The sequence below is a fragment of the Engystomops pustulosus genome, chromosome 2, assembly GCF_040894005.1.
Source record: "Engystomops pustulosus chromosome 2, aEngPut4.maternal, whole genome shotgun sequence".
Lineage (NCBI taxonomy): Eukaryota > Metazoa > Chordata > Amphibia > Anura > Leptodactylidae > Engystomops > Engystomops pustulosus.
This window is the reverse complement of record NC_092412.1, coordinates 247,146,585-247,199,780: the sequence shown is the minus strand read 5'-3', so window position 1 is coordinate 247,199,780 and position 53,196 is coordinate 247,146,585. Positions and strand designations below refer to the sequence as shown.

General features: G+C 49.1%; 3 protein-coding genes across 3 annotated transcripts in view; all 3 read right to left on the bottom strand.

The window, feature by feature from the left end:
* Positions 1-3,135, bottom strand: part of LOC140119561 (carbonyl reductase [NADPH] 1-like) — a 9,418-nt gene extending 6,283 nt beyond the window's left edge. The window contains exons 1-2 of the mRNA XM_072138731.1: positions 2,790-3,135; positions 1,408-1,515 (exon numbers count right to left, since the gene is read on the bottom strand). Coding sequence (XP_071994832.1) covers positions 1,408-1,515; positions 2,790-3,075 — 394 coding nt within the window. The 5' untranslated portion in view covers positions 3,076-3,135. The remainder of the gene's footprint in view (positions 1-1,407; positions 1,516-2,789) is intronic.
* A 15,635-nt stretch (positions 3,136-18,770) lies between these two features.
* LOC140119558 (carbonyl reductase [NADPH] 1-like) lies at positions 18,771-31,318 on the bottom strand. Its single transcript, XM_072138726.1, has 3 exons — positions 30,964-31,318; positions 19,756-19,863; positions 18,771-19,645 (listed from the first exon to the last, which is right to left on the bottom strand). Exons 1-3 carry the CDS (start codon positions 31,247-31,249, stop codon positions 19,209-19,211), a joined length of 831 nt encoding a protein of 276 aa, XP_071994827.1. The 5' UTR covers positions 31,250-31,318; the 3' UTR covers positions 18,771-19,208.
* A 7,032-nt stretch (positions 31,319-38,350) lies between these two features.
* Positions 38,351-45,748, bottom strand: LOC140119560 (carbonyl reductase [NADPH] 1-like). The gene is made up of 3 exons (XM_072138730.1): positions 45,338-45,748; positions 39,103-39,210; positions 38,351-38,945 (listed from the first exon to the last, which is right to left on the bottom strand). Exons 1-3 carry the CDS (start codon positions 45,621-45,623, stop codon positions 38,509-38,511), a joined length of 831 nt encoding a protein of 276 aa, XP_071994831.1. The 5' UTR covers positions 45,624-45,748; the 3' UTR covers positions 38,351-38,508.
* Positions 45,749-53,196: the final 7,448 nt, after the last annotated feature.

The window sequence follows — 53,196 nt, the reverse complement described above, 5'->3', positions numbered from 1 at the left end:
CACATATCCCCCTTTTGTACTTCGCCTACCCACAGAATCTTTATCCACTTGAAAAAGGGGACCACAGTTCCCCGAAACGCGTTGTGTATCCTCTGTGTACTTATGACGATTTAATAAAAAAGAAAACCTATTTGGAACCATCACCCAGTCTTGTCGTGCGCCCTCTGCTCTTGGCTCTCCTGTACCGACTCTTTTGGAAGGAGAGCACCTGTGGCCACTGAATTGAAGGCCGCCATCCAATGGGGTTCAAGTTGTTGTGTCAGTGCTTTATAGTAAGGTAACGAGAAGCCGTCCGGGCCAGGAGCTTAACACCCTCATTCTTTGTGTTTTCATATATCATGGAATTGTCAAAAAGAAATTATGTGAACTAATATTACTCATGGAGAACAACCTCCTTCCATATATTCTATTAGGGCCTATGAATGTCATAGACCAGGAAGCCATCACTATGACCAAACATGGGGAGAGAAAAAGAACTGGACCGCACATCCACACATCACACAATGATCTCCTGCCGCTAGGCTACATTATATAACCAACTCGAGGTTCTTAGTTACATTTTGATCAAATTGTATAAGCCCACCAACCACTTCAAGGTGACCTCTTTATGGTGGGTCCCTACGCTATTATGTGCGGCATCACATGGCGTCCACCACCGCTGCAGCACAGCAACGGTGGGGACCAAGATGCGGTTTCCCCCCAGCCCCCGTACTGGCAGGCATAGCCCCGTGGCTCTAGGCCCTGGGTCCCCACCTGCACCGCACCACAGAAGCGGCGGACGCCATGCAATACCGCACCATGTGAACAGGTAAAAAGGCTCACCATGTGTGAACAGGTGTTGAATACTCACTGTTCCATGTGGTCTCAGACACTGGCTGAGAGGAAGTAGGCGGCCCCTATATGTAGTCTCCTGCTAATTTAAAAACACCTGGGTGGTGCTGGTACCAGGAAAAAGAAAATAAATGAAGGGATAGAATGTACTAGCCACCACTATGAACCAGAAGTGAGATCTGCTTCCTGCAAAACCAATCAGTTAATGGTCTCAACAAGTTGTGTTTGATTGCAAATCATCTTATTGTCTCAACAGCTCCCAAATAAAACTCCTCTAATGGTTGGCAAGGCCATTGTCAAGGCTGTATAGATGATAAAGTGTTACCGGTGTTATGGTATTTATGGTGGACCTAAATATAAAGCTCTAGTACACATCAGTCTTCTACAGGCAAGAGCAGCTCTGCAGAGAGGGGGAGGAAGAAAAGAGCCTGAAAACTGGAGAAAGAGGAATTTTTCTTTGAAGATGTATATTACAAAGTTTATCAAGTTTTTTGTATTTTGTTTGCTTGGTGATGCTACACCGATTATCGAAATAGAGGATGCAACAATTAGCCTTCTTACACTTCTCAAACTTACCATTCGGCTTAATGATTGGCAATAATTCATTACAAATATCTCTCGTAGCAGAAAAGTTGGTTTTCAGAGTTACTTCAGCTTGTGTTCCAAAGGGAGTTTTGTCATCGCCTGATGAAACAGAATTTTTTTTTTTAATTTAAGATGAGAATGGAAAAGACAAGAGGGCACAGAATAAACATTCAAGAAGCTGAAGGTCACAGATTATGTTTATGGCCAAAACAGGCCCAGTAAAGACCTAAAAAAGGATCTTTCAGTGGACCCATAAATTGTGTCTTCAAAATTCATGCATTAGATAACCAAACTTGGAGGCTACTAGGGTTGATTTCCTAGGGAGAAATCAATGATGGGTTCTAGGGAACTCAGTTTGGAACTACAGATACAGTGTATACACGAATATAAGCCGAGTCTTCCAGCACAAAATCCGGCAGTGACACCTCTCTTCACGCTGCCCACCACACACACTATGACGTCAGCCACTTGCTGTCAGCATACAGCTGACATCATATTGTGTGCGTGGCTGGTGAGAATAGAGCTCACAGTGCTGCAGCACAGGAAGAAAGAAGAGGGGGTGGCGGTGGAAAGGTGAGTACATACTGGGGCAGGGGCTGGCTATATACTGAGTGGGAGGCTGGCTAGCTATATACTGAGGGCTGGCATGCTATATACTGGGAGGGGGGCAGGAGGCTGGCTAGCTATGTACTGGGTGTCAGGGGGGTGGCTAGCTATATACTTGGGGGCAGGGGGCTGGGTATATACTGGGGGACAGGGGGCTGGGTATATACTGGGTGGCATGAGCTGGCTGGCTATATATGATATATATTAAGGGCAGGGGGCTGGATAGCTAAATACTGTGGGTAGGGGACTGGCTAGCAATGTACAGGCATGAGCTGGCTGGCTATATACCAGTGGGAGGGGCTGGATAACTACGTACAGGGTGTCAGGGGGCTGACTAGCTATAAACTTGGCGGCTGGCTAGCTACATACTAGGGGGGCCGGGGGCTGGCTATAAGGGGGTGGCATGAGCTGGCTCGCTATATACCAGGGGCAGGGGCTAGCTAACTATGTACAGGGTGTCAGGGGGCTGGCTAGCTATACACTGGGGGGGCTTAAGCTGGCTGGCTATATACTGGGGGCCATTAGCTGTCTGGCTATATACTGGGGGCCGTTAGCTGGCTGGTTATATACTAGCGGGGCACAGGGCTGGCTATATACTGGGGGGCATGAGCTGGCTATATACTAGGGGCAGGAGCTGGCTAGCTATATACAGGGTGGAGTCTGAGACCTCTAGGAAAGCAAGTAACAGCACAGGCTAGACATATTCTCTCTCACTAAATGAAGCATGAAACTTGCATTTCAAGAATCTGCAGCCCCATAGGACGTACCTTTAAACGCAATCCCGGCATTATTAACGAGCACATCCAGTCCTCCGTACTTCTCCTTTAAGAAATCCCGAAGACACCGGATACTGGTTAAATCATTGATGTCCAGCTGATGGAAGAGCGGGGACAACCCCTCATTATTCAGGGTCTTCACAGCTTCTTCTCCCAGTTTTGGGTTCCTGGCTGTCAGATACACGTCCCCCTGGAACTGCTTGCACAGGGCCCTGACTATAGCCAGCCCAATCCCTTTATTACTCCCTGTGACCACCGCCACCCGCACTCCGGACATGCTGACTACACTGACTATGTACGTACAAGACTTGGTTATGTTAGAATTTGGAAAGGTTTGTAGCTTCTGGTATTTATAAGACGAGCTCCACCCATACGAGATCAACCCTGGTTATTTACCGAAGGATATTATTCATGTTCATGCTTGTACCTTTAATGAAAGACCTGGCTATGGCATTCTTCTATTAGGATTAGCATTAGAGAAGACGCCAAGTTTATTTTGGCCTCAGTTTTCATGGCATTGCAGATCACAGATCAAACTACATTATTCAGGAGTAGATGTAGCAAGATAACAAAATCATCTCTACTAGATCTCTAACCCTGCACTGATCACATCTGGTGATAGTCAAATGATCAAAGAGTTAAAATGTCCCTGCCCTTAGGACCTACAGTTTTATGTCATCATAAGGGCATTATCTGACACCGTTCGGTTTCACCCTTTAACCCCTGTACAGTTATCTGGACTATTCTAGGTCATTCGGTATCTACATCTGGGAGTGGTCCTGGTATTGGTGGCAGCTGTCCCAGAGAGTGGTCAGGAGCAAGCCAAGGTCAGGGCAGGCAGAATACAATCATAGTGGATGGAGAAGGCCTAACGCCCTTATGTCATAATAAGGGCATTGTCTGACACCATTGGGTTTCACCCTTTAACCCCTGTACAGTTATCTGGACTATGCTAGGTCATTAGGTATCTACATCTGGGAGTGGTCCTAGTATAGGTGACAGCTGACCCAGAGTGGTCAGGAGTAAGCAGAGGTCAGGGCAGGCAGTATACAATCACAGTGGATGGAGAAGGTCAAATATAAGGGCAGGCAGCAGGAATCTGTAGTCAGGACTAGCCAGGTTATCACAGACTATTAATAGGACAGGAAGAAGATTCATAGATGGATTTGAGGAATCACTAGCCCCAAATGAAATAGAGAAGGGGCGGGGGACTGTAGGGGGATTTTATTTAATTTTTAAAGGATGCAGAAGGAGGCGATTGGCCCCTCTTTTTTGGGCAGTAACTAAAGGATGTGGGGGGTCGGCTTGCAGAGCCCGCCCTGTGGTTTTAAAAGCATTGGGGGTACGTGCGGGGGTCCTCTTTACTTCTGCCTGGACCAAGCGGCCAGAATCAGGTTTTTCTCAGCATGCTGGTTTCTGGCCGTTTTCTCTGTCTCTGAGTTTCACATGCCCGTAGGCAAAAGGAAGGTCCCCACAGGACGTCTGCCGTCCAGCAGCCGACATTTCGGGCGAAGGTTTTTTCTTGTTTTCAACTGTTTTGCACTTTAAAGGAAACCTACCACTTAGTATGGCAGGGGTAAGCTGTAAGTACCGAGCACCAGCTCAGGGTGAGCTGGTGCCAGTACTTACTTTCGTTAGTGTTAAAACCGCGGTATCGCGGTTTTAACACTTTTTAAACTTTAGGGCAGAAGGGGCTTCGGCGCTGCGTGCGCAACATCTCCGCTATTTCCTATGGAGGCGCGCGCACGATCGTGCGCACGCAGCGCCGAAGTGTCTTCTGCCCTAAAGTTTAAAAAGTGTTAAAACCGCGATACCGCGGTTTTAACACTAACGAAAGTAAGTACCGGCACCAGCTCACCCTGAGCTGGTGCTCGGTACTTACAGCTTACCCCTGCCATACTAAGTGGTAGGTTTCCTTTAAATGTTTTGTTATTTAATTAACTAAGGTTTTTCCAAAAAAAATAAATGCTGTGGCCTACCCACAACAATGTAATGGTCCTTGTTGTTCAATATCGGTTTATTTTGGGGGCATGGCAAATCCCCGGGTCAACAGCCTCGGTTTTTATGGTGCTGGTCTACAGGTCCCTACAGTCCAAGTCGATGTTGGGGACCAGGTAGACATCTTGCTTCTGTCATTGATGCGGCCATGTTTTCTTCTAGCAGGCGCATCTATGATGACGCGGCCGCTGCTGACGTCATAATATGCGCGGCCACGAAGAAAACATGGCCGCATCAATGACAGAAGCAAGAAGAAAGAAGAGGAGCTGCAGAGAAGAAAGAAGACAGGGTGCGCTGACATTGGGGACATCGGGGAGCCGCGCCGACATCGGAGGGTGAGTATACAAGTTTTGTTTTTTTTAAGTGGGAATTTTTTTTTAATAGACTCGTGTATAAGCCGAGGGGACGTTTTTCATCACATTTTTTTGTGCTGAAAAACTCGGGTTATACACAAGTATATATTCTGTTTATTATTACTGTAGCTGCATAGAGTAGTAGAAAGAATTAATGAACATTGAGAGACATTTTTGACTTCTGATTTCTGTATCTCCATCTGTCAGGGTGGTAGGTGGTTCAATAGGACGTGTGGATAGCCCTTTTAAGGGCTAATATTGTTATGCAGCTACTGGGGCGTGGACGCCCCAGTAGCCACTTTACCCCTCCTACCCACAATCTCCCTGCAGCTGCGCGCCCTCTTCCGACGAACCTGCCGTCTGCGCATGTGCAGAATAGCAAGCCCGCGCCTGTGCGGTCACTGCTCCGAAACAGGCGCGGGCCTGCTGTTCTGCGCATGCGCGCCAGAGATTGTGGGTAGGAGGGGTAAAGTGGCTACTGGGGCGTGGAGTAGCTGCGCCGTGTAGCCACAGCTGCGGCTACTCCACGCCCCAGTAGCCGCATAACAAAATTAGCATAAAGTGATAATATAAGTTCACAAAACAGCGCGGGGACGTGAGGATTAGCCCTTAAAAGGGCTATCCTCACGTCCTATTGATCCACCTACCACCCGATCTACCTTTGTAGGTAGATTCGTGGTGGTAGGTTCCCTTTAAGAATGACAGGTCCTGTCTGGAAAATTGTTTACCCTTTACAACCCTAGAATGTTATGGGGACTCACTGTAAGTCTATGGGAAAATGCTCCTTCATTGTGTTTGTGCAAAATGTAACCACTCCGTCCTTGGTAGAAAGTATATAAGAAGAATAGCCCCAGTCCTTAGTATCTTGCAGGCAACAGAGCTTGGAGGAGAAGACTAAGACTGCCAGTCTACCTGAAGAATAAGCTGAGACAGGGATACTCTGCCATAGACCAGGGGCTCCTAGTCTGTGACCAGGGTACCAGCCTTCGGAGAAAGAAAGGGACAGCTAGCCCAGGCTTTTTCTCTGCATTAACCCATTTTCTGCCAGGGAGGAGATTGGAGAAGTCAGCCCTTCGCTTTGCTTGTATTGCTTTTGTGCCTGAATTTCTTCAATAAAGAAGAAAACTGTTCACTGCAAAACCTGTTTCTCTGGACTCATTTCCCATTGGGGTTCCCCACACTTTACCATCCCTTTGGGGGAGTAGCAACATATGGGGGCATATTTACTTACCCGGTCCATTCGCGATCCAGCGGCGCGTTCTCTGCGGTGGATTCGGGTCCAGCCGGGATTCACTAAGGCAGTTCCTCCGACGTCCACCAGGTGGCGCTGCTGCGCTGAAGTCCATTGAAATGCACTCAAGTACACCGGCCTATTCCTGGTGAAGGTAAGTGCAAGCTCCGCGACACTTTTTGTTTTTTAAATGCAGCGGTTTTTCCGAATCCGTCGGGATTTTGTTCGGCCACGCCCCCCGATTTCCGTCGCGTGCATGCCAGCGCCGATGCGCCACAATCCGATCGCGTGCGCCAAAATCCCGGGGCAATGCAGGGAAAATCAGCGCAAATCGGAAATATTCGGGTAACACGTCGGGAAAACACGAATCGGGCCCTTAGTAAATGACCCCCATGGTGACACCTTGATGGTGCCTGGTGGACCCAGTGTTGGAGCCACCTCTAACCTGGGCACTGCCGGTGCACGGTGCATTGCTGCATCCAGCTTAGGATGAGCTCCCCTGCACCAACATATCAGGTGCACTGCCCATGCGCTAGAACAGCAAGTAGTGAGGTGGAGCTGGGAGCTGTGACAAGGGGTAAGTGGATTTTACAAGCCACAGTGGCTGTGAGGAGGCAGGGGAGCCTCACTGCAGTTTTCTTGTCCCTAATTAATAATAATAATTCCTTTATTTATATAGCGCACACAGATTACGCAGCGCTGCACAGAACTTGCCAAATCGGTCCCTGTCCCCAATGGGGCTCACAATCTAATCAAGCTACCGGTATGTTTTGGAGTGTGGAAGGAAACCGGAGGACCCAGAGGAAACCCACACAAACGCAGAGAGAACATACAAACTCTTTGCAGATGTTGATCCTGAGACTTGAACCCAGGTCCCCAGCGCTGCAAGGCTGTGGTGCTGATCACTGAGCCACCGTGCTCGATTTTACATAATGATGGGGAATAAAAGAGTTCTTTGTGCCAAAGAGGAGCCACACCGACACCATTACACCACAATTACAGTCCCCTTTAAGGTACTGCTCATGGTTTATTGTATGGTTTTGTGATGAGAGGTTCCCTTTAACAAGGAAAAATAGTAGGGATGGATGCTGGATGTTTAAGAATTGTGAGATGGGTTGTTAAAGAGACAAGCAGCTCACTGTGCAAGGAATAACCTCAAGGTTGTGGCCATCGGGAGGAGGGAGACATTGGCTGGAATGGACCAACAACCTCGTAAGACTGGAAATACTGCATTATTATATGAAGATAGTATCTACCACCATGACCTCTTAGGGTATAAAGAGCCCTCAGGTGACACACCTGACTACTGATTCCTGCAAAGTTATTTAGAAGATGAGGTCCAGGTTATTAAGAAAGGTTCTGTATTGTGTAGCTCATGTATCTGGCACGCAACAGCTTCAGGACACACAGTGTAATTGTTCTTGAAATGCTTAGTCATGATTGTTCTGCACATTGGGGCAGATTTACTTACCCGGTCCATTCACGATCCAGCGGCGCGTTCTCTGCGGTGGATTCGGGTCTTCCGGCGATTCACTAAGGCAGTTCCTCCGACGTCCACCAGGTGGCGCTGCTGCGCTAAATGCAGTGGATTTCACCAAGTCGGGCCGAGTGAAGGTAAGCGCGTGTCCCGCGACATTTTTTTTAAAAAAATCTGTCGGATTTTCTTTCGGCCACGCCCCCCCCCCCATTTCCGTCGCGTGCATGGCGGCGGCGATGCGCCACGATCCGATCGCGTGCGCCAAAAACCCGGGGCAATTCAGGAAAAATCGCCACAAATCGGAAATATTGGGGTAACAGGTTGTGAAAACGCGAATCGGGCCCTTAGTAAATGACCCCCATTTTCTCCATATTAGTTTTTCTTCAGTAAAACTGGAAAAATATATGAAAAACTATATAAATTAGGTATCACCGTAATCGTAGTGAACTATAGAATAAAGTTAACTAATTATTTTTAGGTCACGGTGAACAGTCCCCTCAAAAATTGTAAAAAATATGAAACCGGAATTGACAATTTTCTTTTCCTCCATACATTCAAGATTTAATAAAATCAATAAGCTAAAGGCCGAGGAAAATAAAGTATATACTCGAGTATAAGCCGACCCGAGTATAAGCCGAGGTACTTAATTTTAACACAAAAAACTGGAAAAAACTATTGACTTGAATATCAGCCGAGGGTGGGAAATGCATTGGTCCCAGCCTGCCCCTAGTATACAGCCAGCCCCCCCCCCCCCTCCAGTAGATAGCCTGCAGCCCCTGCCCCCCAGTATACAACCTTCAGCCCCTGCCCCCAGTAGATAGCCTGCAGCCCCTGCCCCCCAGTATACAGCCCCTGCCCCCAGTATACAGCCTACAGCCCCTGCCCCCCAGTATACAGTCCCTGCCCCCAGTATACAGCCTGCCAGCCCCTGCCCCAGTATACAGTACAGCCTGCAGCCCCTGCCCCCCAATATACAGCCCCTGCCCCCCAGTATACAGCCAACAGCCCCTGCCCCCCAGTATACAGCCCCTGCCCCCCAGTATACAGCCTGCCAGCCCCTTCCCCCAGTATACAGCCCCTGCCCCCCAGTATACAACCTTCAGCCCCTGCCCCCAGTAGATAGCCTGCAGCCCCTGCCCCCCAGTATACAGCCCCTGCCCCCAGTATACAGCCTACAGCCCCTGCCCCCCAGTATACAGCCCCTGCCCCCAGTATACAGCCTGCCAGCCCCTGCCCCAGTATACAGTACAGCCTGCAGCCCCTGCCCCCCAATATACAGCCCCTGCCCCCCAGTATACAGCCAACAGCCCCTGCCCCCCAGTATACAGCCCCTGCCCCCCAGTATACAGCCTGCCAGCCCCTTCCCCCAGTATACAGCCCCTGCCCCCCAGTATACAGCCTGCAGTCCCTGCCCCCAGTATACAGTACAGCCTGCAGGCCCTGCCCCCAGTATACAGCCTGCCAGCCCCTGCCCCCCAGTATACAGCACAGCCTGCAGCCCCTGCCCCCCAGTATACAGCCAACAGCCCCTGCCCCCCAGTATACAGCCCCTGCCCCCCAGTATACAGACCCTGCCCCCCAGTATAAAGCCTTCAACCCCTGCCCCCCAGTAGATAACCTGCAGCCCCTGCCTCCCCAGTAGATAGCCTGCCAGCCCCTGCCCCCCAGTATACAGCCCATGCCCCTAGTATACAGCCTGCAGCCCCTGCCCCCCCAGTAGATAGCCTGCAGCCCCTGCCCCACCAGTATACAGCCCATGCCCCTAGTATACAGCCTGCCAGCCACTGTACTCCAGTATACAGCCTGCAGCTCCTGCCCCCCAATATACAGCCTACAGCCCCCAGTATACAGCCTGCAGCCACTGCCCCCAGGATACAGCCTGTCAGCCCCTGCCCCCCAGTATACAGCCTGCCAACCCCTGTACCCCAGTATACAGCCTGCCAGCCCCTGCCCCCCAGTATACAGCCTACAGCCCCCAGTATACAGCCTGCAGCCCCTGCCCCCAGTATACAGCCTGCAGCCACTGCCCCCAGGATACAGCCTGTCAGCCCCTGCCCCCAGTATACAGCCTGCAGCCCCTGCCCCTAGTATACAGCCTGCAGCCCCTGCCCCCAGTATACAGCCTGCAGCCACTGCCCCCAGGATACAGCCTGTCAGCCCCTGCCCCCCAGTATACAGCCTGCCAGCCCCTGTACCCCAGTATACAGCCTGCCAGCCCCTGCCCCCCAGTATACAGCCTACAGCCCCCAGTATACAGCCTGCAGCCCCTGCCCCCAGGATACAGCCTGCCAGCCCCTGTCCCCCAGTATACAGCCTTCAGCCCCTGTCCCCCAGTAGCTAGCCTGTAGCCCCTGCCCCCCCATTAGATAGCCTGCAGCCCCTGCCCCCCAGTATACAGCCTGCCTGCCCCTGCCCCCCAGTATGCAGCCTACAGCCTCTGCCCCCAGTATACAGCCTACAGCCTCTGCCCCCAGTATGCAGCCTGCAGCCCCTGCCCCCAGTATACAGCCTACAGCCTCTGCCCCCAGTATACAGCCAGCCCCTGCCCCCCAGTATACAGTCTACAGCCTCTGCCCCCAGTATACAGCCAGCCCCTGCCCCCCAGTATATAGCCTGCCAGCCTCTGCCCCCAGTATACAGCCTACAGCCTCTGCCCCCAGTATGCAGCCTGCAGCCCCTGCCCCCAGTATACAGCCTACAGCCTCTGCCCCCAGTATACAGCCAGCCCCTGCCCCCCAGTATACAGCCTACAGCCTCTGCCCCCAGTATACAGCCAGCCCCTGCCCCCCAGTATATAGCCTGCCAGCCGCTGCCCCCAGTATACAGCCTACAGCCTCTGCCCCCAGTATACAGCCAGCCCCTGCCCCCCAGTATATAGCCTACAGCCTCTGCCCCCAGTATACAGCCTACAGCCTCTGCCCCCAGTATGCAGCCTGCAGCCCCTGCCCACAGTATACAGCCTGCAGCCCCTGCCCCCAGTATACAGCCTACAGCCTCTGCCCCCAGTATACAGCCAGCCCCTGCCCCCCAGTATACAGCCTGCAGCCCCTGCCCCAGTATACAGCCAGCCCCTGCCCCCCAGTATGCAGCCTACAGCCTCTGCCCCCAGTATGCAGCCTACAGCCTCTGCCCCCAGTATACAGCCTACAGCCTCTGCCCCCAGTATACAGCCTACAGCCTCTGCCCCCAGTATGCAGCCTGCAGCCCCTGCCCCCAGTATACAGCCTACAGCCTCTGCCCCCAGTATACAGCCTACAGCCTCTGCCCCCAGTATACAGCCTACAGCCTCTGCCCCCACTATACAGCCTACAGCCTCTGCCCCCAGTATACAGCCTGCAGCCCCTGCCCCCAGTATACAGCCTACAGCCTCTGCCCCCAGTATGCAGCCTGCAGCCCCTGCCCCCAGTATGCAGCCTGCAGCCCCTGCCCCCAGTATACAGCCAGCCCCTGCCCCCAGTATAGAACCTGCAGCCCCTGCCCCCAGTATACAGCCTGTAGCCCTTGCCCCCAGTATGCAACCTACAGCCTCTGCCCCCAGTATACAGCCTACAGCCTCTGCCCCCAGTATGCAGCCTGCAGCCCCTGCCCCCAGTATACAGCCTACAGCCTCTGCCCCCAGTATACAGCCAGCCCCTGCCCCCCAGTATACAGCCTACAGCCTCTGCCCCCAGTATACAGCCAGCCCCTGCCCCCCAGTATATAGCCTGCCAGCCGCTGCCCCCAGTATACAGCCTACAGCCTCTGCCCCCAGTATACAGCCAGCCCCTGCCCCCCAGTATATAGCCTGCCAGCCTCTGCCCCCAGTATACAGCCTACAGCCTCTGCCCCCAGTATGCAGCCTGCAGCCCCTGCCCCCAGTATACAGCCTACAGCCTCTGCCCCCAGTATACAGCCAGCCCCTTCCCCCCAGTATACAGCCTACAGCCTCTGCCCCCAGTATACAGCCAGCCCCTGCCCCCCAGTATATAGCCTGCCAGCCGCTGCCCCCAGTATACAGCCTACAGCCTCTGCCCCCAGTATACAGCCAGCCCCTGCCCCCCAGTATATAGCCTGCCAGCCTCTGCCCCCAGTATACAGCCTACAGCCTCTGCCCCCAGTATGCAGCCTGCAGCCCCTGCCCACAGTATACAGCCTGCAGCCCCTGCCCCCAGTATACAGCCTACAGCCTCTGCCCCCAGTATACAGCCAGCCCCTGCCCCCCAGTATACAGCCTGCAGCCCCTGCCCCAGTATACAGCCAGCCCCTGCCCCCAATATGCAGCCTACAGCCTCTGCCCCCAGTATGCAGCCTACAGCCTCTGCCCCCAGTATACAGCCTACAGCCTCTGCCCCCAGTATACAGCCTACAGCCTCTGCCCCCAGTATGCAGCCTGCAGCCCCTGCCCCCAGTATACAGCCTACAGCCTCTGCCCCCAGTATACAGCCTACAGCCTCTGCCCCCAGTATACAGCCTACAGCCTCTGCCCCCACTATACAGCCTACAGCCTCTGCCCCCAGTATACAGCCTGCAGCCCCTGCCCCCAGTATACAGCCTACAGCCTCTGCCCCCAGTATGCAGCCTGCAGCCCCTGCCCCCAGTATGCAGCCTGCAGCCCCTGCCCCCAGTATACAGCCAGCCCCTGCCCCCAGTATAGAACCTGCAGCCCCTGCCCCCAGTATACAGCCTGTAGCCCTTGCCCCCAGTATGCAGCCTACAGCCTCTGCCCCCAGTATACAGCCTACAGCCTCTGCCCCCAGTATGCAGCCTGCAGCCCCTGCCCCCAGTATACAGCCTACAGCCTCTGCCCCCAGTATACAGCCAGCCCCTGCCCCCCAGTATACAGCCTGCAGCCCCTGCCCCAGTATACAGCCAGCCCCTGCCCCCAGTATGCAGCCTACAGCCTCTGCCCCCAGTATGCAGCCTACAGCCTCTGCCCCCAGTATACAGCCTACAGCCTCTGCCCCCAGTATACAGCCTACAGCCTCTGCCCCCAGTATACAGCCAGCCCCTGCCCCCCAGTATACAGCCTACAGCCTCTGCCCCCAGTATGCAGCCTGCAGCCCCTGCCCCCAGTATACAGCCTACAGCCTCTGCCCCCAGTATACAGCCTACAGCCTCTGCCCCCAGTATACAGCCTACAGCCTCTGCCCCCACTATACAGCCTATAGCCTCTGCCCCCAGTATACAGCCTGCAGCCCCTGCCCCCAGTATACAGCCTACAGCCTCTGCCCCCAGTATACAGCCTACAGCCTCTGCCCCCAGTATACAGCCTACAGCCTCTGCCCCCAGTATACAGCCAGCCCCTGCCCCCCAGTATACAGCCTGCAGCCCCTGCCCCCAGTATACAGCCTACAGCCTCTGCCCCCAGTATACAGCCTGCAGCCCCTGCCCCCAGTATACAGCCTGCAGTCCCTGCCCCCCAGTATGCAGCCTGCAGCCCCTGCCCCCAGTATACAGCCTGCAGCCCCTGCCCCCAGTATACAACCTGCAGCCCCTGCCCCCAGTATACAGCCTGCAGCCCCTGCCCCCCAGTATGCAGCCTGCAGCCCCTGCCCCCAGTATACAGCCAGTCCCTGCCCCCAGTATACAACCTGCAGCCCCTGCCCCCAGTATACAGCCTGCAGCCCCTGCCCCCAGTATACAGCTTGTAGCCCTTGCCCCCAGTATGCAGCCTGTAGCCCCTGCCCTCAGTATACAGCCTGTAGCCCCTGCCCCCAGTATACAGCCTGCAGCCCCTGCCCCAGTATACAGCCTGCAGCCCTTGCCCCCAGTATACAGCCTGTAGCCCCTGCCCCCAGTATACAGCCTGCAGCCCTTGCCCCCAGTATACAGCCTGCAGCCCTTGCCACCAAGAATACAGCCCCTGCCCCCAGTATACAGCCTAGAGCCCCTTTCCCTAGTATACAGCCTGCAGCCCCTAGTGTACAGCCAGCAGCCCCCTGTATACAGCCCCTCATGAGGAATGCCCACCCTATAAGAAAAAAAAAGTGCACTCACCCCTCGTCGTCCCACCGGCAGGTCCTCTTCTGTCCATCGATGTTCCGTCTCTCTCTCTCTCTCTGTGGTGCCGTTGCTCGAGCTGTGACGTCAGCGGCTCGCGGGGACTTCGGAAGGTGAGTACACACTCAAGTATAAGCCAAGTTTTTCAGTTTTTGTGCTGTATATACAGAATGTGTAAAGTGCATCTAATCTCGCAGAAAATACACGCTTATATGTCCAGATTTACCAAAAAAAATAAAGACTGTATAGCCTTAACTAAGCGACAATGCAAATCTGCTCTGAATGGCTCAGCTTCCCCTCAATGCCCTGGCATGCGCCCACACAGCAGGTTACCACCACATATGGGGTGTTTTCACTCGGGAGAAATTGGGTATCAAATTTTGTGGAGGGTTTTGGTATTTTTTCCACTGAGAATGTGTAAATTTTTTTAAAAATACCTACATTTAAAATGTAAAAAATTTTAATCTGAAAGTTGCAATCATTTTTTTTTAAAGTTTAAACCACATTTAATTGCAGATCATACTGTTAGGGTCAGGGGTAGTGGACCCACTGGACCACCGCAAGCAATGACGTAAGACGACACCTGGGAGCGGAATCTAAGTGGCACCTGGTATTCACCAGAGCCCGCGGCAAAGCATATTGGACTTGCTGCGGCGGGATACATCCAGGTCACTCCACAGGCGTAACTTTGCTAGGGCGAGGTACAGAATCGTGAGGTAGAGGGAGAGTCTTGGTCAGGCAGAAGGTCAGGACAGGCGGCACAGGAGCGGAGTCAGGAACAGGAATCGAGGTCACAACGGGAAATCACGATCATTGCAGGAATAACACAAGGGAAGCTTTCTCAGAGGCACGATGCACAAAGATCAGGGAGGGGACACAGGAAGGGAACGGATATTTAACAAGGAAGGTGGCCGGCCAGCACCAATCATCGGAACGCTGGCCCTTTAAATCTTAGAGAGACGGCACCTGCGTGCCCTAGGAGGCGAGGAGACGCACGCCGGAGCATGGAGACCGCCGTGGAACGAGGACAAGTGAGAGAAGCTGCTGCTGGTGTGAGGAGGCACAGGGAGGCACACGGGTGTACCTGCGACCCGGGACATAGGTCACAGGGGACAACTTTCTTTTCGCTGACCAGCTCTCCATAGGGTGAATCCACTCCAACTAGGAGTAGAGCCAAATATACCGGGGTCACAGCACCTTCATCTGGGGACTTGGTGGCATTTGGACCTGCCATATCAGTCCTGACCCATCCTGGGCAGCAGGCGTGAGAATAATACCCTCTCCCTTCCTGGTCTCCTTCAGTTAATGAGCTTGAATTCTCCACAACACTGTCACCCCTATTTTAGACACCCCATAAAAAAAGGTGGGCCAACCATTTTCCTGTTGGACTCCATTCTTGGCATCTTCTAAAAACTTCTTTATCGGCTTCAGCAGCTCATCCTCTGTTTATTCTTAATTATTATTATCATCAGTCCTCCAAGTCAATAATTTCACCACGATGAAGCTTTTTAAAATGTACAATTTTCTCAGGCTCTCTTCTGTCAGGTAGGCAGAGCCGGGCTTTCTATTATCATATAGAGATGGGAAACTGTTTAGTCTCTCTATATGTCAGATAGGTTCGGCATAAAGCCTGGCTACATCTATCTGACAGCAGAGCTCCAGAAATAACAACACTGGGGCACATTTACTTACCCGTCCCTGGCGTGTTCCCCGATGTGCATTGTCTGACGATAAATGCACTGTGTCGCGATTCACTAAGATCGTGCGCCCGACATCCTGCATGTGTCGCTTCCCCGCTCAGGTCTGACAGAGTTCAACTTCTTCTTCGTGGTGCATGTAAGTGCATGGCTTGCAACACAAGTCCAAATCAGTCGGATCGTCCGACCAACCGCCCCTGATTTCCAATTCCCTTCTAAACACCTGTCACAGTGGTGCAAATCCCAAAAACGGACATGAAGTCCGACAGAAATGCGATCCGCGGACCCTTAATAAATAAGCCCCATTATGTTGGCACAAAGAAGAATCAGAAGAACAATGCCTGTTACTCTATGCACAGTTGAATTATTTTATTTTATTATAGATTACTTTAGGAGCCAACTCACTAGGGGTCTCAAGTGCTGGATAATGGTAATGCAAATGATAATACTCTGCCTGAGCGCAATGTTAAAATACATAATTGTGTTATAATATTGTAATGAAAGGGGAGAGGTGGTTGGATAAAACCCTTGTGGCTGGAAAGTTCCAGTTCAGACAAGAGCTAAGACTAGAGGTCAGACTAGACTGGAGCTCCTGGAGGTCTTCTGGAGATGTAGAGTTCCTGAAGCAGAGGTGGCTGTGGGACGCTGCCCTGTGAGAGAATACCAGGCCCACGCAGACATCCACAACCTGTAGCAGCCAATTATTCTCTCCAGCTTGAAGATACCCGTCTAGGCTGAGAGAGGGACCACATCCATCCAGCCATCTCCATTCAGATCAAGTTTGCTGCTGTTGTGGCTGTTGCACAGTCTACAATAAAGGACTGTAAGTTACTGTATATTTTTTACCAACGTTGCCTCTGAGAGATGTGCCAGGATGTCTACCATACAGGGTGCCTCCTTACCAACACCAGGGATCCCTATCTACACATTGGGCCTGCTCCAGAGAGAAACCTACATTGTCAGCCTCTCTCTCTCTGTTTTCTTGGACACATCACCTGCTGGAGACCTGCCAGGCTGTGGACAAGGCCTCCATTCCTGATACGAAGCCTGGTGATCATCACCGTGCACTTGGCCGCACTAGCCAGCCACTCAGGTAATCATGGTCCCCGGTTCCTCCAGCCAATGTAGAAGGCTATGGCCCGGTGGAGGATGTTGCAGAAATTGGTGAAAGTTCCTTACAGTATATATATCAGTGGGTTGCATAGGATTGCATGTTCAGTTAGTGCACAGTAGTGGATTATAGTTTGGGCGGTAGCCCGGGGCCCAAGCCTGCTAAAGGACCCATGGCCATCCAAACCACCCACCAAATTTTATACTGAGAAGCAGGGGCATGGTTAGGTCGAAAGAGCATGGGCATGAGCCCGGAATGTTGTCTGCCGGCTTTCTCCACTATCACCTCTATTTGCATCTTCTGGATGCTTCTATAGCTGATTACTGTAATGGAGCAGTGAGCCGGCAGCATCCTGCTCCACTACAGAGCACATGCGGCAGTACTGTGGAGTAATTAGGCGACGGCATCGCTACATCCCGTCTCCTGCTTCAAGCAGATCACTATAGCAGCCTGAAGTAGCCATGGGTCGTTCACAAACAAGTTGGGACGAACAGTCGGCTCTTTCGCGTGAACGACAAGAGTAGCCTCCCTTTGGTGAGCCGATAGCTCACTTAACCCCGCCCCTAATCGACTTACCACACCATCATTAACTCGATAAAATCGGGTTCAAAGTGGAGAGTAGTGGGGTAAATGACTGGCCTGAGGCTCCATATTATACATTTAATAGGGAGCACAATGATCCTGCTCTCTAAGACGAGCCGGACTTCCCATCACGAGCCTGGAGCAGGAGGCGCTGTGTAATGACGTCACCGCATCCCGTCCTGCAGACGGAGGAGAAGAGGACAATCACCAGTGAAGAGGGGTAAGTATAACTCTTATTTTTTCAATTTTACAGTCAAATGGGGTTAGGGGGGCATTAATTTAGGTGGAGGCTATTCCTGAGTGTTGTCGGGCTATCCCTAGTAAGGGGAAGCTATAAGTAACTGTGTGTTTGGGGCTATTAGAGAGTGTGAGGGGGCTGTCACTGAATGTGGGGGTTACAAGTGAGTGTGGGTGGGGCTATAAGTGTGTGGGCGGGGCTATTTTATTTTTATTTTAATACATTTTTTTATTGAAGTAAAAAAACAGTACACAGCAGTAAAGGACAATTGACAATCGTAAGTATTGCCTACTGCACACATCAAAATTGTACTACGTGACAAACAGTCAGTAATCCAAGGGGCTATTTTTGAGTGTGGGGGGCTATAAGTGGAGGGCTATTACTGAGCATGGGGGCTATTACTAAATGTTGGGGGTGTTAGAGGGTGTGAAGGGGCTATTACTGAATGTTGGGATTATAAGTGCTTGTTTGGGGTGGGTGTGGGGAGTAATAATGAGGGGGCTTTTACTAAATGTGGGAGCTTGAGGGTGCGGGGCTATTACTAAGCATATAGGGGGCTATTAGTAAGTATAGGGGGCACTTACCGTGTAGGGGTCTATTCATGAGCATAGGTGGCATTATAATATGGATGACCCAGCACTCGTAGAATAAAAAATTAGGTTTAAAATGTTAAGTAAATCTTTTAAAGTACAAAATATAAGCTGGTATCCATTAAAAAGTAGGAGGACCTACGCGTTTCAGACAATAAACATTTCAGTCCTTACTCATGGAGGGGTATGTACAAAAGGAGATGCAACTGAGAATTTGGTACGTATGCATTGGGGCCTATGCCCCAGATCTTTTGTAACTTTAGCAACGCCCCTACTGAGAAGGACCTTCACCCATGAAATCTTTGTACATCTGTTCCTGCTCTTAATACACATGTACACAAGAGCCATTTCAGGACCTTTGAAGGTCCTCCGAAGGTCCTGAAACCGCAGATTGAAAGCAGCAGAAGGGACGCATCCTCCATTCCCCAAGAAGCTGATAATAGTCCCATATGTAGGAAGGGATTCCAGACTTGTAGGGGCCATAATATTCATACATCCCAGGGCTCATGATGGTCTCAACATACCCCATCAATATCTATAGTTACATAAATTGTAGAGTCAACTCTACATCAATGACCAGTTTTGCCGTCGTGAGCCGTATCATGTAGTGCTGCTAGGAGGGGATGAGCTTGTGATATACCGGAAGGCACAGGCTGATGGCAAATTGCTAAGATCTCAGACTGTTCTTTATTGTTTGAATGTAAATTTTCAAGGTGAACTCATGAGATGAGAGGTGATCAGGACCACAGAAGTCCTACATGACTTTCAGTCTATGGGTAAGATGTATGCAAGGTAAACATAGATTGTATTATCATGTTGGGTCATTGTAGTCATAGTTACTCAGTAGCTACTAGGATACAGATTACAGCCTAGCCATGGTTGTTCTGCACAATCGGGCATTTGCTGTCTCATCCGGTATCTGAAAGGTGATCAAAGGAGAAGCAGATCTAGATATCACCTTCATTCTTCTGATTAGGGTTGTTCTTACATGGCTTACCCACACAGGCAGAAAGTAGACCCTGTCATTCACAATTCATTGCAGGTTATAAAAGACCTGGACATTTTCGGTGACATATACACTTAGTTTATTTTATTAAGTGCACATGTTGCGGCCTTCAAACTGATGTCAAGGCTTTAAGCCTTGAGATCTACATCTACCAGGGGACAACTTTCTTTTCGCTGACCAGCTCTCCGTAGGGTGAATCCACTCCAGTTGGGAGAAGAGCCAAATATACCGGGGTCACAGCACCTTCATCTGGGGACTTGGGGGCTTTTGGACCTGCCATATCAGTCCTGACCCACCCCGGGCAGCAGGCGTTGAGAATAATTCCCTCTCCCTTCCTGGTCTCCTTCAGTTGACGAGCTTGAATTCTGGACAACACCGTCACCCCAATTTTGGACACCCCATAAGCAGTGTCTGGCCAACCATTTTTTTGATGGACACCGTTCTTGGCATCTTCTACAAACTTCTCCATCAGCTTCACCAGTTCGTCCTCGGTGATGGAGTCACTGCGGAATTTTTCCTGAAGTTCAGGGCTGCACTTGGCGAGAGCGGAAGGACTGACCATGCTGGAGACATTGACCACTCGTCCTATAAGGGCACAGTACACTGCATTTAGCTTTACCATAGAAATAAATGTTCATATGATATCTATGGGTCTACCGGACCCTCATGGCCTCTCTTCATCTCTATGTACTTACCATTGGGTTTGATAAGAGGAAGAAGCTCATTGGAAGCATCTCGTGTGCTAAAGAAGTTGGTCTTCAGAGTGACCTCAGCCTGGGTACTAAATGGGGTCGTGTCATCAACTGGAAAAAGTGAAATAACATAAATTTGAGACACTACATACAGCCAAAATACATCAGGAACTACATAAAGATGAATATATCAAGATTGTTGCCTTCTTTTCCCAATCAAGGGCCGAGGTATCCAAGAATTATGATCCTGTTCATCTCTTTTGCTTTTCATAAAAACTAGCACATCTTATGTTCCTTTAATGTATAAAGACGTTGGCACAAGGACACTCTTTATACATGTGAACCTTGACGAGATCAGATACTTTTGGCCTTGCAGATTGTTGTTCACAAGGTTCAAAGAACATTATTGTTGGCTCAATTCCAAAAATCAAAAACCCTCAGTAAGGAATAGAAGAGGCTCAGTCAGTGTAATAGGAGATCACTATGAGTAGCAGCGCTTATGGCTACCCCTAGGTATTCACCAGAGACCACTGCAAGAATGGATAGACCTGACTTAGAACTTCCGTACTATCACCTAGCGGTGGGATTTGAGAGAATTGAGAGCTAGCCATTGCCTGATGCTATACTGCTTGGGTACTTGTGGGACGCCTCAAGACCTGATGCTACCTGTCATTACCTGTCATTCTACTGCTTGGTGATAGTTCGTGAAGACCCCAACCTGCCGGAAGGTCATCAATGATGCTGGACAGAGTTGTAAGTTGATAAGCCCGTTAAGATTTGTGTGCCGGAGCTCATCAATGAAAGTTGACAGTGTTGTGAGTATAATCTTTTGATATTTACCTCTTTATATACTTTTGTATTACAATAAACCTTTTAAATATTGTTGACTGTGTCATTTTTCTTATTCTATAACACGAAATCCAAAGAACCTGTCACTTTTTGTAATACACTGCACCAGCAGAATAGTGAGTGCAGCTCTGGGGTATAATACAGGATGTAACTCAGGATCAGTACAGGATAAGTAATGTCATGTATGTACTCAGTGACTGCACCAGCAGCAGAATAGTGAGTGCAGCTCTGGGGTATAATACAGGATGTAACTCAGGATCAGTACAGGATAAGTAATGTCATGTATGTACACAGTGACTGCACCAGCAGCAGAATAGTGAGAACAGCTCTGGAGTATAATACAGGATGTAACTCAGGATCAGTACAGGATCAGTAATGGCATGTATGTACACAGTGACTGCACCAGCAGCAGAATAGTGAGTGCAGCTCTGGGGTATAATACAGGATGTAACTCAGGATCAGTACAGGATAAGTAATGTCATGTATGTACACAGTGACTGCACCAGCAGCAGAATAGTGAGTGCAGCTCTGGGGTATAATACAGGATGTAACTCAGGATCAGTACAGGATAAGTAATGTCATGTATGTACACAGTGACTGCACCAGCAGCAGAATAGTGAGTGCAGCTCTGGGGTATAATACAGGATGTAACTCAGGATCAGTACAGGATAAGTAATGTCATGTATGTACACAGTGACTGCACCAGCAGCAGAATAGTGAGTACAGCTCTGGAGTATAATACAGGATGTAACTCAGGATCAGTACAGGATAAGTAATGTCATGTATGTACACAGTGACTGCACCAGCAGCAGAATAGTGAGTGCAGCTCTGGAGTATAATACAGGATGTAACTCAGGATCAGTACAGGATAAGTAATGTCATGTATGTACACAGTGACTGCACCAGCAGCAGAATAGTGAGTGCAGCTCTGGAGTATAATACAGGATGTAACTCAGGATCAGTACAGGATAAGTAATGTCATGTATGTACACAGTGACTGCACCAGCAGCAGAATAGTGAGTACAGCTCTGGAGTATAATACAGGATGTAACTCAGGATCAGTACAGGATAAGTAATGTCATGTATGTACACAGTGACTGCACCAGCAGCAGAATAGTGAGTGCAGCTCTGGAGTATAATACAGGATGTAACTCAGGATCAGTACAGGATAAGTAATGTCATGTATGTACACAGTGACTGCACCAGCAGCAGAATAGTGAGTGTAGCTCTGGTGTATAATACAGGATGTAACTCAGGATCAGTACAGGATAAGTAATGTCATGTATGTACACAGTGACTGCACCAGCAGCAGAATAGTGAGTGCAGCTCTGGAGTATAATACAGGATGTAACTCAGGATCAGTACAGGATAAGTAATGTCATGTATGTACACAGTGACTGCACCAGCAGCAGAATAGTGAGTGCAGCTCTGGGGTATAATACAGGATGTAACTCAGGATCAGTACAGGATAAGTAATGTCATGTATGTACACAGTGACTGCACCAGCAGCAGAATAATGAGTGCAGCTCTGGGGTATAATACAGGATGTAACTCAGGATCAGTACAGGATAAGTAATGTCATGTATGTACACAGTGACTGCACCAGCAGCAGAATAGTGAGTGCAGCTCTGGGGTATAATACAGGATGTAACTCAGGATCAGTACAGGATAAGTAATGTCATGTATGTACACAGTGACTGCACCAGCAGCAGAATAGTGAGTGCAGCTCTGCGGTATAATACAGGATGTAACTCAGGATCAGTACAGGATAAGTAATGTCATGTATGTACACAGTGACTGCACCAGCAGCAGAATAGTGAGTGCAGCTCTGGGGTATAATACAGGATGTAACTCAGGATCAGTACAGGATAAGTAATGTCATGTATGTACACAGTGACTGCACCAGCAGCAGAATAGTGAGTGCAGCTCTGGGGTATAATACAGGATGTAACTCAGGATCAGTACAGGATAAGTAATGTCATGTATGTACACAGTGACTGCACCAGCAGCAGATAGTGAGTGCATCTCTGGAGCTCGTTACATCGTTAAGCTCTGTCTGTTGCTGTGAGAGGCTGTGTGCTGCTGCTGCTCTGAGCTCCAGGAATAATCCACCTCCACCTGGGGCCTGCTCTCTCCCTTCCCAGGGAGGGGGTGGGTTTCCAGGCATGAGCCAGAGCGGCAAGCCCCAGGCTCCTGCTTCCCGGGCCAGGCCGGCGGGGGGCAGGGGTAGCCAGCTACCGGCCAGCGCTATGGAGGACTCAGGGGTGAGACGTTCCACCAGGAGTCGTAGTAATACTGCTCCTGCTCCCCCTGGGTCCAGTGTAAAGAGGCAAACCCAGAAGCTGGATGTCCATGATGGTGCGGGTGAGAGCGGTCCTTCCGGGGCTGGAGCCATGAAGCGGAGTGCTCACAGAGGTAAGGCTGACCATGCGGGGGGAGGCTGGGCGGTGCAGGGGCCCCGGGAGTCTTTGTCCACCTATGCCTCCCGGGTCCAGAGCCACCTCTGTGAGTACGAAGAGGCGACTAAGACCATCAGGAGGCTCCGGGAGGAGCTGCGATGTGCCCGCGCCAGGGCGAACACAGCGCCTAAAAAGCGCAAAATGGAGGTTAAAGGAGAAATTAATCACCTAAAAGCTGAGATTGACAAGCTGACAAAAAGAAAGACCTTTATTTGTGAGAACAGTGGGCCGTTTCAGGAAAAACTGATTAATGATGACCGATTTGCTCAGATGGCTGATAACAGAGAGCAAAGGCTGAAGGGGTTGCAGCCTGTGAGCCAGGTGGAGGAGGAGGAGGATGATGATGATGATAACGAGCAGCAGTTCCCAGGAAGATCAGCAGGCCTCGTGCAGTGGGCCCCCTGCAGGACAGCCAGCAGTAACACCTCGCTCGGGGGAGGACAGTGACACCGGCAGCCAGGGAGGGGCGCTCATGGCGGAGATCCGGCTGCTCGAGTCCCCAGTGCGCATGCAGAACTTTTCTTTTGGTGACGAACTCCCAGAGGAAGCCGCTGGGGGGAGCAGCCGGAGGAAGAGTAAGAAGACCAGGCCAAAGCAGCAAGAAGAGGTACGTTTCATCTTTACCCCCCTCCCTGTAAACCCCCCCGGGCAAAGCGCAGGGTCAGCTCACTGTGCAAGCCCTGCTACCCAAACCCCCCCGAGTTCTGCTGTGGACCCGGTGCAAAGGTGCAGGGAGATTACAGGTGTGACATCTGATGTGGCGATGGGCTCCGTCTCTGTTTGTGGTAACAGTGGGGGAGCAGGGGAGACATCGGCCGCAAGGCCGGACAGTCAGGGCGGCTCGGCAGTGGCGATAACATCAAAATCCAGTGCTGTGGTGCGTCCCCTGGTGGGAGGGGGGGATAGCCCAGCACTGGTGGCAGCTTCCGGTGCCTCGGCGCCTCTTCATGCTGTTGCCGCTGATCACTTAGTTGAGGGGCGGCGGCAGTGTGGAGGGGTCGCTGAGGCTGAGGGCTCCGGACCTCCCAGACAAAAAGTGTTATTCTGCGTTGGTGTTGGGGATAATTTGAATTCTGTGGAAATTGAAGATCAGCGGCGCCTCACACCGGCTAAAGAACAGCGGCGAATGTTACCAAGCCCCAGGAGAAGTAAAATAACATCTGCTACCGATGATGCGGAGGGCACAAGTGTGACACAAGTTGGGGTCCCCTCTGGGCGATGCGCTGTGGGGGGACCCCCGTCCTTTGTGCCTGAAGATGCGGAGGTGGTCATGTCCCCTGATGTTGTTGCTGGTCCAGCCAGTGTGAGTGGAGTCAGTAATGTTGTGGTGGATAATGTGAATGGTGTGAGTAGTGGAGAATCTTTGCCAGCTTTGGGGGTGGGTGATGGAGTGACTGGTGGTGTGAGTGGCGCGGCTGAGTGTAACATGCAGGTGGGTAGAGTTAATGTGGTGGGTGCAGGGGTTGGTCTGGTTGCTCCCCCAGTGGCGCCCCCCGTTAAGAGCTATGCCAGTGTCGCTGCTGGGGGAAGTGGGGTTCCATCATCCTCGTCTCTGGGCTCTGGGGACGGCTTTTTGCAACGGCGCCTCCTGCAGGCCTTACAGAAGGGAGAAAGGACGATCAATGTAGCGGGGCAGGAGGTTGATTTGTCGTTTTGGATAGAGAGGCACGGCCTGTCTGCCTTCCGAGAGCAAAAAGGCAGGGAGACATCATGGTCGCTCCCGACAACCGGGCCGGGTGCTAACCGTAGGAATGTGGTCCGTCTTCGGTGGCGTGGCAGTGATGTGTGTCCCCCTCGGGCACGGGTAGTTGAGCTGCTGCTGAAGATGGACTTCAAGGCGGCTGACATCTTTGCCTTGATCCATCCCTATGGTACATCTGAGTTTGATGTCAGCTTTGTTCGGCCGGAGGGGCTTGAGCTCTTCTGGTCCAACTATGAGCTGAGATACAACGAGCCCGGGTGGCGGGACTTTGCTGTGCAAGCAGTGTCCCGCCAGAGCGAACTCAAGAAAGTGACTGTTCTTACCCGTAACGAATCACTATCTTGCTTTGACATCATGACCTGGATGAATCGTTATGGAGAGGTACTGGGAGTACCAGAGAAAAATCGTGATGAGTATGGTATCTGGTCAGGGGCCTGGACCTTCATGGTGAAGTTGAGGCGTTCAGGTAACTCAGTCGCCCACATCCCTTCATCAGCCTTCCTGGGGAGGGATCGGATCCTGATCTTCTACCGGGGGCAGCCTAAGCTGTGTCACAGGTGCGGTGACCCCACACATTTCAGCGCAAACTGCACCGTGCAGAAGTGTGCGTTGTGTGGGGGTGTCGGCCATCTCGCTGCATCCTGTACAGGGCAGATTAGGTGTAACCTGTGTGGTGATCTCGGTCACCCGTACAGTCGTTGTCCTCTTTCCTTCGCTAATGCAGGCTCAGCCTCAGCGGATGAAAGCCATGAGGCTGAATCTGCTGGGGAGGGGACTAGCAGAGGTGGAGGAATGGAGGGGCCAGGGAAGAAAGACAGGAAAAAGACGCCTGCCCAGCTAAGGCGTCTAGAGAAGCGTCAACAGGAGAGAGAGCGGGGGGAGTCTCGGGCTGCTGGGACGACCTCTGGCGCTATCCTGGAGACCACACCTGTCGCTGAGGCCCCAGGGGATGATGTACTGGATGAGGAGGTCAGGAGGATCGAGAGAGAGGAAGGTGCCACGTCCTCAGACTCCTCCCATTATGAGAGTATGGATGAGGATAATAGGGCGTGGCTAGAGGAAAAGCGTAAGCGTGGCGCCAAAAAGAAGAAAAAGGGTAAAAAGAAGGGAGGTGTAAGATCTTCTCCCACCCTGACTAAGGTACCCAAGGAAGTTGCAACCAACCCCCCGCTGGTCGAACTTTCAAATCGATTCCTGGCCCTGGATGGAGCCTCTCCTGCCGATGGAGGGGCTGAGGGTAAAGGGCCAGAGGTGGCGGAGCCTGCGGGGGGTGCCGAGTCTCCCCCTGGGGAGTCGGGGTCCTCAGGAGGGGAGACTGGCCCAGAGTCTGGAGACGAGGATGAGGGGGCAGGTCCTGGATCTGCCCCTGAAGCATCAGAGGTGCGGGAGATGGACACCACAATATGTCTAAAAAGGGGGTGTTCATTTCCCGAGGGTGGTGGCAAGATGGGTAAAAAGAAAGCCGTCTAACTCAATCACTCATGATGGCGGCACCCACTCCGTTGACACTGGCGTCCATTAATGTCGCCAGCATTAAGTCTGATGCGGCCAGATTTGCGGCCTTTGATTTTCTCGGCCGTGTTGAAGCCGACATTTTATTTTTGCAGGAGACCAGGCTGCCAGATTTGGCGGCCGTGTTTAAAGCTAAGAGGGAATGGAGACACGGGCCTTCCTATTGGTCTCTTGCGGCCGAGCCGTATAGCGGAGTGGCGGTCCTTTTTACCGCACCGGTAGAATGCCGACGAGTTATTGAGTTAGAAATGGGGAGGTGCCTGATCCTGGATGTCCTCATGAAGGGACAAGAACTTCGCCTAATTAACATCTATGGTCCCCAGTCCAAGTGGGACAGGAAGTGTCTCTTTATGAGGATCAAGCCCTACCTTTTTACAAGTCGGCAGGTGGTCTTTGGAGGGGACTTCAATGCTGTCACGAGGTCCCAGGATAGGGGAGGTTCCAGAGACAAGCTGACTTATGATTGCGTCGCTCTTAATAGCATAGCTAGTGAGGCTCGCCTGGTGGATGTCCACATCCGGCACACCCCAGGCCACACGGGGTTCACCTATTATAGGGGTAGCTGTAGGTCTAGAATAGACAGGTTTTATTTAAAGGAGGAAGCCATTTCTTCACCAGTTTCTGTTGTTGAGGTGGAGTTCTCCGATCACTGTCTAATTTTGTTTTCTCTGAATGTTACAGAGACCCCCCGGATGGGAAGAGGCTACTGGAAGCTCAATTCGTCTCTCCTGGAAGAAGCGGAGATAAGACAATCCTTTGAGGACTTTCTTCAGAGCCAGGTACCTTTGTTGGGCCTTTGTAGCAGTAAGTCAGAGTGGTGGGAGATGCTCAAGAAAAGGGTGGCGAGATTCTTCCGCCAGCTCTCGGGCCTCAGGAGCCTGGACAGGTACCGCCTGTATCAGGGCCTGAGGAGGAAACTCGAGCATCTCGTCTCGACTGGAGGTAGTCGTGAGGACATCTCCAGAGTGAAATCCTTGCTGAAGAGGTGTCAGTATGATAGACACGCATCTTTGGTTTTTGAGAGGGATTACGGGAAATACCGCTCGCCCGACCCTTACAGAAACTGCAAGATGTCAGTGAATGGTAAAGTTGTCACGGGACTGGTTGACAGTACGGGATCCCTGAAAAGGTCCAGATCAGGGATTCTGGAGGTCATCAGATCCTTCTACTCGCACCTCTTGGGCAGGAAGGATCTAGATCGGGATGTGATGTCGGCTTTCCTGGCTGAAACTGTCCCTGAGCCAGGAGTAGACCCCTCTCTTGATGTTTTGACAGAGATGATCAGGGAAGAGGAAGTCAGCCTGGCGATTGAAGGGCTCGCCCTCAAGAAATCGCCAGGTCCGGATGGCTTAACATCCGAGTTTTATAAGACCTTTAAGGACGCCTTGGTTCCCCTCTTGACTGAGGTATTCAATGAGTGTCTTTCCTCGGGCACTCTGCCGAAGTCAATGAGGAGGTCTGCCCTGATCATCCTGTCAAAGGGTAAGGACCGATCTCGTATTGAGAACTGGCGTCCCATAGCGCTTCTCAATGCGGACAGAAAGGTTTTGGCAAAGGTGCTGTTTAATCGGCTGGTGCAGTTTGCGCCCCGGCTCCTTTCGGGGACCCAGCACTGCTCTGTTCCAGGCCGCAGTACATTTAGTGCTGTGCTTTGTGTCCGGGAGGCAGTGGAGCAGGGCAGGGCTGGTAACTGGAAGGGGTACTTGCTGTCCTTGGATCAGGCAAAAGCGTTTGATCGGGTTGACCACGAGTACCTCTGGTCTGTCCTTCTGAGGTATGGCCTGCCGGGGGAGTTTGTCAATTGGCTGAAAGTTTTGTACGCAGGGGCAGAGAGTTTCCCGCTTGTGAACGGTTGGATTGGCCGCTCTTTTGAGGTCGGGTCTGGTGTTCGCCAGGGTTGTCCTCTGAGCCCACTACTGTACGTGTTCGCGATCGACCCATTCCTTAGGAGGGTTGATCGTGGGCCGTTGGTGGGAGTCGGGATGGATCGGGCAGCACCGGAAGCCACTCTGAGGGTGGTAGCGTATGCTGATGATGTCACCGTTTTCGTGTCCTCGGGAGGGGAGGCGCAATGGGTGATGTCAGAGGTTGACCGCTACTCAGAGGCTTCTGGGTCCAAGATCAACCGGGATAAGTGTGAGAGTCTCTGGCTGGGAGAGGGAGGTCCAGGCTTTGATCTCCCGGACACTCTTCCAGGGCCCCAGGACTCTGCCAAAGTTCTCGGCATCGAATTTGGCCAGGGGGATTACCCCATGCAAAACTGGGACGGCAGGCTTAAGATCGCCGCCCAGAAGGTGGACCAGTGGAAGGGTTGGTCTTTGACCCTCAGAGAAAGGGTTAATCTGATCAAAACCTACCTGCTCCCGTTACTGATTTATCTGGGCAGTGTGTGCATGTTGCCGGAACCCCTCTGGACTCGGGTCTACAGTCTGTTCTTCCAGATGTTATGGGGGAATAGGCTGAACCTAATCAAGAGGGAGGTTACTTACCGCACGAGGAGACAAGGAGGGTTGTGTATGGTCAACCCTGTGGTGTTCCTAGTGAATACCTTTCTTAAGATCAATGTAGCAAACCTCTGGAAAGAGAGGGCTCCTCCGTGGGTATACTCCTGCAGGGGATGGTTTCGGCCTTTCTTCCAGGAATGGGAGACAGGAGGGCGAGTGAAGGATCTCCGTACACCACATGGGCATCTTCCGGCTTACGCTACCCCGGTTCTGAAGGTGATTCGCCGGTGGGGTCTGGGAATGTGGGAGATCAGGACCATGTCGAGGAAACTCCTTGACAAGAGGGTTCTGTTGACCCATTTCCAGAAGCCTCTGGCCCTCAGGGATTGCCCAAGTCGGGATCTGGGGGTGGGTTTGAGTTTATTGAATTCTATCAGGATCCCCTTGAAGTTTTGGGACGTGACTTGGCGCTGCTTCCATGGAAAGCTGTGTGTGAGGGACAATCTGAAGTGTAGGAGCTCTGAGGAAAGGGGTTGTCCCCGGGAGGAGTGCGGTGGTCTGCTGGAGAGCATGGACCACTTCCTGCTTCATTGTCCCTTTAACACAGAGGTGTACCACCGGGTGGGCGCTTCCATCCATTGGCCCGGGTTGGCCGGTCTCTCCTATGCGGAGTGGGCCTATGGAGCATTCAGAGGCCTGGGTGGCCGGGACCGCTGCACGTTATTCCTAGTTAGCCTAGTGGTCAGGTACCACACGTGGAACGCACGGTGTTTAGTATCGACGCAGCGTAAAATCCTCCCGGTGGATGAGGTGGTTAGGAACATTCTGGGTGACCTGGTGAAGGTGCGCTCTCTGGAGTATGAGAGGCTGGGCACGGGAAGGGCCTCTCTCCTTTGGAGGGGGTTCTCCTTTAGTGTCCCTTAGTCTGTCATCTCCTCTCCTGGTGATGGGCTGGTGCTGACGCTGTAGATTTTTGTTTTGTGTTCTGAGGTTATAGTGATGTTGGGCTTGCAGGCGCCGAACCTGGGCTTTATGTGGTTTGTATTTATGTTGTTTAGACTTTATTTGTATTCTGTTTTCTTTGTTATGTTGTAAATACTGTATATATTGTATATATTGTATATAGTGGGGTTTGGGACATAGTGTTAGGTTGGGAGGGGGGTGATGGTGGTGGGACTTATGAACTGACCTTGGACACTGGTCTGGACTACTTAACGCAAACTTTGGACGTTAGACCAGTGTCTGGGGGGAAGGGGAGGGTGCGGGCGAGGGATCTAGTTTAGTGTTGTGTGTATTATGTATTATGTGTTTGTTATTATATATTTATTAAAAAAAAAAAAAAAAAAAAAAATGGGTGTGGGGTGGTTTGTTATTAGAGGGTGTGGGGTGGGTTTATGTATATTTATATTCATTTATGTTTATTTGTGGGTGTGGCTTGTCTTATTGTTTATTGGTTTGGTTGAGGGTGTGACAATCGGTTGGGTGGGGGTTGTAGTATTTGGTGTTTTTACATTTTGGTGTATTTTAAATTATTGTTTTTGCTAGGAGTGAATGTGGCTGGACCAGCAGGTAAGATATTGTATATATTTTGTATATATTATATATTATGTTTGGTTTGTATTGTTATGTTTTTTATTTTTATATAAAATAAAAGATCTACAGGATGTAACTCAGGATCAGTACAGGATAAGTAATGTCATGTATGTACACAGTTACATAGCTATGCTGATGTATTTTTTATAACCTGTCACGCCAGAAAAAAGTTTTGTATCCGCGACCAAGGTCCGCTAATAAAGGCATGGAGTTTTTAACTTTTAAGGATTGATGTCTGAATTCCTGTAGCTGGATCCAAGTCCACAAAGTTCTCGAGGATTGTCTACCTTTGGGTAAGCTTTTGTGATTGATAATTTTTTAAAATCAGACATCGTTCAGAAACTTTTAATGCGGCCTTAAGAGCAGATCTCAATGTGGTGCTAATGATACACGTGTTAGGCTACATTCACACAAAAGTATGAGGGACGTATATATATATATATAGTCGTCTATGGAGCCAAGGCTCGGTACCGTGCCCGCAAAAAAGAGGAGCAGCGCTCGCCTCTCCTCCTCTTCAACATGCCAGACTTGTGCTCGGCCATAGCCGGATGACCACCCATCTGTGTGAACGCAGCCTTACTATGTGTGTTTACATGAATACATCCAAGAACACAGACCGTATCTATACATAGAGGGACCCCATAGGACGTACCTTTAAACGCAAGCGCGGCATTATTGATGAGCACATCCAGCCCGCCGTACTTCTCCTTTAAGAAATCCCTCAGACACCGGATACTGGCCGGATCATTGATGTCCAGCTGATGGAAGAGCGGGGACAACCCCTCATTATTCAGGGTCTTCACAGCTTCTTCTCCCAGTTTGGGGTTCCTGGCTGTCAGATACACGTCCCCCTGGAACTGCTTGCACAGGGCCCTGACTATAGCCAGCCCAATCCCTTTATTACTCCCTGTGACCACCACCACCCGCACTCCGGACATGCTGACGGCTCTCACTATGTCCCTACAGTGGTCACAACCTGAGAACTCTGACAGTCCATGAGGATGTTGGGTGCTCCAGGTATTTATTCCTAGCGCTCCACCCATACAAGATAAAGACAGATTACATAGCACAAAGCGGCTAATTATTTACTAACTATTGTAACCACGATAATGGATAGACATCTAGTGGTGACACAGGGCAGTCCACAGAGTTAATATTTCACATAGTTCACAACAATGTTTAAAAAAAAAAAGAAAAAAAATTGTACTCATTAATAAGTAATTTTTGAGGCTCTATTATGCCAAACGGGCTAAATCAGCTAAGGACCACCCATCTGACAGTAGAGACGCTAATTAGCATATAGTGATTGAAAACTATGCAAATTAGCCTCTTGAATGTCAGATAGGTGGATGTGGGCTGGAGCAGAGAGCCTGGCACTGCCTGACAGCAGAGATTCTGATATAAAATTATAATAATATTATATAATAATATTATATTATATACCATGTATACTCGAGTATAAGCCTTGTTTTTCAGCACAAAAAATGTGCTGAAAAACCCTAACTCGGCTTATACTCGAGTCAAGGAAAAAAACAAAAAGTGAACTCACCTTCTGACACTCCCCAGCATCCATTGCGGCTCCGACATCGGGTCCTGGTCCGTCACAGCCGGCACACACTATGATGTCAGCTTGCGGCTGACGTCATGGTGCCTGTGACGGACCGGGAGGGGCTGGCAGGCTGTATACTCCAGGGGGCTTGCAGGCTATATACTTGAGGGGGCTTGCAGGCTATATACTTGAGGGGGCTGGCAGGCTATATACTTGAGGGGGCTGGCAAGCTATATACTTGAGGGGGCTGGCAGGCTATATACTTGAGGGGGCTGGCAGGCTATATACTCCAGGGGGCTGGCAGGCTATATACTTGAAGGGGCTGTCAGGCTGTATACTGGGGGGGCTGTGACCAATGCATTTCCCACCCTCGGCTTATACTCGAGTCAATAGGTTTTTCCAGTTTTTTTGTGTCAAAATTAGGGGTCTTGGCTTATACTTGGGTCAGCTTAAACTCGAGTATATACGGTAATATTACAACATTGATTATGTAGGAACAGAAACATGGCTCTCCAGAAGATTCAGAAGATAAACAGTAGATTCAATGAAACTATGAAAGTTACTTATAAATTTCATTATAGAGAATATAGAACGCCATATCTAGAAGAAATATATTAGGTTATTTTTTTTTTAGTACACGTTCTTAAGTTGAATTTGTATGTAAGTCGGAACTGTATATTTTATAATTGTAATGCCAGATAAATTTTTTTGGTCTTTGTGACAACTGGATTTTAAAAATGTTGGGTTGTCATAAGAACCAGGATTAATAATAAAACTTAATGCAGACACCTTTAATAACTATTATAGCTCTTTATTTTAGTCTAAGGCTAAAGTACAGTAAATTACCAACATCCAGAGGTTCGTTTGTAACTAGGTGTCGTCTGTAAGTCGGGTGTTCTTAAGTAGGGGACCGCCTGTAATTGGATTCTCCATGTAGGCAGGGTCAGCTCCAGGTAATAGTAGGCCCCTGGGCGACAGAGCCTCTGTAGGCCCCTTTGCATTAAACTGAAGTAGCGGCATTAAAAATTCAGAAGCTGAAGTCTCGTGTTCCCTAAAATATTCCCTAGTTTATCATCCCAAACAGCCCCCTCATGGTTTTTTTATATACAATCCCCTCACTTCCTATGGATTCATTAGATACAGCCAGTGGCGTAACTAGGAGAACCAGGGCCCCATAGCAGATTTTTGCATTGGGCCCCCCTTAAAAATATTCATACATACACACACGTTTATACAATCAGTAACATTTACACACTTAAATACACAACATAACATTCTACACTCACTTTTATACACTCGTCCACACAAACATATGTATACACTCATATGCACACATTTATATACTCATATATACATTTATACACTAATACATACAGTATATACAAACTCCCTGTACATACATACAGTATATATGCATCAAAGTTGCATGCATACTGTTTATATACACACATACTGTGTATATATACAGTGTATACACACACAAAATGCATATACATACAGCATATAATCACACATTCAGTATATGCAGCATATACACACAAACAACATATACACACACACACAGCATATACACACACACACAGCATATACACACACACAGCATTAACGCAGCATACACACACACACATATACACACACACAGCATTAACGCAGCATACACACACACACATATACACACCCACCCACCATATACTGTGTATATATACAGTATATACACACACAAAATGCATATACATACAACATATAATCACACATTCAGTATATGCAGCATATACACACAAACAACATATACACACACACCATATACACACACACACACCATATACACACACACACACCATATACACACACACCATATACACACACACACAGCACACACACACAGCACACACACACACAGCATTAACACAGCATACACACACACATATACACACACACCATATACACACACACCCAGCATACACACACCCAGCATACATACACACACACAGCATATACACACACACAGCTTACACACACACACACAGCGTACACACACAGCATATACACACACATACACATATATAGCATACAATCATTAACTATACACACATATGTAGGGACTTACATTTCTTGCAGACCGGCTGATGTGTAGTGGGGTGGGTCGGTTAGGCATCCTGCCAGCCTAGGAAGTGTGCCGGCCGGGCAGCCACGGCAGCAACATGGCGGCCGAGGAAGCAGTGTGGAGGAAGGACGGCCGCGGGACCAAGGTGCCGGGATGGTCGGCCACGGGAGCAGCATTGAGGGCGGTGAGCCGCGGGAGCAGCATTGAGTGCCGGCGGATAGCTCCCGGACCAGTGTGCCGGCCGGACGGCTGCAGGAGAAGTGTGCCGGCCGAGCAGCCGCGAGAGAATCATGCCAGCCGGGCAGCAGTGTGCCAGCCGCGTGGCCTTAGGACCAGGCTACCGGCCGCGCGGCCATGAGTACATTATGCAGGGCAGGCAACAGGAGCAGCGTGGAGGGCGGATGGGCAGCTGCGGGAGCAGTGTGTCGGGCGCGGGACCAGGGTACCATCGTGGCGGCCAGGCAGCCGCGGAAGCAGTGTGGAGTACCGGTGGGCAGCTCCCGGACCAGTGTGCCGGCTGGGCAGCCGCGAGAGCATCGTGCCGGCCGGGCAGCCGCGGGAGCATTGGGGAGGACCGGGCACCGGAGGACCGCGGAAACAGCCGGCCGGCAGCCGTGGGAGCAGCGTAGTGGGTGGCCGCAGTAGCAGCGGGTCGGGCCGGATGGGTCAGAAACTCCGGGGCGGGCGGGATAAAGAGGGGGCGGGCCATGGGATTATTTACCTTAATGCGCTGTATAGCAGGGCCCGGGCGGCGTTCAGACCCGGTACGGAAATGCAGCGCAGTTGCAGACATTGTGATTGTGCCACTGCCCGGGCCCCTGAAGCTCCCGGGCCCCGTAGCAACCGCTACAGCTGCTATGGCGGTAGTTACGCCACTGGATACAGCCCCCCTCTTTCTCATGGTTTACTTATGTACAACCCTATGTGGGCCCTCCTGCAGTTTTAAGCCCCAGCCCTGTATGGAGCCAGCCCTGTATGCAGTGTCCTACTATTTTTAGGTGTCAGGTTATGCTGCTCCCCATCTTTTTGCAGTTGGTTCTACCTGAGGCAAAAGGCTCAATTCGCCTCATGGCTGATGCACCGCTGGTTGCCTAGAACTGTATGTTCAAGTGATGTAATAATATCTATACAGGCAGTCCCCGGGTTACATACAAGATAGGGTCTGTAGGTTTGTTCTTAAGTTGAATTTGTATGTAAGTCGGAACTGTATACTTTATAATTGTAATCCCAGCCAGAACTTTTTTGGTCTCTGTGACAATTGGATTTTAAAATTGTTGGGTTGTCATAAGAACCGGGAGTAACACTAAAGCTTCATTACAGACACCTGTGATAACTGTTACAGCTGATCAATGTAGCCAAGGGCTAAAGGACAATAAATTACCAACATCCAGAGGTCCGTTTGTAACTGGGGGTCGTATGTAAGTCGAGTGTTCTTAAGTAGGGGACCGCCTGTAGTCACATAATATGTAATGGAGTCAGATGTGCCGCATCAATGACTTGTTTTGCTGTTACAAGTCGTGTCATTTAGTACCGGTAGGAGGGATGAGCCGCACTCCTCAGGGAAACCGAAATCCTCCCGGGTCCTGCCTTCCACTCTCAGACTTCTGCACACCTGCTAATAGCCTGGTGATATACAGGAATATGTGCATGATTCTAAAATCTGAGATTGTTCTTTATTGTTTAATTATAACATTTGCAAAGTCATGAGATGTGGCCAGGACCCCAGAAGTCCTGCATGACTTTCCGTCTATGTGTAAGGTGTATACAAGGTAAACATAGATTGTATTATGTTGGGTCATTATAGTCATAGTTACTCAGCAGCTACTAGCATACACATCACAAGGATTCCCAGAAAGTGTCTAGTCATGGTGGTTCTGCAATATCAGGTATTTGCGGTCTAATCCGGTACTTCATTCATTTGATTGGTATTCCTTACACGGCAAAGACTTCTGCAGTGTCCGTTCAGATGATTGGAACGATAACAGAATGAGAAATATCCTTAAATATACCATAATATTCACTACTCACAAGAAGTTAGGGATATATATTGTGTGGGTGAAATTTAAGGATTAATCTAAATGCCCCTTAACCTTTACAGGTGAACCTAATGTGACCTTCTATGAATCTTTTGTCCAAATATTCAATATTTCATTACTTTTCGCACTATTTGCTTTTCCTGAACATGGAGTTTAATATTCACAACAGATGTTTGATCCAAGAATACCCCGGTAAATGTGATTGGTTTGATTTGAGTATTTAAAAAGTCCTCCTTATCAGGCTGTTGACATTCTGACATAATGGGGGTCATTTACTAAGGGCCCGATTCGTGTTTTCCCGACGTGTTACCCGAATATTTCCGATTTTCCCTGTATTGCCCCGGGATTTTGGCGCACGCGATCGGCACCGGCATGCACGCGACGGAAATCGGGGGGCATGGCCGAACGATAACCCGACGGATTCGGAGAAACCGCCGCATTTTAAAAAAAACAAGTGTCGCGGGACTCGCGCTTACCTTCACCAAGTATAGGATGGTGCACTCCGGCGGACCTCGGGGAACGTCAGCACAGCAGCGACACCTGGTGGACGTTGGAGGTACTGCCTTAGTGAATTGCCGGAAGACCCGAATCCACCGCACAAAATGCGCCGCTGGACCGCGAATGGGCCGGGTGAGTAAATCTGCCCCATTGAGAGTAAGACATCACCTAACCATTGATCTCAGGCACTGCACCATTGTGAGGCTTCAAGTAGGAGATTCTCAAACAGAAGTGACCATTGAGCTCAGAGAGTCACAGAGTCATCAGCAGGTTGTAATAGATATACAGAGGGACTGGAAGAGTCACAGAAAGGGGTAGAAGTGGACGTCTTTTGGCCACATCCCAAACTGATGACCACTTAACCTTAAACGAAGCAGATGATGCAGCCACACAACTTGAGGAACGTTTAAGAGTGGTGAGCGGCTATAAGTGTCACCTCGGACCATTTATAACCATTCCCATCAGAGGATCTGTAATGATACCTGACCACACCACCAGGTGTCATCATCCTACATGGGTCACGGTGGAGCATCTACATTGAATGAGGGACAAGTGGGCCTCAGTGCTGTTCACTGATGAAAGTTGACTCATTCTGAGCAGATTTTATGGCCACCAACAATGTTGGAACGCTAAGCATCAGCTATAATTGTCACCAGACATGACTCATCGAGGTTGTATGGCTAAAGAACCATATGCAGATGCTGGGAACTCTGTACCCCAGAACCTCAAAGACCTGAGAGCCTCCCTTCACGAAGAGTGGGATGCCATGCCTCAGAAGACATCATATAACATCCTTCACAGCTGCAGGAGGACATTTTTTGACATCCCCCCCCACTAGCATTGACTTTTTGTTTCAATAATTCGTGCCAGATAAGGAAATCCCCATTGCAAGGTTCTACTTAAATCCCAGACTTTCATAATAAAATATAATTTATGGAGTTTTCCATAAATTTTACCCAAAAGCTAAACATCCCTATATCTTTGTGAGTAGTGTAGGTTCCCATGGAGATATTGTGACACAGAAAATTCTCCACCCCCTATAGATTTCAATGACAGGTCACAACTGATGTTTTTGAAAAAAAAAAATATATATATGTATCAGGATTCTGGTGGTAAACTTCCTTTGATGAATGGGGGGGGGGGGGAAGTATTTGAATGCAGAATCAGGTGGAAAATTGGATAAAGAGGGCAACCTTACACCCATGTGAACATACCCTAATTAGCCTTTACATATTCGGCTTCTACAAGGCTCTGAAATATCTGGAACATCTGCTTCTGGAAAAGGAATTTCTATAATTCCAGCTTCCAATAAGCTTTGGAAATGCATGAAGGGTGGACCAAATTAGTTCTTCAAAGAAGTGACAAGGAACATCCAAGGTCATGGACTGTGCCTTCCTTACAATCTAGAGACCATCTTTAACCTACACTATATTTTCACTAGAAGATCTGATCCTAAAAACTGGAGGCCTCTAATGAATTTAGATGATGCAGGACCCTTCCTGGTCACAGTGATAATATTGTGTGTCCAATGTTGGTGCAGGTTTTTACCATCTTAGTTTTTGGTCAAAAAGTTCTATTGACCATCTTCGGGATTCTTTGATGGTGGCTCTTCATGTACGTGACAATGGTGGTCATCACTATAGTGTTAAGAAGTTTAACATAGAAATATGTAGGTGGTTACTGTACAGCCCACATCTATGCCAGTCACCCTTGATCACCTATAGATGAAGAAGACCCCAGAAATAGATACTGTTTATGGTATCTCCCAGTGGCCCCACCGCCAAGTTGACTTTGAGATCCCATCCATGACCAAAGTCTTTCAAGTGCCTGAGACAGGAAAGTAAACCACACATTTTAGGTAATCCAGTAGTTTATTTTTACATAAAAAACTACATTTGATATTTAAACAACTTATTACATCAAGAAGTAGAAGAAGTCAAGGTCAATAGCGGAAGCAAGGCCATTGTGGTTTTGGTTTTTACACAGATTTATAGGGATCTTATTGTACATCTACCAGGGGACAACTTTCTTCTCGCTGACCAGCTCTCCGTAGGGTGAATCCACTCCAGTTGGGAGAAGAGCCAAATATACCGGGGTCACAGCACCTTCATCTGGGGACTTGGTGGCATTTGGACCTGCCATATCAGTCCTGACCCACCCTGGGCAGCAGGCGTTGAGAATAATTCCCTCTCCCTTCCTGGTCTCCTTCAGTTGACGAGCTTGAATTCTGGACAACACCGTTACCCCGATTTTGGACACCCCATAAGCAGTGTTTGCCCATCCTCTTTCTTGATGGACACCTTCCTTAGCATCTTCTACAAACTTCTCCATCAGTTTTGTCAGCTCGTCCTCGGTGATGGAGTCACTGCGGAATCTCTCCTGAAGTTCAGGGCTGCACTTGGCGAGAGCGGAAGGACTGACCATGCTGGAGACATTGACCACTCGTCCTATAAGGGTATAAAATGTAGTGGTAAGAGACAATACCTTCTATATCAGCAGCAATAGAGGAACTTCAAGTACCCCGAGGCCTCCATCAAATTAAATTGGGGGAATAATACAGGTGGAGGGACTACTGTAAGGAGTTTATGATGAATTTCTACTTACCATTAGGCTTAATGAGTGGGAGGAGCTCATTGGAAACATCTCGGGTGCCATTGTAATTGGTCTTCATAGTGACCTCAGCCTGGGTACCAAATGGCGTTTGGTCGGCAACTGGCAAAAAAAAAGAACCAAAAAATTGACATTCAGGACTGAGCATGTGGGTGAGGTCTCAGGATTAATAGGGTCCTAAAACTAGGGCGTGTTACAGCAAAGTCATGTGGTACAAATGCTCGTTTTCTATTGGCAACTGCCTGATGTTGAGTCACGATGACCACAAAGTGTGTGACATAATGCATGCGCTGTATAATGTACTGCTTCTTTATACTACACAGATCCTATCCCAAGGGTCCTTCACCTCAGTCCACACATAGAGTATAACACTATATACAGATCCGTGCTTAAATACAGTGCCTATTGCAGATTACAGCAGCCTATGGGCCTTAAAGGGGATGTCTGACCGACTGAAACACAAACTGCATTGAGGTAGTTTGTGTTATAATAAAATCAATTCCATTAAAAGTCCCTCTTTCGTGTGAAATCTCATACAATTTACCTTCCCCAAAATTTACATTTAATCTCCCCCAAAGTCAGACAAATATGACTCTCCTCATCCTATTTTCACATGAAATTAGTCAAGTTTATAAGTTACATGTTGAGTGTCACCTTTAGAAGTTCTGTTCTATAGCATCTAGATACATACTTTTATACCATATACAAGATAAGAATCTCATCTTTTAGATCACATCAGGCTTATGTCTTAGTGAGCTACAGAACCGGAGCTACAGATAGCTAGATACATAGTGGGAAATGCTGAAGATAAAGATCCAGTTCCTGCCTATTTTCTATCTGCCTGTATGTCTGGTTCTGCATCTTTTGATGGGAACTGAAAGATTGCAATTCTCATCTTTAATATAACACAAAAAGCAAGTTTCTAGGTGCTATAGAGCAGAAGCGTGACTCTACCTCTTCAACCACTAAACTTGACTCTGGTGAAAGAGTCATATTTGCTTGACATTGGTGGAGATTTTGTATAGGTAAATGGCTGAGGTTTCACACAAAATATGGAATGCCAGAAAAGACATGTCATACCGTAACTGGGGGGGGTCTGCTAGTTTAATAAGTTAAAACCTGGTGACAGGTTCTCTTTAAGGGAAGGTCAAAGGTCAGGTTCTTGATTGGCACCAGCACTGAACTGCCCCACATGGCTCGTTATGTGAAAACAGCCCAATAGGAGGAGCAGAAGTAGTCAGCACCAAACTGCTTCTCACCCTCTGCTCTGTGTGACTGCTGTAGCAGTCACTCAGAGTCCTGCTACAGCTCTTACTAATAGCAGACAGTGAGGGTCTCTGGAGTGACAAAGTGCACAGAGCAGAAAGCTCTTCAGGCTAAAACACCCTCCAGGAGCACTCAAAGAGCTGTAGTCCTGCTGCTATTACCAAACACTCTCAAAGATATGGTTACACTGGTCTCCAGGGCCAATATCTAACACTAACTGTATTTTTGTTTGGTTAAAGGAAATCTCCCATCACAATCCATCATGATAAACCAGGGACATTACGCATAGATCCGGGCACCGGGACTGTGGTATCTTCTTATACTTGTTATCCATGGTCTCTTTCCTTCTAAAAATCGACTTTTATAATTATGCTAATGAGCAGGAGGGACTCTGGGGGGGCCTCAGGTTAACAGGCTGTAAAGATACAGCACAGAGGGGCTCGGGCAACATTACCATTAACATCATTGTAATAGTTGATGTTAGATGGAAGGAGGCCATGGATTACAAATACAAAAAGATTACCAAGGTCACGGTGCCTGGATCTATGAATATTTTGCAAAATACATAAAAAGTAGCACAATTGCCAAATTGTGCCTTTTTGAAACTGAAAAGGATATTATGTGATTGAAAACCTTCCCTATGTGTTACTACTGTGATCAGGATAGCATCGCATACAGAAAGCTCCCCCTAGTGGTGGTTACAGGAAGTCAGAATTTTATTCTGACAATGTAGCAGATTTTTATTGATGGTAATACACAGTAAGCTGGGTAGGTAGCATTTGTATTCCGATTGTAAGATTTGTATCTTTGTATCAGAAGAAGATGGAACAGTCTAATATATAAAATACTCTTTAATATGATTTTTATATTAAAGGGATTTTCTAGGACAAAGATGTGAGTGATCTATTCTTATACTACGTGATCAATGTCAGATGAGGTTCCACACACTACAACTCATCAGCACTGTGGTCTCTCTAACCAAGCATAGCGCCGTCTATTAAGTAGTGGCTGGGCCTGGTATTGCAGCTCGGCCTCATTCACTTGAATAAAAACTAAGAATCATCTTCCAGCAGCTGATTAGTGGGACCCCTGGTGGTTGATGGGACCCCCACCAATGTAATATTGATGATCTAAGCAATATATCAGATCAAGAGATTTCAATCCATGCAATGGAACTAAAATTTAATGGCTTCAATCTCGACTGAACTATACTTCTACTTAACCTGCGCCTCTATCAATTATTGAGAACGGGACCCCCATTATTGTAATCAGGGATAATCTCTGACTCTCTCTCATAGGATTGTTATCCTCTAAACAAAACTGTTATTTAACTAATAAAATACTAAATTCTAGGTTATAGTGCAGATAACACAACTCAGCATGACTGTGCACTTACAGCAACATGACACCAGCACAGACACATTACTATAAGGCTCAGTTCACATCGGTATTGCAGATTACATTATACATTATTATTCATTATGGAGAGCGTCTTTATTATGGAACAAAATATATTATATATGATTCATTAAAGGAAGAAATATATTATTTTATCAATTTATTATAGGGGCTATATGATATATAAGGGTGCACAGTGTGATCAGTTGTGGTGTGAGGGGTATATATGATATATGTGGGAGTACAGTGTGGTCAGTTGTGGTGTGAGCGGTATATATGATATGTGGAGGCACAGTGTGGTCAGTTGTGGTGTGAGGGGTATATATGATATATGTGGGGCACAGTGTGATCAGTTGTGGTGTGAGGGGTATATATGATATATGTGGGGGTACAGTGTGGTCAGTTGTGGTGTGAGGGGTATATATGATATATGTGGGGCACAGTGTGATCAGTTGTGGTGTGAGGGGTATATATGATATATGTGGGGGTACAGTGTGGTCAGTTGTGGTGTGAGGGGTATATATGATAAATGTGGGGGTACAGTGTGATCAGTTGTGGTGTGAGGGTTATATATGATATATGTGGGGCACAGTGTGGTCAGTGGTGGTGTGAGGGGTATATATGATATATGTGGGGGCACAGTGTGATCAGTTGTGGTGTGAGGGGTATATATGATATATGTGAGGGCACAGTGTGGTCAGTTGTGGTGTGAGAGGTATATATGATATATGTGGGGGTACAGTGTGGTCAGTTGTGGTGTGAGGGGTATATATGATATATGTGGGGGCACGGTGTGATCAGTTGTGGTGTGAGGGGTATATATAATATATGTGCAGGGGCACAGTGTGGTCAGTGGTGGTGTGAGGGGTATATATGATATATGTGGGGGTACAGTGTGATCAGTTGTGGTGTGAGGGGTATATATGATATATGTGGGGGCACAGTGTGGTCAGTTGTGGTGTGAGGGGTATATATATTATATGTGGGGGCACGGTGTGATCAGTTGTGGTGTGAGGGGCATATATAATATATGTGGGGGCACAGTGTGGTCAGTGGTGGTGTGAGGGGTATATATGATATATGTGCAGGGGCACAGTGTGATCAGTGGTGGTGTGAGGGGTATATATGATATATGTGGGGGTACAGTGTGATCAGTTGTGGTGTGAGGTGTATATATGATATATGTGGGGGCACAGTGTGGTCAGTTGTGGTGTGAGGGGTATATATGATATATGTGGGGGCACAGTGTGATCAGTTGTGGTGTGAGGGGTATATATGATATATGCGGGGGCACAGTGTGGTCAGTTGTGGTGTGAGGGGTATATATGATATTTGTGGGGCTACAGTGTGGTCAGTTGTGGTGTGAGGGGCATATATGATATGTGGGGAGTACAGTGTGGTCAGTTGTGGTGTGAGGGGTATATATGATATGTGGGGAGTACAGTGTGGTCAGTTGTGGTGTGAGGGGTATATATGATATATGTGGGGGTACAGTGTGGTCAGTTGTGGTGTGAGGGGTATATATGATATATGTGGGAGTACAGTGTGGTCAGTTGTGGTGTGAGGGGTATATATGATATATGTGGGAGTACAGTGTGGTCAGTTGTGGTGTGAGAGGTATATATGATATATGTGGGGGTACAGTGTGGTCAGTTGTGGTGTGAGGGGTATATATGATAAATGTGGGGGCACAGGGTGGACAGTTGTGGTGTGAGGGGTATATATGATATATGTGATGGCACAGTGTGGTCAGTTGTGGTGTGAGGGGTATATATGATATATGTGGGAGTACAGTGTGGTCAGTTGTGGTGTGAGAGGTATATATGATATATGTGGGGGTACAGTGTGGTCAGTTGTGGTGTGAGGGGTATATATACTATATGTGGGGGTTACAGTGTGGTCAGCTGTGGTGTGAGGGGTATATATACTATATGTGTGGGGGTACAGTGTGGTCAGCTGTGGTGTGAGGGATATATATACTATATGTGTGGGGGCACAGTGTGGTCAGCTGTGTTGTAACGGTTATATATGATATATGTGGGGGGATACAGTGTGGTCAGCTCTGGTGTGAGGGGTATATAAATGCTATATGTAGGGGGGCACAGTTATTATATAAATATTATTTAGAAGCACAGTGTTGTATATAGTTGCTATACAGGGGAAACTATATTGTACGTGACTGTGGTATTTTTAGGGGTGCAGTGTTAATATGTGCTGTAGAGATGAGCGAGTATACTCGTCCGAGTATACTGCTCGGTCGAGTATTAGCATACTCGGACCGGCTCGTTACTCGGACGAGTATCTCGCCGGCTCGAGATCGAGCAGTAAATTAATAAAATAAATTTAATAAAAGTATTTTTATTGTAAAAAAAAAAATATTACAGATGTTTGCAGATGTTTTACTTGTAAGAACACATTGAAATAACACTATTCTTCACTTTCCAGGTGTTCGCGCGTGTCTCCCGCTAAGTTAGGAGATGTTCGGAACATCTGGAATGTGAAGAATAGTGTTCTTTCAATGTGTTCTGCACTTTAATGCTCCTGTGTTCACTGTTTTTAATGTTTTAATTCTATTCTTCACATTGCAGCTGTGCGCGCGTAACTCCGAACCTATCGGGAGACACGCGCGCACACCTGCAATGTGAAGAATAGAATTAAAACATTAAAAACAGTGAATACAGGACCATTTAAGTGCAGAACACATTGAAATAACACTATTCTTCACATTCCAGATGTTCGTGCACATCTCCTAACTTAGCGGGAGACACGCGCGAACACCTGCAAAGTGAAGAATAGTGTTATTTCAATGTGTTCTTACAAGTAAAACATCTGCAAACATCTGGAAATTTTTTTTTTTGCACTGTTCTTTTACTGTTCAGTTTTATTAAAAAAATGCTCGGGTCTCCCATTGACTTCAATGGGGCTCGTTATTCGAGACGAGCACTCGAGCATCTGTAAAAGTTCGAATAACGAGCACCCGAGCATTTTAGTGCTCGCTCATCTCTAATGTGCTGCGCAGAGTTGAATACATCTAGAGGGCAGATTTAACAGCATGGTAGCCGGGAGGAATTTATTATGAAACCTTTAACCTGAAGGAGCACAATCATCACCTGTAAATCATCAGATGCCTCTTCTACCTGTGTCTGATCAGCATTGAACAGCACCAGAACTACATTAGGGGGCGCCACTTTCTCATATCTCCCTTGATCAGTTTTGTAGTCACTGCTCTCCTTGTGGACATGACATGGAGATGCATGACGCACGGTTCACAATGTTTAACTATAACTCGCCTGCTGGGATGGGGATCAAAATATAATACGGGGTCCTCAATTTCCTATTGGGTAACGTGGGTGATGAGATGACTATTTTATAAATCGCTCTGCAGGATAACACCAAGCAGCCCGGACGCTATTGTGAGTGTAGGCTTAGCATGAGGGTCTCCTGAATGCACAAGGTGGAGTACAACTCCCAGCATGTCCAGGGCTCCGAATGCTACATAAAGACTTAATCACTCTTTGCTTTAATCACTTAGAGAATAATATATGTGCAGCCCCATAGGACGTACCTTTAAACGCAATTCCGGCATTATTGATGAGCACATCCAGTCCTCCGTACTTCTCCTTTAAGAAATCCCGCAGAGTCCGGATACTGGCCGGATCATTGATGTCCAGCTGATGGAAGAGCGGGGACAACCCCTCATTATTCAGGGTCTTCACAGCTTCTTCTCCCAGTTTGGGGTTCCTGGCTGTCAGATACACGTCCCCCTGGAACTGCTTGCACAGGGACCTGACTATAGCCAGACCCACCCCCTTATTACCCCCTGTGACCACCGCCACCCGCACTCTGGACATGCTGACAGCTCTCACTATGTGCAGGAGAAAAACAAAGGAAATGCACAGAGCAGGGAAGAGTCATAACACATGGAGGCAGCTCCTCCCTGACAGGCCTGAGCTCGGCCTCCTCCTTGTGTCATCTCCTGCTCCGAAAGAGACCCGCCCTGCCGTGTTACATAAGTCTATTATCAACTTGCTTTTTCCTTTTTTACTCCCCTCCATCCAAAAACCATTACTTTTTTATTGTTCCGTTTACCGAGACGTAACGAGGGCTTGTATTCAGCAAAACTAATTGTCCTTCAATGTCCTGCGAAGCTGAAGAAAAATTCCAAATGCCCTTAAATAGTTAAAAAACCGCAGTCTGACATCTCGGTTTTTAAGGCTTTCATTGTATGGGCAAAATGACAAATCCTCTCTATTCTTTGGGTCAGTACAGAGATACCCAATTTATAGAGCTTTGTTATATTTTAATATCTTAAATAAAATTCGAAATGCGTAAGATGTTATTTTTTTTGGGAAGGAGGAGCTTTTCGTTAATATTAAATTATTTTGTTCACTTTTTATTGGTGTTAGACTTTATTCGCATATGTTCACCATTTACATAATTATTGTTACATTTTGATAGATTGCTCATTTTGGGATGCAGGAAGTTTAAGATGTAGGACCAGATTAGAGATGAGCGAACACTAAAATGCTCGGGTACTCGTTATTCGAGACGAACTTTTCCCGATGCTCGAGTGCTCGTCTCGAATAACGAACCCCATTGAAGTCAATGGGAGACTCGAGCATTTTTCAAGGGGACCAAGGCTCTGCACAGGGAAGCTTGGCCAAACACCTGGGAACCTCAGAAAAGGATGGAAACACCACGGAAATGGACAGGAAACAGCAGGGGCAGCATGCATGGATGCCTCTGAGGCTGCCTAATCGCACCATTATGCCAAAATTATGGGCAACAGCATGGCCATGACAGAGTGACAGAATGAAGCTAGATAGCATCTAAAACATCCAATAATTGACCCTGACACTATAGGGGACGGCATGCAGAGGCAGCGGCAGCAGGCTAGAGAGTGTCATGGCGACATACCCTAAATGGACTCAGGCTTCAAACCAATGGGTGGCAGAGAGGAACCAAAGGAGGTGAGCAAGAAGCGCTCAAATAATATCGGTACATGATAAAAGTTTGCCAGTATATTTTGTGGATTACACAGCAGGGTGGCGACAAAGTTAACATGGAAGCCATGAAAACAACCCAAAATTCTGCCTGACACAGCTCGTTTGATAAGGGGACCATGTATGGAGGCAGTGAACTAGTAGTAGATTAAAGGTGCTGCAGTTAAAACTATGTTAGTTGGATCTTGGCATGGAGCTGGCGCTCCGCTGCCAGGCGAGCTTTCGCCAATCCAAGCCCCTGTCTATAGGCTACTCCCCAAACAGCACTTCTAAGAACCTTTTGTATAAGATCAAGTGTAGTAGCGTTCTTATAAGTTTAGGATATGGCGGGTGAGGGGAATGTAAACAGATGCGCAAGAAGCGCTGAAATAATATCCCTAAATGGTAAAAGTTTGCAAGTATATTTTGTGGATTACACAGCAGGGTGGCGACAAAGTTAACAACTTTGATGTGGAATGCCCTGTAATAGCTCTTGGGCGGTGTGCCTTTTATCGCCTAGGCTCAGCAGTTTCAGCACCGCCTGCTGTCGCTTAGCGACGGCACTGCTGCTGTGCCTAGAGCTACCGACTGATGGCGCCATGCCCACGGATGGTAATTCGGAGGAGGAGGAGGTGGAGGAGGGGTGGGAGGAGGTATAGTAGGCCTTTGAGACCTGGACCGAGGTAGGCCCCGCAATTCTCTGCGTCGGCAGTATATGACCAGCCCCAGGGTCAGACTCGGTCCCAGCCTGCACCAAGTTAAGTGTAGTAGCGTTCTTATAAGTTTGGGATATGGCGGGTGAGGGGAATGTAAACAGATGCGCAAGAAGCGCATGATGCGCATGGAGCTGGCGTTCCGCTGCCAGGCGAGCTTTCGCCAATCCAAGCCCCTGTCTCTAGGCTACTCCCCAAACAGCACTTCTAAGAACCTTTTGTATAAGATCAAGTGTAGTAGCGTTCTTATAAGTTTAGGATATGCCGGGTGAGGGGAATGTAAACAGAAGCGCAAGAAGCGCTGAAATAATATCCCTAAATGGTAAAAGTTTGCCAGTATATTTTGTGGATAACACAGCAGGGTGGCGACAAAGTTAACAACTTTGATGTGGAATCCATGAAAACAACCCAAATTTCTGCCTGACACACCTCGTTTGATAAAGGGACGATGTATGGAGGCAGCTATATGGACGACTTTTGGAGGTAGCAATGGAGACAACGTGTGGAGGCTGCTATGGAGACAATTTAATTTGGATAGTGCCTGTATGTGGCAGTCCCAAAAATGTTTCAAACCAGAGGAGCAGGTAGGTGGCCCTCCAGTAAAATGGAATAGATTGAGTGCCTGTATGTGGCAGTCCCAAAAATGTTTCAAACCAGAGGAGCAGGTAGGTGGCCCTCCAGTAAAATGGAATAGATTGAGTGCCTGTATGTGGCAGTCCCAAAAATTCTTCAAACCAGAGGAGCAGGTAGGTGGCCCTCCAGTAAAATGGAATAGATTGAGTGCCTGTATGTGGCAGTCCCAAAAATTGTTCAAACCAGAGGAGCAGGTAGGTGGCCCTGCAGTAAAATGGAATAGATTGAGTGCCTGTATGTGGCAGTCCCAAAAATTGTTCAAACCAGAGGAGCAGGTAGGTGGCCCTGCAGTAAAATGGAATAGATTGAGTGCCTGTATGTGGCAGTCCCAAAAATGTTTCAAACCAGAGGAGCAGGTAGGTGGCCCTCCAGTAAAATGGAATAGATTGAGTGCCTGTATGTGGCAGTCCCAAAAATTGTTCAAACCAGAGGAGCAGGTAGGTGGCCCTGCAGTAAAATGGAATAGATTGAGTGCCTGTATGTGGCAGTCCCAAAAATGTTTCAAACCAGAGGAGCAGGTAGGTGGCCCTCCAGTAAAATGGAATAGATTGAGTGCCTGTATGTGGCAGTCCCAAAAATTGTTCAAACCAGAGGAGCAGGTAGGTGGCCCTGCAGTAAAATGGAATAGATTGAGTGCCTGTATGTGGCAGTCCCAAAAATGTTTCAAACCAGAGGAGCAGGTAGGTGGCCCTCCAGTAAAATGGAATAGATTGAGTGCCTGTATGTGGCAGTCCCAAAAATTGTTCAAACCAGAGGAGCAGGTAGGTGGCCCTGCAGTAAAATGGAATAGATTGAGTGCCTGTATGTGGCAGTCCCAAAAATGTTTCAAACCAGAGGAGCAGGTAGGTGGCCCTCCAGTAAAATGGAATAGATTGAGTGCCTGTATGTGGCAGTCCCAAAAATTGTTCAAACCAGAGGAGCAGGTAGGTGGCCCTGCAGTAAAATGGAATAGATTGAGTGCCTGTATGTGGCAGTCCCAAAAATGTTTCAAACCAGAGGAGCAGGTAGGTGGCCCTCCAGTAAAATGGAATAGATTGAGTGCCTGTATGTGGCAGTCCCAAAAATTGTTCAAACCAGAGGAGCAGGTAGGTGGCCCTGCAGTAAAATGGAATAGATTGAGTGCCTGTATGTGGCAGTCCCAAAAATGTTTCAAACCAGAGAAGCAGGTAGGTGGCCCTCCAGTAAAATGGAATAGATTGAGTGCCTGTATGTGGCAGTCCCAAAAATTTTTTAAAACAGAGGACCGGGTAGGTGGCCCTCCAGAAAAATGGAATAGATTGAGTGCCTGTATGTGGCACTCACAAAAATTGTTTCAAACAGAGGACCGGGTAGGTGGCCCTCCAGAAAAATTAAATGCATGAAGTACTATAGCAAGAGCCAGTGGGCCCTGTCAAAAAATAGCCATTTTCCTCTGCTTTACTGTACAAAGAGGAGGAGAAGGAGGAAAATGAGGAGGGGGAGGAGGAGTGGATCAATTATTCAGGTTGAGCTTCCTTCACCTGGTGGAGATTGGAAATTCTGAGAAATCCAGCCTTTATTCATTTTAATAAGCGTCAGCCTGTCAGCGCTGTCAGTCGACAGGCGTGTACGCTTATCGGTGATGATGCCACCAGCTGCACTGAAAACCCGCTCGGACAAGACGCTAGCGGCAGGGCAGGCAAGAACCTCCAAGGCGTACAGCGCCAGTTCGTGCCACATGTCCAGCTTTGAAACCCAGTAGTTGTAGGGAGCTGTGTGATCATTTAGGACGATGGTATGGTCAGCTACGTACTCCCTCACCATCTTTCTGTAAAGATCAGCCCTACTCTGCCGAGACTGGGGACAGGTGACAGTGTCTTGCTGGGGTGACATAAAGCTGGCAAAAGCCTTGTAAAGCGTACCCTTGCCAGTGCTGGACAAGCTGCCTGCTCGCCTACTCTCCCTCGCTACTTGTCCCGCAGAACTACGCACTCTGCCGCTAGTGCTGTCAGAAGGGAAATACTGTTTCAGCTTGTGCACCAGGGCCTGCTGGTATTCATGCATTCTCACACTCCTTTCCTCTCCAGGGATGAGAGTGGGAAGATTTTGCTTGTACCGTGGGTCCAGGAGAGTGAACACCCAGTAATCGGTGCTGGAATAAATTCTTTGAACGCGAGGGTCACGGGATAGGCAGCCTAGCATGAAATCTGCCATATGCGCCAGAGTACCAACGCGTAAGAATTCACTCCCCTCACTGGCCTGACTGCCCATTTCCTCCTCCTCCAACTCCTCCAACTCCTCTTCTTCTGCCCATACACGCTGAACAGTGAAGGACTCAACAATGGTCCCCTCTTGTGTCTCGCCAACATTCTCCTCCTCTTCCTCCTCATCCTCCTCCACCTCCACCTCCTCCGATATGCGCTGAGAAACAGACCTCAGGGTGCTTTGGCTATCAACAAGGGAATATTCTTCCCCCGTCTCTTGTGACGAGCGCAAAGCTTCCGACTTCATGCTGACCAGAGAGTTTTTCAACAGGCCAAGCAGCGGGATGGTGAGGCTGATGATGGCGGCATCGCCACTGACCATCTGTGTTGACTCCTCAAAGTTACTCAGCACCTGACAGATATCAGACATCCACGTCCACTCCTCATTGTAGACTTGAGGAAGCTGACTGACCTGACTACCAGTTCTGGTGGAAGTTGACATCTGGCAGTCTACAATCGCTCTGCGCTGCTGGTAAACTCTGGATAACATGGTCAGTGTTGAATTCCACCTCGTGGGCCCGTCGCACAACAGTCGGTGAGCGGGCAGTTGGAGGCGGCGCTGCGCTGCCCTGAGAGTGGCAGCATCTGGGCTGGACTTCCTGAAATGCGCACAGATGCGGCGCACCTTCGTGAGCAAATCAGACAGATTGGGGTATGTCTTGAGGAAACGCTGCACTATCAGATTTAACACATGGGCCAGGCATGGCACATGTGTCAGTCTGCCGAGTTGCAGAGCCGCCACCAGGTTACGGCCGTTGTCACACACAACCATTCCCGGCTTGAGGTTCAGCGGTGCCAGCCACAGATCAGTCTGCGCCGTGATGCCCTGTAATAGCTCTTGGGCGGTGTGCCTTTTGTCGCCTAGGCTCAGCAGTTTGAGCACCGCCTGCTGTCGCTTAGCGACGGCACTGCTGCTGTGCCTAGAGCTACCGACTGATGGCGCCGTGCCCACGGATGGTAGTTCGGAGGAGGAGGTGGAGGAGGGGTGGGAGGAGGAGGAGGCATAGTAGGCCTGAAACACCTGGACCGAGGTAGGCCCCGCAATCCTCGGCGTCGGCAGTATATGAGCAGCCCCAGGGTCAGACTCGGTCCCAGCCTCCACCAAGTTAACCCAATGTGCCGTCAGCGATATATAGTGGCCCTGCCCGGCAGCACTCGTCCACGTGTCCGTGGTCAGGTGGACCTTGTCAGAAACGGCGTTGGTCAGGGCACGGATGATGTTGTCTGACACGTGCTGGTGCAGGGCTGGGACGGCACATCGGGAAAAGTAGTGGCGGCTGGGGACCGAATACCGAGGGGCGGCCGCCGCCATGAGGTTGCGAAAGGCCTCGGTCTCTACTAGCCTATAGGGCAGCATCTCCAGGCTAAGCAATCTGGAGATGTGCACATTAAGGGCTTGGGCGTGCGGGTGGGTTGCACTATATTTGCGTTTCCGCTCCAGCGTCTGGGGTATGGAGAGCTGAACGCTGGTGGATGCTGTGGAGGATCGTGGAGGCGACGATGGGGTTTTTGTGCCAGGGTCCTGGGCAGGGGGCTGACTAGCAGCTGACACAGGGGAAGGAGCAGTGGTGTGCACGGCCGGAGGTGAACGGGCTTGTTGCCACTGAGTGGGGTGCTTAGCATTCATATGCCTGCGCATACTGGTGGTAGTTAAGCTAGTAGTGGTGGAACCCCTGCTGAGCCTGGTTTGGCAAATGTTGCACACCACAGTCCGTCGGTCATCCGGTGTTTCCTTAAAGAACCTCCACACTTCTGAAGATCTAGCCCTCGCCGCAAGAGCCCTCACCACGGGAGCTTCACTAGTTGACAGTGGCGCTGATGCACCAGCTCTGGCCCTGCCTCTCCGTCTGGCCCCACCACTGCCTCTTCCAACCTGTTCAGGTCAAGGACTCTCCTCCGTCTCAGAAGCACTGTGTTCACCCGGCCTCTCAACCCAGCTTGGGTCTGTCACCTCATCATCCTCCGATCCCTCAGTCTGCTCCCCCCTCGGACTTCCTGCCCTGACAACAACTTCCCCACTGTCTGACAACCGTGTCTCCTCATCGTCGGACACCTCTTTACACACTTCCACTACGTCAAGAAGGTCATCATCACCCACAGACTGTGACTGGTGGAAAACCTGGGCATCGGAAAATTGCTCAGCAGCAACCGGACAAGTGGTTTGTGACTGTGGGAAGGGTCCAGAAAACAGTTCCTCAGAGTATGCCGGTTCAAATGCCAAATTTTCCTGGGAGGGGGCAGACTGGGGGGGAGGAGGCTGAGGTGCAGGAGCTGGAGGAGTGGGGATTTCGGTGACATGGGTGGACTGCGTGGAAGACTGACTGGTGGTGGACAAATTGCTCGAAGCATTGTCAGCAATCCACGACATCACCTGTTCGCACTGTTCTGGCCTCAACAGTGCTCTACCACGAGTCCCAGTAACTTCAGACATGAACCTAGGGAGTGTAGCTCTGCGGCGTTCCCCTGCTCCCTCATCAGCAGGTGGTGTCTCACCCCGCCCAGGACCACGGCCTCTGACCCCTGCAGTAGTTGGACGCCCACGTCCCCGCCCTCGTCCTCTACCCCTAGCCCTCGGGTTAAACATTTTTAAAATGAGAGTTATAACTTTTTTTTTTTTTTTACTTCTTTTTGTTTTTTTTTGTGTTTTTTGTTTTTTTTTGAGTTTTTAAAACCAAACAATCCTATCCTATTGCTATGGCTATTTTCTAGCCAAGTATCAAAGGAAGCACACTACTATGCCAGATGAGATGACACTGAGTTAGTGCCTAATAGAAATCCAACCCCTACTGAATTTTGCCACTTCGGCCTTTGCTATGGATATGTGCGCCACTAATCGCAGAACACAGCGGTCGCAAGTCTCACTACAAATTGCTC

What these genes read in the sequence shown, in the direction of transcription:
- LOC140119558 (XM_072138726.1), bottom strand. Translation starts at nt 31,249, where the DNA reads ATGTCCGGAGTGCGGGTGGTGGTGGTCACAGGGAGTAATAAAGGGATT. An exon ending in TGCCGCGCTTGCGTTTAAAG is followed by an intron (nt 19,864 to 30,963) that starts GTACGTCCTATG and finishes CACTTTTTCCAG; the next exon opens with TTGATGACACGACCCCATTT. An exon ending in TCCTCTTATCAAACCCAATG is followed by an intron (nt 19,646 to 19,755) that starts GTAAGTACATAG and finishes GTGCCCTTATAG; the next exon opens with GACGAGTGGTCAATGTCTCC.
- LOC140119560 (XM_072138730.1), bottom strand. Translation starts at nt 45,623, where the DNA reads ATGTCCAGAGTGCGGGTGGCGGTGGTCACAGGGGGTAATAAGGGGGTG. An exon ending in TGCCGGAATTGCGTTTAAAG is followed by an intron (nt 39,211 to 45,337) that starts GTACGTCCTATG and finishes TTTTTTTGCCAG; the next exon opens with TTGCCGACCAAACGCCATTT. An exon ending in CCCACTCATTAAGCCTAATG is followed by an intron (nt 38,946 to 39,102) that starts GTAAGTAGAAAT and finishes ATACCCTTATAG; the next exon opens with GACGAGTGGTCAATGTCTCC.